The sequence below is a fragment of the Pistacia vera genome, unplaced genomic scaffold (assembly GCF_008641045.1).
Source record: "Pistacia vera cultivar Batoury unplaced genomic scaffold, PisVer_v2 Contig940, whole genome shotgun sequence".
Classification (NCBI taxonomy): Eukaryota; Viridiplantae; Streptophyta; class Magnoliopsida; order Sapindales; family Anacardiaceae; genus Pistacia; species Pistacia vera.
Genome location: NW_022196824.1, coordinates 588,602 through 657,666, shown reverse-complemented (window position 1 = coordinate 657,666; position 69,065 = coordinate 588,602). Strand labels below are relative to the sequence as shown.

The 69,065-nt window shown below is 36.0% G+C and overlaps 11 protein-coding genes and 2 non-coding genes across 15 annotated transcripts; 2 read left to right on the top strand and 11 right to left on the bottom strand.

Annotated features, from left to right (window-relative positions):
• Positions 1-243: 243 nt before the first annotated feature.
• Positions 244-1,057, bottom strand: LOC116120682. The gene has a single exon (XM_031406655.1). The coding sequence runs from the start codon at positions 920-922 to the stop codon at positions 461-463; it is 462 nt and encodes a 153-aa protein (XP_031262515.1). The 5' UTR covers positions 923-1,057; the 3' UTR covers positions 244-460.
• A 21,509-nt stretch (positions 1,058-22,566) lies between these two features.
• On the bottom strand, positions 22,567-24,552 carry LOC116120679 (pentatricopeptide repeat-containing protein At2g22410, mitochondrial-like). Its single transcript, XM_031406652.1, has one exon. It carries the CDS (start codon positions 24,550-24,552, stop codon positions 22,567-22,569), a length of 1,986 nt encoding a protein of 661 aa, XP_031262512.1.
• A 1,469-nt stretch (positions 24,553-26,021) lies between these two features.
• LOC116120664 (CASP-like protein ARALYDRAFT_485429) lies at positions 26,022-27,450 on the bottom strand. The gene is made up of 3 exons (XM_031406638.1): positions 27,129-27,450; positions 26,558-26,690; positions 26,022-26,470 (listed from the first exon to the last, which is right to left on the bottom strand). The coding sequence occupies exons 1-3, from the start codon at positions 27,260-27,262 to the stop codon at positions 26,276-26,278; spliced, it is 462 nt and encodes a 153-aa protein (XP_031262498.1). The 5' UTR covers positions 27,263-27,450; the 3' UTR covers positions 26,022-26,275.
• A 2,165-nt stretch (positions 27,451-29,615) lies between these two features.
• Positions 29,616-31,252, bottom strand: LOC116120685 (oxygen-evolving enhancer protein 1, chloroplastic). Its single transcript, XM_031406657.1, has 2 exons — positions 30,935-31,252; positions 29,616-30,536 (listed from the first exon to the last, which is right to left on the bottom strand). The coding sequence occupies exons 1-2, from the start codon at positions 31,175-31,177 to the stop codon at positions 29,778-29,780; spliced, it is 1,002 nt and encodes a 333-aa protein (XP_031262517.1). The 5' UTR covers positions 31,178-31,252; the 3' UTR covers positions 29,616-29,777.
• Positions 31,253-33,302: 2,050 nt separating this feature from the next.
• On the bottom strand, positions 33,303-33,372 carry LOC116120688. The gene has a single exon (XR_004126589.1). It is a non-coding gene; the product is annotated as a small nucleolar RNA Z105 (small nucleolar RNA).
• A 94-nt stretch (positions 33,373-33,466) lies between these two features.
• LOC116120691 lies at positions 33,467-33,553 on the bottom strand. The gene has a single exon (XR_004126592.1). It is a non-coding gene; the product is annotated as a small nucleolar RNA SNOR75 (small nucleolar RNA).
• Positions 33,554-34,290: 737 nt separating this feature from the next.
• Positions 34,291-37,596, bottom strand: LOC116120644 (cold-regulated 413 plasma membrane protein 2-like). The gene is made up of 4 exons (XM_031406607.1): positions 37,150-37,596; positions 35,594-35,701; positions 35,417-35,487; positions 34,291-34,646 (listed from the first exon to the last, which is right to left on the bottom strand). Exons 1-4 carry the CDS (start codon positions 37,326-37,328, stop codon positions 34,393-34,395), a joined length of 612 nt encoding a protein of 203 aa, XP_031262467.1. The 5' UTR covers positions 37,329-37,596; the 3' UTR covers positions 34,291-34,392.
• A 2,460-nt stretch (positions 37,597-40,056) lies between these two features.
• On the bottom strand, positions 40,057-42,830 carry LOC116120681 (BTB/POZ domain-containing protein At5g66560). The gene is made up of 4 exons (XM_031406654.1): positions 42,475-42,830; positions 42,325-42,394; positions 40,984-42,237; positions 40,057-40,901 (listed from the first exon to the last, which is right to left on the bottom strand). Exons 1-4 carry the CDS (start codon positions 42,558-42,560, stop codon positions 40,344-40,346), a joined length of 1,968 nt encoding a protein of 655 aa, XP_031262514.1. The 5' UTR covers positions 42,561-42,830; the 3' UTR covers positions 40,057-40,343.
• A 6,013-nt stretch (positions 42,831-48,843) lies between these two features.
• On the bottom strand, positions 48,844-53,621 carry LOC116120638 (NASP-related protein sim3). The gene is made up of 6 exons (XM_031406601.1): positions 53,284-53,621; positions 51,537-51,793; positions 50,140-50,340; positions 49,931-50,021; positions 49,496-49,751; positions 48,844-49,410 (listed from the first exon to the last, which is right to left on the bottom strand). Exons 1-6 carry the CDS (start codon positions 53,571-53,573, stop codon positions 49,072-49,074), a joined length of 1,434 nt encoding a protein of 477 aa, XP_031262461.1. The 5' UTR covers positions 53,574-53,621; the 3' UTR covers positions 48,844-49,071.
• Positions 53,622-53,729: 108 nt separating this feature from the next.
• On the top strand, positions 53,730-54,358 carry LOC116120641. Its single transcript, XM_031406604.1, has one exon. The coding sequence runs from the start codon at positions 53,787-53,789 to the stop codon at positions 54,240-54,242; it is 456 nt and encodes a 151-aa protein (XP_031262464.1). The 5' UTR covers positions 53,730-53,786; the 3' UTR covers positions 54,243-54,358.
• A 184-nt stretch (positions 54,359-54,542) lies between these two features.
• On the top strand, positions 54,543-56,821 carry LOC116120640 (thioredoxin-like protein HCF164, chloroplastic). The gene is made up of 5 exons (XM_031406603.1): positions 54,543-54,756; positions 54,838-55,059; positions 55,388-55,491; positions 55,668-56,010; positions 56,592-56,821. The coding sequence occupies exons 1-4, from the start codon at positions 54,583-54,585 to the stop codon at positions 55,948-55,950; spliced, it is 783 nt and encodes a 260-aa protein (XP_031262463.1). The 5' UTR covers positions 54,543-54,582; the 3' UTR covers positions 55,951-56,010; positions 56,592-56,821.
• Positions 56,822-57,953: 1,132 nt separating this feature from the next.
• Positions 57,954-60,938, bottom strand: LOC116120639 (wall-associated receptor kinase-like 14). Its single transcript, XM_031406602.1, has 2 exons — positions 60,407-60,938; positions 57,954-59,609 (listed from the first exon to the last, which is right to left on the bottom strand). The coding sequence occupies exons 1-2, from the start codon at positions 60,486-60,488 to the stop codon at positions 58,327-58,329; spliced, it is 1,365 nt and encodes a 454-aa protein (XP_031262462.1). The 5' UTR covers positions 60,489-60,938; the 3' UTR covers positions 57,954-58,326.
• Positions 60,939-63,410: 2,472 nt separating this feature from the next.
• Positions 63,411-68,779, bottom strand: LOC116120631 (wall-associated receptor kinase-like 14). Of its 3 annotated transcripts, none has more exons than XM_031406592.1 (4): positions 68,620-68,779; positions 67,588-68,327; positions 65,864-65,938; positions 63,411-65,066 (listed from the first exon to the last, which is right to left on the bottom strand). In XM_031406592.1, exons 2-4 carry the CDS (start codon positions 68,321-68,323, stop codon positions 63,784-63,786), a joined length of 2,094 nt encoding a protein of 697 aa, XP_031262452.1. In that variant the 5' UTR covers positions 68,324-68,327; positions 68,620-68,779; the 3' UTR covers positions 63,411-63,783. The 3 variants fall into 3 exon arrangements, with proteins under 3 accessions (XP_031262452.1, XP_031262454.1, XP_031262453.1); XM_031406594.1 differs by having other exon boundaries at positions 65,864-65,935; XM_031406593.1 differs by having other exon boundaries at positions 68,613-68,761.
• Positions 68,780-69,065: the final 286 nt, after the last annotated feature.

Sequence of the window (69,065 nt, the reverse complement as noted above, 5' to 3'; positions counted from 1 at the left end):
GTACAGCTTTTTGTGTTATTTATTCCAGGCATTATGTAAGGCAAAATATTCTTTTGCCTCAGTTTATATTTAAAAAATAATTAGCTAGTAACGTACGCAGCAATTCAAGTTGATAGTAAATACATATATCATGGTCAACTGCTCTCATGGCAACGTGACTGATATGGGTGTCACTGTTTGATTCCAATATTAAAAAAAATCAAATGAAAAGAGAGATTAAAGTATTATTCTAATTAATAATTATTTGTACATGATTCTTCTCATCAACCCATTTAGGGGTAAAATTGTAACACGACCCTCACATGGTTGGCACCCAAATCTAAACTCACCACCTCTTCATCACATCACCAAACAAAACTCCTGCGTAATAACCCCTAGATCATCACATATTTACATTTTTCCCTCAAAATATCCTTTTTTTCAGGCTTTGCTTTACGCACTCGTTTTCTACCATATATCCCTATTCAGGTATTGCACTCAACATTGCCGTAAAGTCTCTCCTTGATCCTCTTTTTAATCTAGCGCCGGCACCGCCGCGACCGGAGGTAACCTTCCGGGGAGAGGTCTCGCCCACCGGACAGACTGATTTTTTGCGACAGCCGTATTTATCACCACTCTTCATTAATGCCGCGCTGGCTTTAACTGCTAATGCAGCCATTTCTTCAGCCTGAAGTGGGTAATGTAATTTACTTAACGGCAACGCAAAGTAGAGCTGACCAAGCTGCAGCTCTTCCTCTTCGCTAATGGCTGAAACGACATCGTCAAAGTCCATTTCATCAGAGTTGCAAATAAATGATGCGGGATACTTTTGCAACACGTAAGAAGCCTTAACTGGGTATGAGAATTCCTGCAATCTTCCATCTTGTAGAATGATCTTTGCGGTGGCGACATGTGTTGAGTCACAAGAACTGCAAATACCCATTGGCTTATAGTGGGCGTGGTCAAATCTTGAAAGCAATGAAATGAAGAGGCGGTGGAGAGATGAAAGGGGCTTTGAGTGTCAAGCTTGAATTTTGAAGAAGAGAGAGGGAATGGGGAGATGTATATATAGAGAAGATAGTAAAGCTCGTTGATTGTAACTTACTGCCATGTCAGATTTGTCGTTTATTCTAGGGTTTGCTTCTATTTAATTAATCCATGAGCAGGGCTTGCCAGGCTGTAAGTTGGTAGTGACAGGTTGTATTTCTTCAACTTTAACCCTCGTTTAAAAATTTTATTACGCTCACAGCCACTTGGCTTTTTCATTTATAATGGGACCTATTTTCACTTGATTCTTTTGACTAATCTTTAAACTATTATTGTCTTTTCTATACGTCATTATCGCATATTATTGTTTATTAACTTATATTAAATAAAAAATATTACTGCTACAATACAATCTTACAATCTTATTGTAATAATAGAATTAATATTATCACATTAATTAACGATTTTAACTAAATATGAATAATTACTCTTTAAAGATAAACGGTCAATTGTTCATTCATAATGAATGATTGTTCTATTCATAAAAAATAATTATTATTTATGAAAGAATGACCATTTATCATTTTATCCTTAAAAAAAAATTGTTTATGTATAATTAAAGTTATTTTGTGTCTTGAATATCATAAAAGCTGATGTAATGGTTACCAACTCAACTATCGCGTTAGAGTTGTAAGAGAAGATTATAAGATTGAGTTATAAACGAATTATTTCTGGTGTTAAATATTTGAATAATAGTTCTTCTCTCAGTTACAAGTTTATATTCTAAACTTCAGAATTTATTTTGGCATTATCACATGATTTGAATGGTTAAATTCAAAATTTAAAAGATAGTTAATAAGTTAAGTGAGATAAATATCTTGTGCGGTGGGAGAGTGATGAGGTTGATGAAAGATGACAAAGGGTTGGGTTTAGGCAGATATTGTGGATTCACGTGAAGCGATGTAGATGTAGGACTATTTAAACAGAGTGACATATGAAATGCTAGCGAATCACCACTTTCTTGGATACTGCAGCTTCCAATTTTAGCAGCAAAGTTTTCAATAGCTTTCATAAAGTGAAAATAATTGTTTACGATATTTAGGAATGCATTATTATCTGATTTTAACTTTTAAGGTTGTTTCGGATTCCAATTCTATTATCTTCCATTCATGTTTTTTTTCTTAATTATCATGAATGTCTAAATCAGTATACACATATTTCAACTAATCTCTTAAACTTTAAAATTATCGATTGAATAAGAACTCTGAGAATTATTCTTATTAGTGTCTGAACGAATTTAAACTTAAAAATTCATAAAATCTTTTTTTACTATTTTAACATCAGACTACCTCATAATAATTAACTCACATTTTAGCTAAACAAAGCAGAACACAACTCACGGTGTTTTTATTATTAAAACATTTGAATTGGGATCCTTTTAGAAGAAAGGAAAGGTTAGTGGTGGGCTAAATATCATATATGAATATGAAGAAGCAGAGAGAAACGTGGCGATGCATGGAAGAGGAAGGACCTGCGTTGCAAAGCAAGATAAAAGACACGTGGAAGAGAAGGTCCTTGGAAAAAGTAAACCCAAACAGTCCGACAAGAGATGGCGTAAGCTGATCTGGGTCTGCTTCGTTGAACCCTATTCTTATTTCTGCACAATCCTTGTATCCCGCCGATGTAATGTACCCCTTCCCCTTCCTTCTTTTTTTATATTCCAAATTCATTTTAAGCTTAACATGTGCATCAGTCACTTGTGAAAAACACTTTAGTAATTAAATTAATTTCAGGTGGTCATCAAAACTCTTATCCGATTGATAATTTCAGGATCTCGAGAGATTAGTTTAAATGCGTATAAATTGATTCGAATATTTTCGATCATATCAAAAAGAAAAAAAAAAAAATTCTTAAGACTTTGACTGTAATTATTTCAGTAATAAAAATGTGTATTGAGTATCATATAAGCAACTTTTAGATAACTATAGTCTTTACTTTTATAAGAAAGATTCCAAACTTGTACTGTAAGGAAATAGTTGAACACAGAGCAAGAAAGGAGATGCATTGTACTATAATGTATATATATTTAGGCAACATTAAAAGTACTGATTCTGTGATAATACTTTAATTATCTATGGTGTGTTTGTGTTTAGGAAGATCTGTTATGGGTTTTTAATATTTATTAGATCTTAGGGGGTTGGCTGGTTGGATTAATAATTGAGCAATAAGGATGTCCCAGTCCCTGTCCCTGTCCCATTCATAACAATTTTCTATGAACCTTCTTCAGCTCTTCCTTCAACACATGCAAAATTTAAGTAGAGACCCAATCATCGTTTCTTTGACAAAAAGACATAGCACGAATGCCTTTTCAATTCTTTTTATTATTAAATTCAGCTGAAAAGTTTTTCTTCATTTTTAAATTAACTTTCTCCCTTTATTTCACTCTCCCCTTCCAGGAAACTGATACCAAGTTGCCATCTTGTCTACACTCTACACTATACAACCCCTTTTTTTTTTTTTTTTTCTTTAATGGCCAAGGATTTGGGTATTTAGATCAATTTATGCGTATTTTAATTCTCAACTAATTCTTTAAAATCTTGAAACTATTAACTAGGTAAAAGTTTTAGTGGTTACTCTTATTAATAATTAAAGAGAAACTCAAATTTAAGATATTTTAAGTAATATATCTCAGAGTCTCTATTGTATCTTTGATCACCCTCGGGTTGGTTACACCACCCATTTTCTTCCGTCTTTTCATTCTTTGGCACTTTCTCACTTTAACTTATGTTAAACAGGAAGATAAAAGAAATCAAACTTTTCCCTTAGTGACTAGCTTTATTATTACTGAGTCAACATTTAACCCAGTGCCAGTGCCAGTACCAATTGTTTATTACGTTGACAGGGTCGGTCACCTTGCCTCGCAATTTCCAAATACAATGACTTTGCTCATGACAATAATTCATAATCTTTGACTATCGAGGAGTTTTGAGCAATTACGTTATTTATTTTGGGCATAATCAATTAGTTTTGTGAAACAAATACAGTTGGCAAAGCCGACTGTAAACCCCAACAACCAACAAAAATAGTCATTAATCTTTACAATTATGTTGTGTTTAAGCTCCATAAACACACACTAATCTAAATTATTTGGACAAGATATCTTGCAGATTTTTATACTGTTTGAAAGCCAGATGTTGCGTGTGATTTTTCCGTCAAGCTTGGGCTAATGCGAAGATATAGCTCGACCCATAATGACGTCGGTGACTATAATTGATCGATCTAGCATAAACTCGTCGAGCCATATCTAGACCCAGCACAAGCTAGTCGTCGACAACCCAAATGATCATTCAATCAATTCCTAGAAAACTTCAGATCCCAGATATTACGGGAACGATCAGATTAACAGCAATCTTTGTGTACTCTTAGCGCCCAATCGCGAGAATATCCGAGTTGCAGTTCCAATCAATTATAATTCCTTTATTTTCACTCTTTCCTTTATGTAAATCTTATATATATACCCCCTAAAACGATGAGGAAGGGGATACGAATTCTAGATTAGAAGTTATATTAGAAGCTCTCACAGCATATAAACAAAACACAGTGGACGTAGACTATTAACTTCGTCGAACTACTTTAAAAGTCCTCCTTGTCATTTATTTTCTAGCATTTTCATTCACTCATCGCTGATTACTCGTAATTACGTACACATCAGTTTCAATCCCGACAAGATCGATCAGATCTCGTTGGTTGGTACAGATTTCTGTATCGACACTAGACAATACTTCCTTTCAGTATCTTTGAATTATAATTTCACAGATTCAATAAAAAGCCGGCCTTTGTCATTGCCATGAAGCTTCCTCCCCTTAATGGGTCCTCTCAACCCAAGGTGACTTTTCAGAACTCAATACTCAAATGATTGCACCACACATTAATGCTTTAGAGCAAATCAATGCCCTCATTATGCAAACCATAAAGGTATTTTGTGTTCATGAATCAGTACATTATATGTCCAACAACTAAATCGGTGCTTTAATTATATCATACTCAAGCAAACATTTTTTGTTTTATGTCATAGATTCATGCTTATTTAGATAATCTCCTTCTCCTCACCAACTGATACATATCCAACGATATCAATGTTTCTAATTATAAAATTCAGCAGAATTAGATGTTNTAATATTTATTAGATCTTACGGGGTTGGCTGGTTGGATTAATAATTGAGCAATTAGGATGTCCCAGTTCCTGTCCCTGTCCTAGTCCCATTCATAACAATTTTCTATGAACCTTCTTCAGCTCTTCCTTTTAACACATGCAAAATTTAAGTAGAGACCCAATCATCGTTTCTTTGACAAAAAGACATAGCACGAATGCCTTTTCAATTCTTTTTATTATTAAATTCAGCTGAAAAGTTTTTCTTCATTTTTAAATTAACTTTCTCCTTTATTTCACTCTCCCCTTCCAGGAAACTGATGCCAAGTTGCCATCTTGTCTGCACTCTACACTATACAACCCTTTTTTTTTTTTTTTTTTTTTAATGGCCAAGGATAAGAGTATTTAGATCAATTTACGGATATTTTAATTCTTAATTAATTTTTTATAATCTTAAAACTAATGTTCAGTTAAAAGTTTTAATGTAATAAAAAAAGAACTTAAATACATAATATTTTAAATAATACATCTAAGAGTCTCTATAGCACCATACCACCCATTTTTTTCTGTCTTTTCATTCTTTGGCACTTTCTCACTGTAACTTATGTTAAACAGGAACATAAAAGAAATCAAACTTTTTCCTAAGTGACTGGCTTTATTATTACTTAGTCAACATTTAACCCAGTGCCAGTGCCAGTACCCATTGTTTATTACGTTGACAGGGTCGGTCACCTTGCCTCGCAATTTCCAAATACAATGACTTTGCTCATGACAATAATTCATAATCTTTGACTATCGAGGAGTTTTGAGCAATTGCATTATTTATTTTGGGCATAATCAATTAGTTTTGTGAAACAAATACAGTTGGCAAAGCCGACTGTAAACCCCAACAACCAACAAAAATACATTCGTTAATCTTTACAATTATGCTGTGTTTAAGCTCCATAAACCCACACTAATCTAAATTATTTGGACTAGATATCTTGCAGATTTTTATACTGTTTGAAAGCCAGATGTTGCGTGTGGTTTTTCCGCCAAGTTCAGGCCGACGTGAGGATATAGCTCGACCAAGAATGATCTCGGTGACTATGATTGATCGACCTAGCATACGCTCATCGAGTCATAGCTCGACCCAGCACAAGCTAGTAGCGGATAACCCGAATGATCATTCAATCAATTCACAGATAACTTTAGATTCCAGATATTACAGGAACGATCAGATTAACAGTAATCTTAGCGCCCAATCGCCAGTATATCGGAGTTGCAGTTCCAATCAATTGTAATTCCTTTATTTTCGCTCTTTCCTTTATGTAAATCTTGTATATATACCCCCTAAAACGATGAAGAAGGGGATACGAATTCTAGATTAGAAGTTATATTGTAAGCTTTCACAGTATATAAACAAAACACAGTGGATGTAGGCTGTTAATTTCCCCAAACTACTTTAAAAGTCCTCCTTGACATTTATTTTCTAGCATTTTCATTCACTCATCGCTGATTACCTGTAATCACGCATACATCAGTTTTGATCCCGACAAGGTCGATCAGATCTCGTTGGTTAGTGCAGATTTTTGTATCTAAAACCAGACAATATTTCCTTTCAGTATCTTTGAATTATAATTTCACATATTCAATTAAAAGCCGGCCTTTGTCATTGCCATGAAGCTTCCTCCCCTTAATGGGTCCTCTCAACCCAAGGTGATTTTTAAGAACTCAATACTCAAATGATTGCACCACACATTTATGCTTTAAAGCAAATCAATGCTCTCATTATGCAAACCATAAAGGTATTTTGTGTTCATGAATCAGTACATTATATGTCCAACAACTAAATCGGTGCTTTAATTATATCATACTCAAGCAAATATTTTTTGTTTTATGTCATAGATTCATGCTTATTTAGATAATCTCCTTCTCCTCACCAACTGATACATATCCAATGACATCAACGTTTCTAATATGAAAATTCAGCAGAATTAGTCCTCTTTCTCTATCCGCCAAAAGATTTGGAATCATAATTAATTCATATTAGGTCAATGGCTTGCACATTCTTCTTTTATTTTAACTAAGATACTCTAATTTTAAATCATAAAAGTTTGGTCTACTTAGCAGAGTTATGTTCATCTGGGCAATTTTCTGTCTTTTCATACAGTTCAGACTCCATGATAAACATGCCTGCAAATATTTGAAATGAAATGAAGTTCTGTAGAAAAAATAACTGAAGAAAAGAGAGAGTAATAATGAAAATTCTATTATCAATTGAAGAAAACTTAGCTGCTTGAAAGAGTTTGCCTATCCCACATTTCACACTTATGCCACTACTTCCATGCCCTGACCTTTATTCAACATTGTTGATCTTGGCAGTTGGCCCTTACAATTACATTGCTTTTACTTTTAAGTGGTAATGAAGATTCGATATTAGATGCATCCAATAACTTATAAACATGACAGCCTCAGAAAATTTGGCTTGTATCTAAGACTCTATTCTCTAGCTATGGCAGAGCGAAAGCCCTGCCCCTCCATGATCTCTGTAATAAGAGATACCCGTACAATAATTCAGTTGGTTGTTTGATTCATTGTAAAATTAATGGATTGGTATAGTACAGACTTGTCAATTGCTCGTACTAAAAGATACATGCTTGGATAAATTAGTTTGATAATATGAAAGGAGTTGATGATTCTAGTACTTCCCTGATTGTATTCTCTTTATAAGCTATACATGTATATGTTTAGCTCAATTTACAGTTGAATGGTTTATGGTCTGCCTGACACTGAATATTTTTGTTTATAGAAGATCTTTCATGCGTCAGGAGCTACTACTGAATGAAAAATGGACTAATTGGCTCTTTACATGGCTTGTTGTCCTTTGTCTATGTGCTTTGTTATGTGAGTCCTTTGTTTTGGGATTGCGTGAATGAGTACAAGTGTACAATAAAATGTTTGGGACTGAGGATAACTTCTTGACTCAAATGTTCAAAAATACACTTTCAATCTTCATATTCTTGGTACTGAATTGTGCTTTTTATTAGTGTTCTTGTTTCGAAAAATGGACTAAGTATGTTTTTATAAGCAACAATCTTAGACATAATCAGTTTGACTTCATCAACTATGTATTTTTTTTCATTCATATAAAGGATTTTCAAATCCAGACTAAGGTTGCAGAGTTTCAAGAAAGTGGCTTTTCTTTTCAGTACAGGTAACACAACAATAACAAACAATATTGCATTAGTCATGAAAATGGTGAATAGGGTTGAAGAAAGGCATTTTGTATAGCGACCTTCAACTTATTGCAGCCAGAAGGCACTGAACTGACTGACTACAGTCATCTGAATTAAAATTTGTGTAGGGTGATCTGGTGCCAGGATGGATGGCACTTAAAACTCACATGCTAAAAACCTAAAACAAAGTGTTAGAAAAAGTGGTTTAGACTAAACCTCCCATTATTACACCCATATTTGAAGATTCTACACTACTTGAAAGGAAGACAGATCCAAAGCAGTGTTTTAAGCTTAATTACAAACTACTAATTATCAAATGCTAATTACTTGAAGGAATCAATTTTCAGTAGAATGTTAATTGTATGATTAATAGAGTTTGTGAGTGTGATAAGAAAAACCAACAGCAATGACAGAAAAACTAGTCCATGGAATTTTGAAATAATCTTGTTTCAAGGTTGCCCTCCACTTGTTTAAGATGAAAGTTATTCTAGCTTAAGACTTAAGAGTTGCATATTTTATTACTAAATTAAAATTTATCATTTAATAATAATGTATGCAGATTCTGCAGAAGAAAAGATTACAAAACCAATTTGAGGTCCGCCGTTTTCGAAAAAAAGGCATTACAAAACACGTTATATATCACAATATATACTTTATTAACTCCCAGATTCAATGAAACCTATAAGTTTGATCTCTGTCCTCTGTTATGCGATCAAGGTACCTCCCTGGGCCCTAAAAATGATTTCGCACATTTATGTTTAAACTTTAAAGCAAAACAATTAAATGGCGCCATGCTAAAGCCAACCAAATAAAGGTGTTTAAGTATTCATGAATCTATGAGTTTAAATGTGGATCAACATAAAGTTGGTGCTTTAATTACACTTCCTACTTATCTTAATCTAATTATGTCTTAATCATTTGATTAAATATACTAATTAATCAAGATTCTAATGCAAAGGTGTTCAAGTATCATGAATCTAAGAGTTTTTTCTTCAGTAACTTCTTTCCTTCTCTTCTTCACTTAAAAAACTACCTGTATTCCAAAGAAAAAAAAATTAGTTAGTTTCTTTGGTCCTTTATTGCATCCCCACAAAAGGGTGATCCCACACACTGCTGCAGAAGTAGGTACTACAATTGTGCCACACATTGACATTTCCATAAAATTCAGCTCGTATCAGAGGCAGTAACCATGGCATCCATGATTTGAAGAAAATGTTGTTATGTTGCTTTTCAATTTCTTGTTATAGAGTTGGCTCTCTATTGATATTTGTACCCTGACTTTCTCAAAACTATGCAGGAATTCCTGTCCTTATAGACCAAGAAGTCCTAGTTACATTAAGTTTTTGCTTATTTCAGACTTTGTCTAACATACCAATACTGTAATATCAAAGGGAAGAGACATCTGATATGAGCAATCTCATGAGAAAAGGTATCTTTGGTTTCCTAATGAAATTCTGAAATATTTCCTTTCTAGGAAAATACCGGACCAGCATACACATATTTTAACCAATCTTTAGGACTCTAAAATACTATTGAGTAAGAACTCTAACAGTCATTCCTATTAGTTCTTAACAAGCTCAAACTCAAACTCAAGAACTCATAAAACTCCTTTTACTATTTTACCAGCAGACTATCCAATAACAAGTAACTACATTTTAGTAAACAAAGCAGAACACAACTCAGGGTGTTTTTATATTAAAACATTTGAATTTGGATCCTTTTAGAGAAAGGAAAGGTTAATGGTGTAAAGGGGATATATCGTATATGAATATGTTGTGAAGTGAATGCTGAAACGGCGTCGTGACTGTGTTAAATGACGCGCGTCGTTTTGAGACAGCCCATGAGTGATCCTGACCGCAATATCAGAAGGGGAGCCAACGGCTGAGATCTTGCCTGAAGTCAACACTATAAAAGGTTTAGGGTTTCATATGTGAACAGTAGATCGAATAACGAGTTTGAGAGAGCAGTCTTCGTTTTTCTGTAAAAATCTAGGGTTCTTTCTTGGGTTGATTCTTCGTGTAATCTGTGGGTTCTTGAGTGATTTGGGGTTAATCAATCAAGGGAAAGAACTGCGTGTTCTGGTATAGGATTTCCAGGTTAGAGGAGTCCTAGGGCAGATTACGGGTTCAGAAAGTGTTATTCGATCTGGGTTTTCTTGGAGTGTTTTTTTCTTGTAATTGAGACTGTAAATCTGGTGTTCTTTAATCATAGTGCAGCGAACTCTCTTTCCAGAGTTCAACGTGGATGTAGCTTGCTCTAATGGCAAGTGAACCACGGTAAAAGTTTCTGTGTTGTTGATTGTGGTTTTCTCTTTGAGTTCTTGTTTGGTTCAGTTTTCTTTATAGGTGATTGCATAACAGTGGTATCAGAGCCATCGTGATAGGGAGAAATCTGTGTTGAAATTGTTCAATTTTGATAGATGAAAATTAGGGTTTGCTCGAAAAATTAGGTTCTCAGATTTTAGGGGTTTCGGATCTAAAGGTTCCTAGAGTCTTAGAACGTTGATTTACTGAGTCTTGGGGTGTTCTTTGTGAGATTAGATCACAAACACTGGTGAAGGAGAGAAATCTAGGTCAGTGACGTGAGTCTGTACTTACACTGTTCTTTTTCGATTGTCTATCCAGTTTAAGGGTATAAAGGCTGGAAACCAGAGACCGCTGAAAAACGCTGGCAGTATTTGGCAACTTCTGGTGTAACAACGCCACTTACTCCTTATACTGTATTACATTTCTTTATAATATCATGAGCACTACACGTATGGAGATCTCCAATACGATGGGAAGATCGATTTCGGGAGTTGGAAGAAGAAATGAAGGCTCTGCTTTCACATAACAAAGTCGCCCTGGCACTGGAGAAGGATCCAAAGAAATGGTCTGAGGAGGAAATTGAAGGAGAAGGAGGAGATTGATGAAGCCTACTAATCTGATCGTGATGAACCTCTCAGACAGCGTACTGAGAAAGGTTGATGGAATCGAAACCCCTCTGGGGTTATGGGGTAAACTCGAACAATTTGTATGCACTTCAATCTGCACCTAACTTAGCTTTTCTCAAGGGTGCGTGTTTTCTTATAAATGGATAGTAGCAAGACAATAGAGGAAAACCTAGATGAATTCCTAAAAATGACCTTAATTTAAAGGACACAGACCAGGAACTAGGAGAGACTAGTCTAGCCATGATTCTGTTAAACTCCATTACTGAGGATTATCTAGTCGTTAAGAATGCAATACAGTACTCGATATGTTCTAGTGTTGACCTGATTGTGGCTGGTCTTAAGGCTAGAGAACTTGAGTTAAAAGTCCAAAACGAGGTGGAAGCAACCTGTTTGTTAGGGGAAAACCAGATACCTTTCAATCTAGTAAAGGCAATCAACCTAGCCAGGGATCCAAAAACAAGAAACGGGGTAAATGGAACAATAAGCATAAGACAAAGTCTAGAAAGTGTTTTTTCTGTAATAAAACTGGTCATCTGAAAAAGAATTGTTTGAATGGCTAAGAAACAAAACAGGGAAACACAGAGAGTAACCTAGCCTCATCCAAACACTTAGCTGAAGAAACAGAGGTCCTTACTGTCTCTGTTACTGACAATACAAGAGAATGGGTGTTAGATTCGGGTGTCTTTTCACATGAGCCCAATAGGGACTGGTTTCATGACTTTGAGGAATATGATAGGGAGACTGTGTTTGTGGGAACAACAATGCCTGTAGAGTCAAAGGTAAAGGCAGTATAACCCTTAGACCTTGTAGTGGGAGACTAATAAAACTCACTCTGTTAGGTATATCCCAGATCTTAAAAGGAACCTTATATCCTTAGGAACCTTAGTGAAGAAGGATGCTGTTACAGAGCGTGAAAACGGGTGGCTGAATGTGTATAGGAACCAAAATCTAATTCTGAAAGGAGAAAGAGGAATGGGTTGTACATCCTATGTGGGGAATATTATTCTGATTGCCTAAGTTCTTCTTCTGTCAGCCCAAATATGCTGTAACACAAAAATGGCACCTTAGAATGGGTCTATGGTCAAAGGGGGTAGATATCCAGTAACCAAGGCATGCTAGAAAAGACACTGCTGCAACCCTAGAATTTTGTGAGAACTGCATTTTAGGTAAACAGCACAGAGTTAGTTTCCCAAAAGGTAAACACCTGCCAAAGGTTGTTTAGAATACATACACTCTGACTTATGGGGTCCTGAGAGAGTGAGGTCTCCATGGGGGCAGTAGCTACTTCATGTCCATTGTAGATGACTTTAGCAGAAAAGTGTGGATTTACACACCTTAGAACTAAGGACAGGCTCTGCATAAATTTCAAGAGTGGAAAGCCCTTGTGGAAAACCAACTGACAGAAAGGTGAAACCCAAGGACTGACAATGGACTAGAGTACTGTAACAATGAGTTTGATCAGTTCTGTAGTGAGCAAGGAATCCTAAGACATAGGACAGTGAGAAGAACCCCTAGCCGAATGGGGTAGCTGAGAGGATGAACAGGACACTCCTGGAAAAAGTCAGATGCTGTTGTTCACTTGGGTTACCAAGTACTTCTGGGGAGAGGCTTTGTCCACTGCAGCCTATCTGATAAATAGGAGCCCCTCAACTGCCATAAATTTCAAATGTCCTGGAAGAAGTGTGGTCAGGAAGAAAGCCTGGGTTAAGCCATTTGAGAATCTTGGGTGTACTGCCTATGCCCATACAGTGGGAGGAAAGCTAGAGCCTAGATCCACTAAGGTGTGTTCTTAGGATATCAAGAGGGTACCAAAGGGTACAGACTCTGGGACAAAAGTCACCAGGGGTAAAATCATCATCTCCAGGGATGTAGTCTAATGAAGGAGAGTTCCCTTGTAAAACCAATGACAGAACATGATACAACCACCCCAACTCAACCCACCAAAGATACAACTGAGAGTACAAACCATGAGGTGGAGCCTATGGGTCAGCAGGCTGAAACACCACAACCTAATGAGGAACATGCACCTGAAAACCAACCAGGATCAGAGGATCCTGGATCTGATAGTGAAGAAAATGATGCAGTGCCTCAGAGCCCCAACATGCACACTTAGAACACTATCAACTTGCCAGAGACAGAATAAGAAGGGAGGTAAGACCCCCTGCCAGGTTTTCTTATGCTGAACTAATATACACTGCTTTGCTTGCAGGAACAGGGATCCAAAGAACAGAACCAGACTCATATGAAGAAGCTATGAACTCTAAGGAAAGGGAAAAATGGAGGCAAGCAATGGAAGAGGAAATGAGGTCACTTGAGGTAAACAGAACCTGGTCCTGGTCCCAAACCCAGGATCAAAAGCTAATCAAATGCAGATGGCTGTACAAGATTAAAGAGGGAGTTTCAATTACTGACCCCTCAGGTACAAGGCAGGTTAGTAGCTAAGGGTACACCCAACGTGAAGGAATAGACTTCAATGAAGTCTTTTCCCCTGTAGTCAAGTATAAAACCATTAGGTTGATGCTCTCATGTTGCCCATTATAACTAGAGTTAGAACAGATGGATGTTACCACTGCTCCTGCATGGGTAACTTAGAAGAGGAGATTACATGAGCCAACCCCAAGGTTTTATAGATCCCAAGAAACCTAACCATGTGTGCATCCTGCACAAATCACTGTATGACTGAAACAGTCCCGAGACAGTGGTATAAAAGGTTTGACAATTTCATTGTAAGTATAGGATACACTAGGAGTAGATATGATCATGCTTTTTATTTTAATTAAATCATAATCTGCCTGTGTCATTTTACTGTATGTGGATGATAGTTGCTTGTGAGTAAGTCAAGTCTAAAATTCATGAGTTAAAGTGGCAACTGAGGTCAGAATTTGACATGAAAGACCTTGGAAATGCCAAAAGAATCCTAGGGAGGACATTCTCAGGAACAGGGACAAACATGAATTAATCATTAGACATAATCATACCTAGAAAAACTAGTGACTAAGTTTGGTATGGCTGACTCAAAACCAGTGTCTATGCCTCTTGCAAACCATGTTGTGTTAAATAAAAGTCAATGCCCCCAACTGAGTCTGAAATAATCAAAATGGAATTTGTTCCCTATGCTAATGTTGTTGGATCTGTGATGTATGGAATGATAAGCACCAGACCAGACCTGTCTATTCTATTTCCTTACTAAGTAGATTCATGGCAAATCCAGGCAGTGAGCACTGGATTGCCTTAAAGGGTGCATTAAGGTACATTATGGTACCCTGAATGTTGGTCTAAACTTCTGTAAAAGACATAATACACTTGACTTGGTGGGTTTTGTAGACTCTGATTTGCAGGTGACAAAGACACAAGGAAATCCATACTCTTTATTACTTTACCCTTGGAGGGAATTGCATAGCTGGAAGTCACAACTTCAGCCCATTGTTGCCCTCTCAACTACTGAAGCAGAATATATTGCTATTGCTGATGTGTTTAAAGAAGCTGTGTGGCTTCAAGGATTGTTAGCCGAAGTAAAACTAACTGATGACAGGCTACTGTATTCTCAGATATCAGAGTGCAATCCACCTTGTAAGAATCCTGTTTATCATGAGCGGACCAAGCATGTGGATGTCCGCTTTCACTTTGTCAGAGATTTAGTAACACAAGGGGTAATCGATCTTGTAAAGTTCCCACTGAAGACAATCCTGCCGATATGGGAACCAAGGTTGTTTCACTTGCAAAGTTCAAACACTGTTTGAACCGCTGCATGTAGGATAACCTTTGAAGATCAGAACAATGATGGAAATGTTTGGGTTTGCTGCACTATGAAGGTTTAGCATTCAAGGTGGAGATTGTTGTGAAGTGAATGCTGAAATGGCGTCGTCGTTGTGTTAAATGGAACGGCGTGTTTTGAGACAGCCCATGAGTGATCTGACCGCAAATTCAGAAGGGGAGCCCACGGCTGAGATCTTGCCTGAAGTCAACACTATAAAAGGTTTAGGGTTTCATATTGTAACAGTAGATCGAATAACGAGTTTGAGAGAGCAGTCTTCGTTTTTCTGTAAAAACCTAGGGTTCTTTCTTTGGGTCTGATTCTTCTGGTAATCTGTGGGTTCTTGAGTGATTTGGGGTTATCAATCAAGGGAAAGAACTGCTTGTTCTTGGTATAGGATTTCCAGGTTAGAGGAGTCCTAGGGCAGATTACGGGTTCAGAAGTGTTATTCGGATCTGGGTTTTCTTGGAGTGTTTTTTCTGTAATTGAGACTGTAAATCTGGTGTTCTTTAATCATAGTGCAGCGAACTTCTTTCCAGAGTTCACGTGATGTAGCTTGCTCTAACGGGCCAGTGAACCACGGTAAAAGTTTCTGTGTTGTTGATGTGGTTTTCTCTTTGAGTTCTTGTTTGGTTAGTTTTTTATAGGTTGATTGCATAACAAATATGAAGAAGCAGTGAGAAACGTGGCGATGCATGAAGAGGAAGGAGCTGCGTTGCAAAGCAAGATAAAAGACACGTGGAAGAGAAGGTCCTTGGAAAAAGTAAACCCAAACAGTCCGACAAGAGATGGCGTAAGCTGATCTGGGTCTGCTTCGTTGAACCCTATTCTTATTTTGCACAATCCTTGTATCCCGCCGATGTAATGTACCCCTTCCCCTTCCTTCTGTTTTCTATATTCCAAATTCATTTAAACTTAACATGTGCATCAGTCACCGGTGAAAAACACTTTTGTAATTAAATTGATTTCAAAGGTGGTTACCAAAAAGATGGCTTCGTTTGGTTCACAATGGGTGTTTTTAGGAAAAGTTTTCTGAAAAAAGTTAAAAAAAAGTATTGGGCGGGTATTACGATGTAGGATTTATAAATTAATAAAATACCCCCTATATTTATTTATTTACAAAACACCCCCTATAATAAAATCTTAAAAGTTAACAAAAACACCCCCAACCCAATGTCAAATACGGACAGCCGGCCACCACCGCCGGAGGGTGGCCGGGTTCACCGTATTGGCGCATGACCGGCTGGATCTTGCCGCGGTGCACCGATATGGCCTTTGCCGGCCAGATCACGGTGGATCTGGCTGACAAAGGCCAGATCTGGCGTATTTTCTCGTCAACAACGACCAACAAACGGTCGTCGTTGATGGTCAACGACGACTGTTTGTTGGCCGTCGTTATAAACCGTTATGGCCAAAGATCTGGCCGTCAACGGCCAGATCTTTGGCCTTAGATCTGGTTTCCAGCCAGATCCACCGTGGATCTGACCGGAAAAGGCTAGATCGGCGCACTATCGGCTAGATTCAGCCGGTAGTGCGCCCTCCTAACAGATTCCGGCCATTTTCCGGCAGTGGTGGCCGGAATCTGGTAAATATGAATACTGGGGTGTTTTTGTAATTTTTAAAAAAATATTTAGGGGTATTTAATTAAATTATCAAAATTAAGGGGTTTAAAAATAGTTGAATATATTGGAGTAGTATTCCCAAAAATCAAGGCACCGTTTGGTTCACAATTTTGTGTTTTGGGAAATTTTTTTAAAAAAAGTTAAAAAAAAGTTGAATTGAGCGGGTATTACGATGTATGGATTTACAAATTATAAAATACCCCTATTGTTGTTTTTTTACAAAACACCCTTATAATAAAAAATTAAAAGTTAACAAACACCCCTAATCCACCCTCAAATCGGACAGCGGCCACCACCGCAGGAGGGTGGCCGGAGTCACCGTAACAAAAACATTAAAATATTTAGGGTATTAATTGAATTAACAAATTTAGGGGGTTTAAAAAATGTTGAAAAGTTGAATAATTGTGAGTTTTTGGGTATTTTACTGTTTAACTTTTTTGGGAATACTAAAAGTAGTATTCCCAAAATCCAACCAAACGAAACCCAAAGTTTTTGGGTATTTTACTGTTTAACTTTTTTGAGAATAATAAAATAGATTCTAATTGGCAACTAAACGGAGCCGATAATTTCAAAAACTTGAAAGGTTAGTTTAAATATATATAAATTAATCTGGATATTTTCTATCGTATAAATAATAATAAAAAATCTTTTGACGATGACAAAATTAAGACTTTGACTGTAATTATTTCAGTTATAAAAATGTGTATTGAGTATCATATAAGCAACTTTGAGATAACTTTAGTCTTTACTTTTATAAGACAGATTCCAAACTTGTACTGTTAGGAAATAGTTGAACACAGAGAAAGAAAGGGACGCATTGTACTATAATAGTATATATATTAGGCAACAAATAAGAGCACTGATTCTGTGATAATACATTAATTATCTATGGTGTGTTTGTGTTAGGAGAAGATCTGTTATGGGTTTTTAATATTTATTAGATCTTAGGGGGGTGGCTGTTGGATTAATAATTGAGCAATAAGGATGTTCTATGAACCTTCTTCAGCTCTTCCTTTTAACACATGCAAAATTAAGTAGAGACCCAATCATCGTTTCTTTGACAAAAAGACATAGCACGAATGCCTTTTCAATTTTTTATTATTAAATTCAGCTGAAAAGTTTTTCTTCATCTTTAAATTAACTTTCTCCCTTTATTTCACTCTCCCCTTCCAGGAAACTGATACAAGTTGCAATCTTGTCTACACTATACAAACTTTTTTTTTTTTTTTTTTGGTTTAATGGCCAAGGACCAGAATATTTGGATTAGTTTACGCGTATTTCAATTCTCAAAATTCTTTAGAATCTTGAAACTATCAGTCAGATAAGAACTTTATGATTATCTTTATTAGCAATCAAAGAGTGACTTAAATTCAAGTCTTCTTGAATAATATATCCAAAAGTTCTTACCGCAACTTTTGATCGAGGTTGGTTAGACCACCCATTTTCTTCTGTCTTTTCATTCTTTGGCACTTTCTCACTGTAACTTTCTTACCCAATATTACCAATTGTTTATTACGTTGACAGGGTCGGTCACCTTGCCTCGCAATTTCCAAATACAATGACTTTGCTCAGGACAATAATTCATAATCTTTGACTATCGAGGAGTTTTGAGCAATTACATTATTTATTTTGGGCATAATGAATTAGTTTAAACAAATACAGTTGGCAAAGCCGACTGTAAACCCCCAACAACCAACAAAAATACAGTCATTAATCTTTACAATTATGTTGTGTTTAAGCTCCATAAACACACTAATCTAAATTATTTGGACTAGATATCTTGCAGATTTTTATACTGTTTGAACGTCAGATGTTGCATGTGGTTTTTCCGTCAAACTCGGGCTAATGCGAGGATATAGCTCAACCTAGAATGATGTCGGTGACTATGATTGATCGACCTAGCATAAGCTCGTCGAGCCATAGCTCGACCCAACACAAGCTAGTCGTGGACAACCCGAATGATCATTCAATTAATTCCCAGAAAACTTCAGATCCTATATATTATGGGAATAATCAGATTGACATCAATCTTTGCGTACTCTTAGCGCCCAATCGCGAGAATATCGGAGTTGCAGTTCCAATCAATTATAATTCCTTTATTTTTCACTCTTTCCTTTATGTAAATCTTTTATATATACCCCCTAAAACGATGAGGAAGGATATACGAATTCTAGATTAAAAGTTATATTGTAAGCTCTCACAGCATATAAACAAAACACAGTGGACGTAGACTGTTAACTTCGTCGAACTACTTTAAAAGTCCTCCTTGTCATTTATTTTCTAGCATTTTCATTCACTCAGCGCAGATTACTCGTAATCACGTACACATCAGTTTCGATCCTGACAAAGTCGATCAGATCTTGTTGGTTGGTGCAGATTTCTGTATCAACACTAGACAATATTTCCTTTCAGTATCTTTGAATTATAATTTCACAGATTCAATAAAGAGCCGGCCTTTGTCATTGCCATGAAGCTTCCTCCCCTTAATGGGTCGTCTCAACCTAAGGTGATTTTTCAGAACTCAATACTCAAATGATTGCACCACACATTTATGCTTTAAAGCAAATCATTGCTCTCATTATGCAAACCATAAAGGTATTTTGTGTTCATGAATCAGTACATTATATGTCCAACAACTAAATCGGTGCTTTAATTATATCATACTCAAGCAAACATTTTTTGTTTTATGTCATAGATTCATGCTTATTTAGATAATCTCCTTCTCCTCACCAACTGATACATATCCAACGATATAAATATTTCTAATTATAAAATTCAGCAGAATTAGATCTTCTTAGTTTCTTCTTATTCGCAAAAAGATTTTGGAATCATTAATTAATTCAATATTAGTTCAATGGCTTGCACATTCTTCTTTTATTTTTTAACTAAGATACTCTAATTTTAAATCATAAAAGTTTCTGGTCTACTTAGCAGAGTTATGTTCATCTGGCCAATTTTCTGTCTTTTCATACAGTTCAGACTCCATGATAAACATGCCTGCAAATATATATGAAATGAAATGAAGTTCAGTAGGAAAAAAATAACTGAAGAAAAGAGAGAGTAATAATGAAAATTCTATTATTCAATTGAAGAAAACTTCGCTGGCTTGAAAAGAGTTTGCCTATCCACAAGTTTCACACTTATTGCCACTACTTCCATGACCTGACCTTTATTCAACATTGTTTGATCTTGGCCAGTTGGCGCCTTACAATTTACATTGTCTTTTACTTATAAGTGGTAATGAAGAATTCGATATTAGATGCATCCAATAACTTATATAAACATTGACAGGCCTCAGAAAATTTGGCTTTTACCTAAGACTCTATTCTCTAGCTATGGCAGAGAAAAGCCCTGTCCCTCCATGATTCTCTGTAATAAGAGATACCCGTACAATAATTCTGTTGGTTGTTTGCATTCATTGTAAAATTAATGGATTGGTATAGTACAGACTTGTCAATTGCTCGTACTAAAAGATATATGCTTGGATAAATTAGTTTGACAATATGAAAGGAGTTGATGATTCTAGAACTTCCCTGATTGTATTCTCTTTATAAGCTATACATGTATATGTTTAGCTCAATTTACAGTTGAATGAGGTTTATGGTCTGCCTGACACTGAATATTTTTGTTTATAGAAGATCTATTCCATGCGTCAGGAGCTACTACTGAATGAAAAATGGACTTAATTGGCACTTAACATGGCTTGTTGTCCTTTGTCTATGTGCTTTGTTATGTGCAAGTCCTTTTGTTTTGGGATTGCTGGAATGAGTACAAGTGTACAATAAAATGTTTGGGACTGAGGATAACTTCTTGACTCAAATGTTCAAAAAATACACTTTCAATCTTCATATTCTTAGTACTGAATTGTGCTTTTTATGAGTCTTCTTGTTTCGAAAAATTAAGCAACAATCTTGAAGACATAATCAGTTTGACTTCATCAACTATGTATTTTTTTTTCATTCATATAAAGGATTTTCAAATCCAGACTAAGGTTGCAGAGTTTCAAGAAAGTGGCTTTTCTTTTCAGTACAGGTAACACAACAATTAACAAACAATATTGCATTAATGTCATGAAAATGGTTGAATAGGGTTGAAGAAAGTGCATTTTTAGTATAGCGACCTTCAACTTATTGCAGCCAGAAGGCACTGAACTGACTGACTAACAGTCATCCTGAATTAAATTTGTGTAGGGTGATCTGGTGCCAGGATGGATGGCACTTAAAACTCACATGCTAAAAGCCTAAAACAAAGTGTTAGAAATAAGTGGTTTAGACTAAACCTCCCATTACTACACCCATATTTGAAGATTCTACACTACCTGAAAGGAAGACAGATCCAAAGCAGTGTTTTAAGCTTAATTACAAACTACCAATTATCAAATGCTAATTACTTGAAGGAATCAATTTTCAGTAGAATGTTAATTGTATGATTAAAAAGAGTTTGTGAGTGTGATAAGAAAAACCAACAGCAATGACAGAAACACTAGTCCATGGAATTTTGAAATAATCTTGTTTCAAGGTTGCCTTCCACTTGTTTAAGATGAAAGCTTATTCTAGCTTAAGACTTAAGAGTTGCATATTTTTATTACTAAAACTAATAAAATTTATCATTTAATAATAATGTATGCAGATTCTGCAGAAGAAAAGATTACAAAACCAATTTGAGGTCCACCGTTTTCTGAAAAAAAGAGCATTACAAAACACGTTATATATCACAATATATACTTTATTAAATCCCAGATTCAATGAAACCTATCAAGTTTGATCTCTGTCCTCTGTTATTGCGATCAAGGTACCTCCCTGGGCCCTCAAAAATGATTTCGCCACATTTATGTTTAAACTTTAAAGCAAAACAATTAAATGGCGCCATTGCTAAAGCCAACCAAATACAAAGGTGTTAAAGTATTCATGAATCTATGAGTTTTAAATGTGGATCAACATAAAGTTGGTGCTTTAATTACACTTTCCTACTTTAGTCTTTAATCTAATTATGCTTTAATCATTTGATTAAAAATACTAATTAATCAAGATTCTAATGCAAAGGTGTTCAAGTATTCATGAATCTAAGAGTTTTCTTCTTCAGTAACTTCTTTCCTTTTCTTCTCTTCTTCACTCAAAGAAACTACCTGTATTCCAAAGAAAAAAAAAATTAGTTGGTTTCTTTGGTCCCTTTATTGCATTCCCCACAAAAGGGTGATCCCACACACTGGCTGCAGAAGTAGGTACTACAATTGTCTCGACCACATTGACATTCCCCATAAAATTCAGCTCGTATAAAAGGCAGTAACCATGGCGCATCCATGATTTGAAGAAAATGTCGTTTTATGTTACCTCTCTAATTCAATTTCTTGTTAAAGAGTTGGCTTCCTATGGCTCTGTATTTATATTTATTACCCTGACGTTTCTCAAAACTATGACCGGGAATTCCTATCATTAATCAAAATAATAACCCTAAGGGGTTGGTCTGAAGGTCAAAAAGATTTGCTCACTTCTTTGAATTCCTAGGTTCAAACCTTGAGACCATCTACCACAATAACATTGTGGCTTACATGGTTCTTTAAGCTTATAAGATGTTCAATAGACCCCGAAGATTAATTGAAGTGCGAGCAAACAAGCTTAGACACCCCGATTACTAGAAAAAAGTAATTAGTTGAGGTGTGCGCATGCTGGCTCGGAAAACCCAGTTACCAGGTGAACGTACAAGCTGGCTCGAACACTCTAGTTATCAAAAAAAAAAAAAAAAAAAAAAAAAAGAATATGAATGAGCAATCCATGGTAAATCAATATACCGTTCTCATGAGAAAAGGTATTTTTGGTTTCCTAATGAAATTCTGAAATATTTCCTTTCTAGAAACAAAAAATTAGTATAACAAAGGGTGAAGATAATACTTAAAGCATACAAAATAATCTACATTTGACCTGGGTCTATATTTCCACTGCATCCAAAGATGCAGCAAAATAGTTGCATGAATAGCCAATAGACTTCAAATGATCCATCAATTGATCAAGCATGGAATATATACTACTAGACTTTTCATGTCTCTTGTCATCAACCATAAACTCATAAACACATCCCTTAATTTCAATGAAACTAATTGCTTTACACTTCATGATCCCACAGTCATTCATTAGTTTCCTAATATTCTTCACATCTTCCCATCTTTGTGATTCACAGAATAAGTTTGCTATAAGTACATAAAGTCCTGAACTATTTGGTTCTAATTCCAGAAGCTGCTTTAGAACTAGCTTCCCAATCTCTATATTGCCATGGGTCCTACAAGCACCAAGCAAAGCACCCCAAACGACAACATCAGGCTTTACAGGCATTCGTCCTATTAGCCTAACTGCTTCTTCTAAGAGACCACCTCGCCCTAGTAGATCAACCATACAAGCGTAATGCTCAATTTCAGGTGACACGCCATAAACAGATTTCATTCTGTCAAAGTAATATTTGCCAATGTCTACAAGCCCACTGTGACTACAAGCAGAAAGTAATCCCATGAAGGTGATCTCATCAGGTCGCCAGATCCTACCACCTAGCATCTCTTCAAAGAGATTAACCCCTTTTAATCCATAACCATGCAATGCTAGAGCTCCAATAATTACATTCCAAGAAACTATATTCTTTTCAGGCATCTCATTAAAGATGTCAAAAGCTCTTCCTACAAAACCACATTTTGCATACATGTCAATAAGGGCATTACATAGAGTAACACTAGGTCTCATATCATTGTTGCAAATGTAATTGTGAACTTTCTTTCCCATGACCAAATCACCAATCTGACTACAGGCTGAAAGAACACAAACTAGGGTAGTTTCATCAGGCACTACTCCCAAATCGGACATCTCATGGAAGAGATTAAGAGCATCCTTGCAATGACCTTCTCGAACATAACATGAAATCATTGAATTCCACGAAACCACATTCTTCTCAGGCATCCGGTCAAAAATTTCCCTGGCAGAGTCAACGAGCTGATGTTTAGCGTATGCAGAAACCATGGAAGTCCAAGAAACCACATTTTTATAGGACATCCGCTCAAAAACTGTTTGAGCTGAATGCAAATCCCCACACTTAGCATACATATCTAAAAGCGCATTTCTTACAATTATATCAATCTCAACCTCAGTAACCACCATATAAAGATGTACATACCTCCCCAAATCTAGATCACAACTTTGTGAGCAAATAGAAAGCAAACTAACTAAGGTAATCTCATCAAGTTCCAAACCCAAATCTCTCATCTCCTTGAACAACAAAAAGCCTTCTCTGCAGCAACCCATTTTAGAATATCCACCAATCATCGAATTCCACGAGACCAAAGTCCTCTCGGAAATTTCATCAAACACTTTCCTGGCGCATAAAATTAATCCACAAACAACATAAACATTAATAAGTGCATTTTGCACATAAACTTGAGATCCAATTCCTAGTTTAACACCATGACCGTGAACAACCGCAGCAACACAATACGCTGATTCACTAGCACACGCTTTTAGAACAAATGGAAGAGTAAACTCATTGGGAGAAAGACACCTATTTATCATTTCACGGTACAATAAAATGGCTTTTATTGGGTTGTCACTAATTGAGTAGCCCCTTATCAAGCTATTGTACATAAATTTATTGGGTTCAGTTATTTGGTCGAATACGAGCTGGGCGTATTCAAGATTTCCGTTGTTGCTTATAGCACAAAAGGAGATTAGCTTCCCAAGTGTGAGGTTTTCATTGGTGAGGCCTTGAATGATGATTTGGGCATGAATTTGTTTGATTTGGTTCATTGATGTACATTTCTCCAAGTGAAAATGAAGGGTTTCGTGAGTTGGAGATTTGAATTTGTGTAGATAATGAAAACAGCAGAGGACGTGTTTAAAGCGGGAACCAACAGTCAAACTTCTGAGAGGTAAAACCATGGAACCGAATTTTGAATCTTAAGCTACGCTGGCCAGCCCTTTTATGCCTCGGATCAAATGTGGGCACGCTGTAGAATGAACTGCACCGAAAGGTTTTGATGCTCTCGCACTGTCATTATATACTAATATAGGTTCGGTTCGGATATTATATATAGAATAATACTACACATACGATTATTTCCATACAACATTTCTCATACAATATTATATGGTAATACACATACGATCATTTTCATACAACATTTCTTATACAATATTATATGATAAGATATGATTGGGTAAAAGTTTAATTTTAACTTTAAATTAGCTAATCATATCTTGCCACATAATGTTGTATAGAAAATATTGTATGAAAATAATGTATGTGTAGTATTACTCTTATATATAACTAGAGCAAAAGATTTTTTTTCACCAGTTCGATAATACTTTTTCATCTCTAGATTTTTAAAATACAACTTTCCCATCCAAAAAAATACATTTAAAGATACTTTCCCACCAACCCCTCCAATTGTCGGTCGATTCCAACATCGTTGAGACTTCATACTACTACCATTCTCTTTCTCGATCATCACTTATCAAAAACCTCTTAAACCTTACTTCCACCGATCCTGTCAATCATCGACAATTAAGTGATTAGGGTTTTCGCAGCCACCATTCTTAAGTCAAATTTGACCAATCACGACCATCAAAATCTAATCTTTCACCACTAAAAGACTCACCGGCCTCCCCTCTTCAAAAGCCTCAAAAAAAATAGACCAAGTTTGCTCTCCGTTCATTGTTGAATCAAAAAGTGATTTTTTTTAAATGGAAAAGTGATATTTTAAAAATCTATGAGTGAGAAAGTGTCATTAAGTCATTATACGGGTAGGAAAAAACCATAACTCATAACTATTGTTAAACTTAGAGGTGGGAAAGGCCTAGGCCAAGTCGTTCTTGGGCCTGGGCCCATGAGATTTCTCAGGGCCCGAACTGGTCTTGGGACTGATCCTTGGGCCTGGACAATTTTTTATAAATTTTTTTTTAATCCCTACATTTATTGTTACTTCCCTATTAAATGGGGGGTTTTGGATATTTTATAGGGGTTAAAAGAAATTGGGGAAAGAGTTTGGGCCCGGGCCTAGAGGAGGGACCGGCCCTGGGCTCAGGCCTTGGAGGAGGGACCAACCCTGGGCCCGAGCCCTCCTCCCTTGGGCCTAATCTAGTCCTAGGATCAGTCCTTATAGGATCAGTTTTGGGCTGGGCTTTTTGGGTTCGGGCCTATTTCCCACCTCTAGTTAAACTACGATTAAAATCTACATATTTTTGTGTTTAAACGAGCATAGGCAAACCCAAAATTAGTTGAATTCATTACTTATTTAACCTTTTATCATCCAGCAACCCATTCGGGTTATCTAGGTTGCCGACACATTCCTTGGACCTCAATTTGTGTCCACAATCTACACCCACATATAAAAAAATGCACTATTTCGAATATTCCCTTCTTTTTGTATTGTTGTATGACAATTGCTGTTTGGTGGTAAACGCTAGTGCGGTGTGGGTCAATACTCACCAATTTTTCTTCTTCTTTCCTATTTCCATTCTTGAGAAAAACAGACAACGATCATAACAAGTTTTTACATTCAAGATTAGTTGTAGATATACATTTCCAATGTTTTGTTTTTCCCTGCAACCAATGACTTGGGTCAAGAGTTGCCTCTGTCAATTCTATATAGTGTGGTAACTGCTACAAAGAAGGGAGGAGCCAGAGATTGAAGAGACTAGAACCAAATGATAGAAACCAAGAGAAGAAAGCGGTGGCCGCAGACAGTTGATATCTTCTGCACAAATTAAGGGGCCAATACTGCTCACCAGCTTCAACCAAGAGATTTGTGACACTGGCTGTTGAACACGCTGCTGCTAACGATAGAAATGACAAAACCTGTAATTGAATGGAACGCATTTCTTTTATCAAGTAATGGAAAAGAACATCAAGAAAATATGAAACAAAACACGAAAACTAACATACCCAATCCCCTATGATGATTATCAACATAATTCTTTGTCGACGAGGTAAAGATTTTAGGAAGATAGAATAGGCATCTACTAGTGCCAGTGCCATACTCCATGGAATCACTAAACCCATGATTGTGACCAAGAAACTGCAAAATTTCATAATCAATAACACAAAATTACAATTGAAAAAATTAAAACTTCAGGAGGGGGTATTTCAATTCCAAATAAAACATCAAAAGAAGCTTTCTGGGCAATTATGTTTATCGCTGAATTATCACATGCTGCTCCGTACTCAATTCTGTAATGGAAAACTGGTTACAGTGTCCGATACAGCGGACGAAAACCCCCGCAAGAATAGCTGAAACTCATGTGCATAACATCCTAGAATTCCGAATACTTTGGACTTGATTCTTTTCTAGTTTCTCTTTTTCTATTTTCCCAGAAATGGAGCAGTTGACCTCAGATTTCATTCATGATTAGTTAATTGTGTAAATAATTGACTTATTTTAATTCATAACGATGATGAAGAGTTAATCATGAATCTGAAATGAAGTAATAAAGAAATAGAATGGGAAGAAAATTACCAGTAAGAAGTGAAGCTGTAGAACTCAACACGAAAACTCATAAAAAGAAGCGATGCAGAGGAGAAAATGATCTGACCCAATCGCAAAGCCAGACTGGCGCTGGTGCCCATTGCTCCTGGCACTTCTTCCTCCATGGTAAGCCCGTGTCAGATGTTCATATCAAAACTTAAATTGAGGTAACCACCATCAGCCTAAAATTTAAGTTGGTTAGAGCAACGTGGAGCAAGACCAAGAAGGATTATACAAACAAGTACTTTTTATGATTGATAAGAGGTTAAAGAAAGAAGGGAAAAAAAAGAAAAGAAAATGTATATAGACAGTAGACGTGTTGATCAATGGTGACAGTTTCTCAATTTTTTTTGGACTTTGTCTTGGCCGCCACCTCATTATTAATTTCTTACCCAGTTCTCACGAGACATCCTATACAACTGTTTTAATTACAAATTTCAAAACAAAATACATTTGAATAATGTCTTTCTTGATTTACAACTAATACATTTGACTTCATAAGAGTGTAAAACAAGAAATAAAGACTTGCTTAAATAAAAGGTTTTTTTTTTTTTTCTTTTAAATTTTTTATGTGACCAAAATTTGATATCTTTCACTAGTAAATTATATTAATTTAACTATCTTTAGATGATTGAGTGATTTGATAAAGACTTTTGAGTATATTACTCAAGAGGTCTTGAATTTGAATCCCCCTTCAGTTGCTAGTAAAGGTAATCATTGGAACTCTTATCTGGCTGATAATTCCAAGGTTCTGGAATTTGTGTATTTAATTTGGTTTATTGACATCATAACTTTCAAAGTCTAATACCTCAATAATGAAGGATACACTCAATTTTGATTAACATGTATCTGCCATTTGGAGTGAAAATAGGCCAAATTTGAGCCACATAAAATAGACAAATACATGAATCCGGAGGTGTCTCTTTTGGTGGAGAGATAAATACAACTGAAAACAGATCTTTCTAAAATTTTAATAAAATAAAATTTAAGGTAATGAGGTATGTTATATTAAAGTTGTAATCACTTCCAATGGTGTACATTAATTAATGGAACAACGACCACTAAAGAATTGGAATTAATAGTTGAAATCATCATTTCAATTTTCAGGAGCTTATCTTTAAATATTAACAACTTGGAATTAATTAAGAAGCTCTGGACCAATAATGAGCTATAAAATATATTGGTTTGTATGAATCGAAACATTCGCGTTTAGACGTGTGTATGTTTGTGCTAGAGAATGGGAATGGCATCCCTGTTCCGAAAACACACTTGGGCATTACCTAAATAAATAAACAGTGATGCTAGGCTTACCGACTCAGCCACAGATTTTACATACCGACTTGAGTTAAATTTTCAGATTTGGGTTATTGGGTAGTGAGTCGGTATATAAAAATCAGTATTTGAGTCGGTAAATATAGTATTATTCATAAATAAACGAGTCAAGACTGGCCAATTTGGGTACCAGAATCCACTAATAGATGTCTTTTACAAATGACTGTTTACAACAAAATTCAAGATATGATCAGGAACAACTTGCCAATGATTAGGCCTTTTCATTTCATGACATCCAGAGCTAAATCTATTTTTTTGCAACGATTTTTCTATAACACAATTGCAAACATTTGTATGTTCAATACACCAGGGTATGAGTGAAGCCAGAGATAGGAACTAAGAACAATTGTCGAAGATGATTCTGCATTGTTTTAAAACTCGACCCACCTCGGCCTTGCTGGTTCAATCGGGACTCGGGCCTTCACTGGGTCAAGTTAGCAATTTTCCTACTCATCGAAAATCTTAAAAATTGGGACAGTGATAGACGAACAATTGAAGGTTGGAATGTTGGGCCTTTTGAAGAGGAAGAGTCGATGAGTGCAACGGTGGCAACAGAGGTGATTTTCGGTGAGTGAACTAACCGAAAATCGCAAAACAAAATTGGCAACAATAGCCCACTATTGTTGCCGATTGGCGAGGCAATAGGAGGAGGGGTGATATGGGCTTTGATAAGGAGGTTGAGGAGAGTGTTTTTATTGTCATAAACAAGCTCTATTTGTCTTGGTCTGTCGACGCCGACAATGATGTTTGAGGTGTTTTCGCAAGATTTTAAAGATATAAAAACTTATAATAATTTTTAAGAGTATTTTTATTATATTTCAAACGTTTAGACACCAGTTTGACCATCGATCAACCCAAGACCTGGCCACTTTGCTAGGTTTCACACTGTTATTAAAACACTGTAATTGTGACGCTTTATGGGATGAATAGGGGCTTAATCAATGAGTGGACATTAACTTTAAGAAAAGTTAGAATCTTTCTGTGGTGAGGAAGCCGTGATATACCAACACTGGTTTCCTGGTTCACGCCCGCAAATAATATATTGACTAATTTTGATAGGTTATAGAAATCAGGAAATTTAAACTTGTGTTGGGTTCAGGGCTCAGATCAGAACACCCAGATCCACTATTATCTAAGAATGAAAGCTTGAGCTGAAATTTTACAACATTATTATAAAAAAGTCATGATAATATACAAACAAGATGATATTCGCAGTGCTTCTCGATTGGGTCACAGAAAAGTTTAGCAACAACTTCAACATATTTCAAAATCTGAACAAGGAAAGGGTACATTCATACAAGAAAAGCTCTATGACTCAAGCTGAGCATACCAGATTCCTTGGATCTTCACATCCTTTGGAACCTTTGCCCCCAAATCAGTATCAGATGGCTGAATGCTCTCAAAAACTCCAATAACCTCTCCAGTCTCAGGCTTGCTGTTGGTTACACTTAGGGTGATTTTCCCGCTTGAAGATGCAGTGTTCTTGATGTTCTCCTTCTGGAGCTCTTCCTCATCTCCTCTGCCTCCAGCAGGCAATGCAATAGCATTGTCATAACCGGTTGAACCACCCCTGCCCTTAGGGTCCAAGAAAGATGATCCACGGTAGGATGGCACAAGAAATTCTCCTCCAAACTTTTCAGGTTTGCCTGATGCCACCAGCTGTTTGATGGTGAAAAGAAAGGGTACACGCTCGCCACCAGGTAGCTGAACTGTCACGGCAGCATAGTCAATACCATCCTTCTCGACAAATTTAACTGTGCCATCAGGAGATACTTCAAAAGGTCCTTCGATCTCGTCAAGAGTGTAGGTAAGACGGGTCATGAGCTTGGTGTTTTGGAATTCTGGTGGGGAATTCTTGTTCACACCTTCAGCCTTAACAGTGAATGAAGTGGGCTCAAAACAGAACTTCTTGGCTTGGTATTTGCCTGGCTTGAAGGCAAATGAGTCGACACCACCTTCAATTGTTGGGCATTGGTTAGCAGTTCCTGTTCCCTTTACTTCCATGTATGTTTTGCTCTGGATTTCATCAAAGGTCAGCCTCTTTGGAACACCTTCCGCACTTGCTCCCTGAGGAAATAAGTAAATATTGTTCCAAAAGGTCTGATGTTAATCACCATACAGCAATCACTGGACAGTGTATTAAAACCTATCTCAATCTGCATGGTTTACCAAAATGATTTCCATTAAAACAAATTAACATTATAATGTGTTCTGTTGCAGGCTAAAGTCCATGAAACAACGTTTATTGGCTCTCAGCAGTACTACCTTTGTCACTAAATTTACAGGAAACAATGACGGGGTGCATTGCAGCATCGACACCTTTGGATTTAGATTATTGAATGTTTTGGTAACAGTATGTAAAGTAAACTAATCCTCTGTCCTAAACAAACATATATAGCAAAAAAGGAGAAATAATTCAGTTGAAAAAAGCAAAAGGATAAGTGAGTAAGAGGTAGCAAACAGACCGAAACGACAAGAGCAGAAGTGGCGAGGGCAAAGCCAGCGATCTTGGTAGCATCAAGACATTTCTGTGCTAAGTCCTTTAAGTCAGTTTGCAACGAGCAAGTGAGCCTAGCACCAGCTGCGTCCACACCAAAAGCCTTTGAAACGCTCTGAGAAGACCTCAACTGGACACTGCTGCGAGCAGGAGCCACACCCACCTTGGTGGGTTGCATGAGTGTAGCCGCGGCTTGTAATGAGGCTGCCATCTTTCTCTCTATCACTTCTTTCTATCCAAAGAAACAAAGTAAGTTTTAGAAAGAGGGGTCGTTTTGTATGTGGAGGGAGTGACTGCTTTTGGTGGCTTTGGTGTAACTAAGATAAGAGATAGGATAAGGCTTCTTCCTATTGGATGATTGAAGCTAATATTCTGCTTTCATGGTCTGCCACGTGGAAAATTGACATTTGGGATAAAGATACTCTCTTAATCTATAGATGATGTGGTGAGAAGAAAGAAACTAGCTGGTTCAGGTCCTGTATTGGAATTCTTTCCTCCATAAATCAGTGTCACCCATATCAATTTTAATATGTGGTTCACATGCTTTTCTACTAAATTATTGTCTTCTCTTTTTTCTTTTTCTTTTTTTATCACGGCCAGTTTCTTTGGAACGGTTAGTTAAATAAGAGTCTCGATAGTCATCTCTATTAGTGTTTAGAAAGATTCAAACTTAAAAATTCATAGAATCTCATTTTGCTCTTTTACAATTAAGTTCGGTAGTGGTTCATGTTCCATTTTCCACTCAACATATCCATTGGTAAACCTATCTTAAATTTTGAGATTTTATAGAAATCTATTATCTGTGTTGTAAAAGAATTTTCAAACAAAAAAAAAAGGAAAAATTGTTCAAGAGAGTTATTAAAATCTTTTATATATATACATATAAATGGCTCAGGTCTGGAACCTGCGACCTTGGCGTTATAACACCACGCTGTAACCCACTGAGCTACTAGACCACTTTTGATATTCAATTTTTTTCTGAATTAATGATTTACTTTTCACACTGATCCTGTATAAAAAGATACTATCATATACCATCCTTCAAGTTTGCATTTTTATCAGGTGAAGAATAACTTTGCCAATTTTTATCAAGAATACTCTTTACATTTTTAAAAGCATAATACTAACACCTTTGTCCTTAATCCATCAAATTGACATTATAATTAAATGGGTAAAGTATTATATTACTTTTTAATATGTTATTCCACAAGTGTCAAATTGAATAAATTTTTTAAATTTACAAAAGAGAATTAAAAATTAAAATAAAAGATAAAAAAATAGAGTTAGGACAAAAGGATATCAACGATATGGTTTTAAAATTGTGAACGGTATGTACGATAAAACTTGACAAAGTTACAGGTAAGTACGATAGAATGTTACAAAATTACCACGAGATTGATATGCTTTCAAAACTATAAAGGATATCTTTGATTAAAACGTGAACTTTAAGGATAGTTTTATGATAATATCTTATTTTCAAAAGGTACTAAAAACACTTAAAATCTTATATCTACAAAAGCAGCATTGCAAACTTTTATTATCATCTAGCCTTTACAACCAAAAGGAATTTCCCTTTTTTTCCCCTTGTTTTTGATTGATGATTTGATGAGTTATTTGAGTGCATATTTGATTAGATATTCTAAATGGACATATAATTATAAACTTGCCATTTTGTAGGAATTATTTCATCTTTTACTAATCGAATGGATTGAAGGGGGTTTCTAATACTTTTCAAACTTGTGGGTGACTTATTGATGAATGAGAACAACCCTTTTCTTTATTCCATCTCCTTTAACTAGACTTTTATTCAAGCTTTCGTGGGATCTAAAAAACCAATCCAAATCCCAGAACCACACAGAAAGGGCAGCTCAAAAGTGCTTGAAATACAATCACCGAAGTTTGGAAACTCCTCTATACATTACTGAGAAAAAAAAATTTCTCATCATCGCTGCACCCTTCTTCTCTTTTGTGATGGCTCAACTTCTTGTTCGTCATTTTAAAAGAAACCCAAAATAAGAGTTCCAAAGTATAATTTTCATTCTTACTGGCTGCTCCTGCTCCTATGGTAAATGAAGATGCAGATTTGCTTATTATTTCACTATCTCTCAAAATTAATTTTCTTTCAATACAAGTTCTATGTCCAATCACAATTTAGTTTATTTAATGTAACCTTCGGAATGATACTGTTTTAATAGCTAATCAAAACTGATCAAAGTAATGGCTGGACCAAACTCAAGACACCCTTCACTCTCAACCAGTACAATACTTCACAAGGCTAGAATTTAGATTAAGCAAAAATAATTTTTTTGGCTAAAAGATAACAATTTAGCAGGCATTCAGAATGAGTAGGAGGTAATTGATTCAGCATATAAAAATCAGACGCTAAACAAATCATCATCATGCCCACATAAATCATGAACCACCCAAATTAACAGATTTATTTATGTTTCGTAAAAAAAATAAAACTTTTAAGAGGAAAAATAATGATGAGGGCATGAAGTTCTCTCAGACAAATGCCTCGATTTGTCGTCACGATTTAGAGAATGGAAAAAATCGGACTCGTCATCATTTTTGCTCATCACCGAGAAACTTTTCTCCTTCATCATTATATCATTATGTTCTCATCATCATTGATGAACGAAACTAAAAATTGAAAAAAAAGATTAAGGAAAACAAAAATTAAGACTCTGCGAAACAAAGCCCCATTAGATACCTGAAAAGTGAAAAGTATATGTAGGTGAGAGCCGAACCAGTGCCGCTACTGATGAAGTTATTGGCTTTTATAGGCCAAAAGGCCGTTGAGTTGAGTTTTAGGTTTAGGGTTTTTGATCTGTATATTACCCACACTATGTCTTTAATTTACGACTATACCATCTAATATTCCCAAGTTTGAGTGGGCCTAGGCCTTTCTTTAATTGCTTTTTAATTTTTTTGGATTCCCAAGTTTGAGTGGGCCTAGGCCTTTCTTTAATTTCTTTTTAATTTTTTTAGTTTGATGACAGAAGATATCCGATCCAATTTATACTTACCTCAACTAATCTCTAAGATCTTGAAGTTAACAATCGGATAAATCTCTTTAATAACCTTTCTTTAATTTTTTTTTCTCTTTTATTAGGTTACAAAATGGTTTTTGAAAAAAGAAAATATTAATAAAAAATTTATAATTGAAAAAATTATGTAGAAGATGGATGAATATGAGTAGTGATTAAATTAACAATTATAAAGTAACAGGAGCTCCATCCTTGTGAAAAACATTACCAAGACTTCATATCAATATTTTCTAATTTGATAAATACTCTTTTTTCAGAAATAATTATTAAAAAAAAAAAAGAAAAAAACATTTCAACACTCTTATGTAAATAATATGTTTTGTTCAAGTTGTGGAGCAAAGACATTTCAACACTCTATATAGACTGTTAAGAGAACCTAAATAAAGTGGACTACCAGTGCCCACACAGGGTACACCAACAGAAGGATAATGCCAACAGTGTTTGATATTCCGTTGGTTTGAGTGAAGGAATTTCTGAATCCGCCGGATGCTCGAATGTGCTCTTGCAATAGGTAACAGCCAATAATAAGACATATTACAACACCAACCCAGCTGTCCTTCAACGTTTCTGCAAAGAAACTCGGTGCCACAACCAGAAGAAGAATCAATGATCCAGGCATCTCCAGCCAATCTGTAGAGTAACAATCACCAATCGATAAGATCACTAGATTAACCAATGCATAATCACACTGTAATCAGAGGCACACACCCCTGCAAGTATTTAGGATTATTGGTTGCTTATGCATTCAGGATTCTTGCAACAGTCTTTCGAACGTCATAGATTTGAAAGTAGTGTGTAAATAATGAAACTAGCATTGTTTATCGAAGATGGCTAGATGGGAAAACAAGATGTTATCATTGATGAGACAACCAAACATGAACGTCATAGATTTGAAAGTAGTGTGTAAATAACGAAACTAGCATTGTTTATCGAAGATGGCTAGATGGGAAAACAAGATGTTATCATTGATGAGACAACCAAACATACGTTCCATCTGGAATATATCACTTAAATAAGTATCAATAAATTTATTTCAAATAGCACAGTTGACAGTATAGGGAATCATAACAATGGTTATAAAAATTAAGTGATATGGAAAACTCAGGCTATGCAAGAAATTCTTTTTGCAATAGTGATTGCAAATTACCAAGAATAAAAGACCAAGCTTCAAATGTACAAATTGAGTAAAAAAAAAATCAGCCTTGAGATAGGGAATCACAACAGTGATTATGAAAATTAAGTGATATGGAAAACTCAGGCTATGCAAGAAAGTTAACATGCTATAACTTTGAAGATTAGATAGGCGAGAATAAGTAATGGAAGAAAGCTAACAGAGATAAAATTGCTGCAAAAAGAAAAGAAGAAAAATAAGGGCAGAAAGTGCAGTGAGTTGAGCAAACCTGGGAAATGCCTCGGGAAGAAAAGTCTTAGTACAACTGCAATGAAAGCAATCCATCTTCCAACCTCTCCTCTAAGAGATCGATTAAAAATAAAAAAAGTTATGTTCTGAAGAAGATAATGACAAATTAAGATATGAATTTGATAAACAAAACTGCAGTGAGACCAGAGACTATCACCTAAAAAAGTTGAACAGTACTGATGGAAGACTAAAGAATATATATGGTATCAATAGTGCAGTCAGCATGTTTGTTCTCCAGTTTGTTCGATCCAATATCAACAAATAACTGCAGTAACATTTAAGAGAGAGAGTTATTAATTATAAAATATGCCAATCAGTTAAACAGAACATTATATTTTATGAAAAATACAGAGCTCAAATACATCAACAACATGGAATAGCAACCAAAGGAATTCTAAATGAAATGGTGTTAGACCCAGATTTTTGGATCAAAGAATAAGTATAATCAAGGAAAATCACAAACTAAGAAGAAATGTTAGCATAGTCTTAATAAAATTCAACAAAAGTACACTTCATAAAGGCCAGTGAAAACTCATTCTGTTTGTCTTTCCTTCTTATTCCATCTTGGGATTGCAGATAGAGGAAGAAAATAAGAAGATCAAAGAAAGATTTTTCCTTTCCATGGCTGAACATGGGATGACTATATCAAGTTACATTTTAACAAAAACATTATCCAACAAGCATGAAATGAAATATTTTCCTCTACAAGAAGCAAAAATTTTGACAGGATGAATCAAATCCTTTCTAATCAATGGAGAAATTCTAGATGAAGTGTCATGGCAACAAGTTTTACAATGTACATGACCTCAGTATCCCAGATTGATTCACCAGTATGTGTGGGGTACTAGACTTAAAGAGTCCAACCTGAAGAATATATGTAATATAAGCGTTTATAGTTAGAAATTAGTTTAACTACAATGAAAAATTCAATTGTGATCATTTTACAAAGATATAATCATGATTTGAGGTCTCAAAGTTTTACAAAGATTTCACCCCAAAACTGTTCATATGCTAGAAGACCACCCACAGACATATTCAACACTGTTAGCTTGGATCCTAAACATTGTTGCAATTTCTGTCATGTGATCGATCATAACACTGACAAAATATCTCTTTCCCCAGCCGTTATTTTTGTCAGGATTGGTAGAATTTACTTCAATTTTCATTCATATCTATGCTGTAGAAAATTTTCATGAAAAAACATGGCTATAGAGACATAAATATAATATTAGATTTTAACACCAAAGAAACCAATTGAAAGTGAAAAATGAACCAATTGAAAGTGAAAAATGAAAATGAATAAAATATTAACCAATAAATTAATAGTTTTTTATCGGGGCCAGCCTTAAATAAAATGATCCAATAATCTCTAATCAAACTTCTGATGATTGAATTAATAAACATAAAAAAAAAGGTAAAGTTACGAGATGTAGAGCCAGACAAACAGAGAGGAGAGCAAAATTTAAAAAGATTTGACTTACCAAGGACCGTAGGAAAGGTAGATAAACAAATGGCATTTATTTACTTCTTTAAATTTTGACTTTGACAGGAAGATGAGGGATCTAAAGAAAGCTAAACATCATATGCTAATCCTTCAAAACAACCAGTTACGATAAGGATAGCTCTAATCATAAGCGGACCTCCCACAATGTATCAAACATTTCAGTCACAAAACAACAACAACCACTGTTGACACAAGCAAAGAATACTCACATAGCGGCAAAGGAGGCAACCCATTTGAGAAAAGAGGTTCCAAAGCCAAGACCACCGAGTTTAGTTGCGTGGTTAATAAGCTTCTTTGCAGCAAGCTTAAGCTCATTGATATCAGAGTTAATCACCTCAGCAGTAACCTGATTGTCAGTTTTCATTCCCAGATAATCCATCCTCCCCATTTTTTTCTCTCAGATCTGAAATATAATCCAACCCAGAAAAAAGCAGTGTATATCTATAAGGAAATAATTGAGAATTGAGAGGTGAAGACACAAAAACCGACAGACGAGTGACACCAAAGGCAAAAGGGTTATCAGTAATAACTAGATAAATCTACTAGATAAATCTTTTAGCTGCACTTTATTGGATCTATATCCGATACCAGCCAACGGGATGATGTGAAATTATTATTTTTATGAATGAGTTACTGTGAGGAGCCCCGTGGTTTGAGATCGTTTCACTTGAGTGAATGTTAAAGATTGGAGCGAAGTTTCGGATCCCAACTGTTTCTTCTTAAGGCAGTCGTTGCACGTGGATTGATCTTGACGTCCGTGATGGACACGTGGAGAATGAATGAAGTTAACTGGCTAAACTTAAGCTTTAATACTCCGTCTCAGACGCTGCGTTTGCCTTGGTTGGCGTTGTGTGTCACGGTGTCAGTGTGGTTGAACTGTTGAAGTTTAGGCCCAAACGATCAATCATTGAGGCCCAGTTCCCATACCAAAACAGAAATCACGGCTCCCACTTCATTATACGCGGACAAACCTATCAATATCAACTAATTAACCACTGAGCCATGACGTTAAAGACAAAATAACAAGCAAATGCTGACAATCAATATTCTACTCTTTAGTTTAAATTTAAGTTGGTTTAAATATTTTATTCGTATTTTAAATTAAAATATATACTTATTTTTTTATTATCAAAATATTATTTTAAATTTTTAAATTCTACCTCGTAATAACCATCCAACTACCTCATAATAACCATTAAACTCTATCTAACAATAATATTCCAAAAATATTACTCTGAATAGCTAAGGCTCCGCTTGGTTGGTTTTTGAGAATACTATTATTAGTATTCCCAAAAAAGTTAAACAGTAAAATGCCCAAAAACTCACAATATTATCTAATATTATTCAATTTTTTTATTAATTTAATTAAATACCCCTAAATATTTTTTTTTGAAATTGTAAAAACACTCCTAAACCCACATTATACCAGATTCCGACCACCACTGTCGAAAGTTGGCCGGAATCTGGTAGGATGGCACACTACTGGCTGGATCTTGCCTGTAGTGCGCCGATCTAGCCTTTTCTGACCAGATCCACGATGGATCTGGCTGAAAAATGCCAAATCTAAGGCCAAAGATCTAGCCATTGACGGCCAGATCTTTGGCCATAACCAGACGTCAACGACGGCTAACATATGGTCATTGTTGACCATCAACAACGGCTGTATCTTTGGCCATCATTGATGAGCAAATGCGATCAGATTTGACCGTCAATGGCTAGATCCATCGTGGATCTGGCCGGAAAAGGCCATATCGACGTACGTTCGACAAGATCCAACCGGTCATGCGCCAATATGGCAACTCCGGCCACCCTCCGGCTGTGGTGGCTAGCTGTCCATATTTGATGGGTGGATTGGAGATGTTTTTGTTAACTTTTAATGTTTTATTATAGCGGTGTTTTGTTAAAAAAAAAACATAGGGGGTGTTTTATAATTTGTAAATCCTACATCGTAATACCCGTCCAATTCTTTTTTTTTTTTCAAAAAACTTTTTCCAAAAACGTAAAAATGTGAACCAAACGGAGCCTAAATAAACAGCATCCTAAATTTTGATTCTTAACAATAATATTAAAATTTTACATACAAATAGATAATCATATGGTTCATAATACATAAAATTTCTCTTTTCAATAACCAAGCTCAACCTCAATTCTCCATCGCGAACCCATAAATTTCTTCATCTATTATAATCAAGATCATACTTTTGACAGTCACCAAAAGTTGAGTATAACTAAAGCTAGAGAACTTTATAAGCATAACGAATTGATCATCACAAAGCCAGATAAATTTTAGCTTTAAAAGTGTCGGTCGTTAACTTGAATCTGATTTGACAATCTCTAAGCGTTTGATTGATTATTCTCATACTAATTAACATGAAAGAATAATGCTACTTATATCAATTAAATATTAAATTTCATCATGTTGAGAATGAGTTATTCTATAATAATTTTATTGATATAATAATAGATATGATAATTTCGAATTAGATGACACGTCACTAATTTTTTTTAAAATATTCTATGCGTGTAAAAGAAATGTGGGACAGTTTACAATAGTATCCAAAATTCATATAGAGAAATTACGTTTTTAAAAAATAAAAAAATTTAGGTTAATGGATATGGATTTGTGAGGATATAAGATAAAACAGAAGATAGGATAAATAATGTATTATATTGATTCGAGTTACTAAAATTGACAGTCTTGATTTTGATATGATGCTAGACAAATATAATTCAAAATCATATATTATTTAAGGTAACGAAATTAACTCCATTTCACTGTAAATGGTATGTCAAGAATGAAAGTAAGAAAGATTCTAGAAATTCGGGGGTTATGTTGAAAGGATTCCTGGATTTTCATCACTTGGACAGTTGGACTAAAGCATATTCAGTGTAATAATCCTGTCCTGTCTTGTTTTATTGTTTCATTCCATGATTCTTATTTGCTATATAAGTGGACTTTTATGTTTATGGAGTGACCTAGTTTCTGTGTTATGTAAACTGCATGTCTAAATATGAAAATTCACTTGATTTGTTTTGTGAATAAAAACACAAAGGGATATTTCTTGTCATTTTCATCACAAGAAATAATCCTGAAAACCACAATGGCAGCAATAATCATGTGATGCTTCTAATTTGTTCTTAAGTCTACAGTATTAAAAAGTCCCGCCACCACTGCTGTCTGTTCCTCCCTGTCTGCCACAACATTTGGCAGTGGGCTCAAACTTTAGAGAAAGACTCTATAAATTATTGGTGGGAAGATTTCCACTTTCTGACTAACATCCAATTTTATTTCGTGTAAAATACAACTTTAGTTGGCAATTAAAGTTGTAGGGATTACACACCACCAGCCCAAATAACCAAGATATAAAATTGCAATTACATGTTAAATGAAGGTCTACTGCTGTCAATGGTGTTGCCGTCCCCTTCTGTTGTCCACCACCGTTTGTTCGTGCGAATCACATACCTGCGTCTTGAACTTACACCCAAACTTTTTACTCACTGACTCTCTCCAACCCCCAACCGGCCCTTTCTTGTCAATCTTGTCAATCACCTTCTTCATCGTCGAACACTCCCTCTCTAGCTGATGCACCCGCGTCCTCATGCTATCCATATCCAACCGTAACACTTGATTCTCCCTTACTGCTGCCCTCCACGTGCCACTTCCACTCACCTCTCCACCAACAACTTCCTCTGCTTCTCCCTCTCCCTCTCCCTCTCCCTCTCCCTCTTGCCTTATTCCCGACGCTCTCCCCAATTCCTGCGGCACCGTCTCTGCCGCCAATAGAGTGCCCGCAATGGCGTGGCGTAACTGTAACTGCTCAAAAAACAATACCTGAACCACCGCCCGTAGAGGTAAACGCTCATTTTGTGCCGCGTGTGTGCACGCTTCCAGCGTGAGCTTTTGGCAGTCCATTATTCCGCAAATCTTTTCACGCTCCGCCTCCGGTAACCACGGATGCGCCTACAAAATAAAAAGCAGAGCTTCAGATACATAATTAATTTATAAAAATAAAAAAAATTGACGATCCTATTGCAACTTTTACCTTAAGATAAACATCTACAGCTCTATAAAGACCATCGTCGAATAGTCTAGCTTGATCGGGAAGAGAGATTGCTAGATTGTAGAATTTGTCCGGTTTAAGATTAGTATCAGATGCGATCTCCGAGAGATAACCGTCAATCAATTTGCCGACGAGCATTAACGGCGGAGATCTTGCTGTATCGTCCTGATGTTGTTGAATTTGCAATCCTTCCAAGTAGTAACCCAAAATTCTTTCAACACAATTAACGTCATACAAAGTTTCATTTAGATAGGAATAGCTAGGGATTAGCAGATCATCAAGTGTAGCTTGATCGAGTTGAGATCCGATTTTTTTCTCTAAAGCAGAACGACATGATTCTGATGCGTTTAGTATATTAGCAGCCCTAAGTAAACCGAATAAAAACCTCGTTGCGGTTGTTGACGTTGCGGAGGCGCTCTTCTCTAAAGGAAGATTAGCAATTACAGTCTCTAATAGCTCTCTCTGTTCGTTCTCTGAAGGTATTGTTGACGATGAGCTTGGTTTTCTGCTTGCCCTTGATAAGCCTGGAATGTACTTTTTAGCGTAATGCATCAAGCAGCTTTCAATAATTTCCTGACTCAGATCTCCCTCTTTCATTGCATAGATTAAGCGCTTAAACAAAGACAAGCTCAAGAGCGAGAGATCTTCGAACCAGGAGTGAAATTCTGAGTTTTTAGCGCCTTTTCTACGTAGACCGGTTTCGATTCCGTTCCATAAACCTTGATTTGAAGTTCCTCCGTCTTCAGTAACCGGCCAGCCAAACAGAGCAGGATCTGCAGATGAAGCTCTTGAAACTATTGAGTCTATACACCTCTGGATAATGTTTAAACTCTCGGCTAATGAGATGACCTTTTCGCAGGATTTCAAGGCCTTAATTGACTCCTTTAAGCTCTTGAAAACGGCTTGAGAGAAATACCTCTCTGTCTTAGATATGAGGTTATCTTCCGCGTATTCGTCAGTCATTTCGAGATACTCTCCAGCGCATCGGAGAGGCGCTACAGTAGAAGAGGAGAGCTCCATTTTAACGCCATAACAGAACTTGGCCACCATCTCGAAGGTTTCTGATCCTCCCGGGAAGTCAGGTAAACTGATGTTGCAAGTAATTTCTTCTGCTTCTTCTTCTTCTTCTTCGATTTCAGTTTGGGTTTCCTCTTCTCGTACTATATTGGTTGTAAGATTTGTTTCTTGTTCGGTTATCATTTGGTGAAGCTTTCGACTCTTGGACATTAGAGGAAACTAAACACATCAAAGAAAAGACGGTTGTTAGTAGAGAGAAATTAAAGGGTAAAAAACAGTAAAGCGCGAGAAAGGGAGAGAACTGACTTTGTGAAGATGAAAAGTCATATCGGCGACTTCGATCACAATGTCGCTTGGCAAACCAATAGTACAAAACCTTAAAGAAAATCGTCAATGAAGTTAGTTCAGAATAAAAGTAGATGAAAAGAGAGAAGAGAAACTGGGTAGTAGTTTTACCATGCTTGGCCTTTAGAATTAGGGACCGAGGCAGAGGCAGATGCAGAGCTAGTGCTAGGCTTCTCGGCTGCCATTTTCTCAGACATTCTTGTTATCTCTTAACAAACCCAGTCAGAAACTAGTTCAGAACAGATCCATAAAAACCCTAAAGAAACTAGACAATTGTTTTAATGGGTAAAGTAAGTGGTCTGGGTTTTGTGTGTATTTAATATAAAAAAGAAGAGAGAAAATGGTTTTGGAATCAGAAAACTACTGGGAAGGTGACAAATGAAAGCCTGAAAATTTTCAAAAAAGGGATCATATGATTATTGCTTTACAAAAAATTTCTTTTTATCCTTGTTTGAATCAGACGAGAATCTCAACCACTCTCTCTAACAGACGTCAAGAAGATGGGAAAAAAAAAAAAAAAAAGATTAAAAGAAACAGCATGATATTTTATTTTTAGCTTAACTTATATAGAAAAATAAAATAGACACATCATCATCCATGACCAATAAACACATTGCTTGCCAACTGGTGTTTGGCTTTCGCGTAAATCATGCCAAATTTTTTAATTATATTTTGCCTTCCTGACATGCCCTGAATTGTCTCCTTCCTTGATATATCTTACACTACCAGTACCCGCTACATTTGGTAATAAAAAACGTCAACAGTGAGATTATAGATTATAATTTACCTATTATATTTAATTTTTAAGGATTATATATTTACCAAACATAGGTTATCAAAGATTCCTCACTCTTTTATAAAATAAAACAAGGAATTGTCTAAGGGCTAAGTAAAACATATTTAAGAATCCAATGTAACAGGTCCAAAAATCAAGTGGTCCAAAAATATGTTGATCAAAGACGTCAACTGGGCACGAGAAGGAAAGGGTCTATCCGTTGGTCCAGATTAGGTTGGTGAAGTTCCAGAAAATGTTGCTGAATCAAATAATTAAGGGCTTAACCTAAGAGTTAAATAGATTTCTTCCCGCTCAAATAATGGTTTAATGACATTTTTTTATTTGTAAATTTTTAAAATATTATTTTACTACTTAAATTTATATTCTGACGGCGAATAAAGAACATACTTTGTTCCAACTATTGAGGTTTTTAAAGAGGAGGGCCGATGAGTTTTTTTTGTGGTGGAATGTTGGTTTTTCGTTTTTTGTGATTAAGATTAATCAAAATTTAATTGTCAACAATTGGAAGGGTCGATAGGAGTATGATTTAAGAGGTTTTAGTGAGTGATGATCGAGAAAGAGAACGGTGATAACGCAGGGTTACAACAATGCAGCAATTCGATACTGAATATAAAATTTAAGTATTAAAACGATATTTTAAAAGTATGTGGATGGAAAAATGTAAAATCAAATAGTGGGAAAAAGTGGTTTACTCCTTAATCTAACCAGAAAAGGATGCAATTTTCCGCCGCGCCGTCCAGGATTGGAGTGTTGGGTTCATAAATCTAACTTACTAAGATTTGTGCGGGAATAAATGTTCACATGATCCACATGAAGTAATAAATCTCTTGGTACAAAATTCAACGGCTGAAATTTTTGAACCATTTAATTTTGATATCTTGATCTGGACTTGCTTGTTTGAATTTTAGGTCTGAACATTACAATAAATATCAATATGGTATTCGCTCATCATTTATAGCAACATAGCTACTCTTTTGTTGTCTCCCATCCTCGTATTAATGGCCACATTAATGACAATCACTGTGGGGGCAAATATCGTCATATCATATATTCCTAAAAAAAAAAAAACAAAAATGACAGGCTTTTGAATATAAAATAAATGGAGTGGTTTGAGTGTTTGTTGGATGAGGGAGATGAGAAGAAAGAGAAAAGGGTTTGGTTGTGAAAATAACATGTCTTAATAATGGGGAAGAAGAAGAAGATAATCAAATTATTGTAATAAGATTAAGATTGGGGATAATTATGAAATTATTGAAGTAAACATTATGATTAAGAAGGGTGGAGGTTATGATTATGATGATGTCAAAAACAGTGGGTGAGTGTGGAAAAAAGAATAAACTGAATCTTCTACTGGTTTGAAGTAAATGTAAAGATAAAAAATAATCATTCAAGAAGACGACTTTAGGATTACAGAAGAAACCCTTTTATTTCCTCTATCACGTGGTTTGGTGACTAATGATTAGAGAAAAAAAAGGGTCATTGGGTTGGTTACTTCATTTCTTCACACCTGTTAATTGTGTATGGTGAAGAAGGGTCCTATTAATCAAACAAAGACAACAAAAAGCCAAGTAATAAGACCCAAATTTTCTCAATATCAGTACTTGCTTTTTGATTTTGTTAATATGGGTCACATTTGTTTACTATAGATCTAGATATTAGGTAAAAAAATGGGAGGGCCCTTGATCATTTCTTGCAACTTTTCAATCTCTAAATTTCAAACCTCCCTCCCTCTTAAGTATATTACAAAGAACAAAGGAAGCACAAGAAACCATGACAAAATCAACACCAAATCCTATGGCATTTTGGGCACCCTGCACAAGATAAACATAAACATAAAACATGAGTCTGAGCCTGAATTATTTATTAATTATTCCGTAATCTCACATAAACAGGTTGGTCAATAAATTATTGACCAGACCATAATTGCCCACATTACATTATTGTTAACAGTAGTATCAACATGTTGACCAGGCTTAAACAAACCCCATTTGCTTTCTAGAAATTAGAAAACATGTCATGGAATCCAACTAAAACCATCTCTCCCCCTTTATTATTTATTTATAAAAGCCCCACCATGAGCACCTACTGTCACGGCATCCAAAGCATTCAAGATTTTGCTTCGCCTGCAAAAGAGAATCGAAATCAAACATATAAACACCAATCACTTTATTAACAGCTGATTCATGTCAAACCAAAGCAGTTTTATTATTGACACTTTACATAATTCAAATCGCCAATTTTAGGATAATTTACTAACGTTTTTAATAAATTTATTGAAAAAAAATCTTCTATTAAGCCAAATTCGATATATTGTCCATTGTTACGTACATCGGCAGTAAAAGGAAAAAGGAAAAACTAAGTGCACAAACTGTTAACTGTTTTATTTTCATATCCTTTTCTTTTTCCTTTGTTTTATGCCATTTCTTGTAAAAAGAAATCGGCAGCTTTAGGTGTATGAATGAGGGCACTCACCTTTTACCATCTACTTCTACATAACACATTTACAAGTCTTACTTTGTCAAGAGTAGGGTTGTGATTCCAATCGAGCTGCTCGTGAATAGCTTGGGCTCTGCTTGAGCTCGAGCGACTCGAGTGTCGAGTCGAGTTGAGTCGAGCTCAAGCTACTCAATTTTCGGCTCGAGCTGCTTGCAAGCTTAGCCAAACTCAACATGGGATATATGCAAGTTTTGCAACTCCTAAGGATATATGTAATTTATCATTTATCATTTTGCATATAGAATATTTCAATTCCAAAAACTCTAACTTCTTCTTCTTCATCCACCGACTCACTTCTCCTTCTTTTTTTTTTCTCCCCCTTCGAGCCGACTTATATACTCTCTCTTTTCTTCTTTTTTTCTTCTCCTTCTCTTTCTCTCCCCCTTCGAGTCGACTTATTCATTTCTTCTTTTTTTTGATCTATTTTATTCGAGCTTGAACCCAAAATTCTTATATTGAGCTCGAGCTCTTTTTGTTCATGCCGAGCCAAGCTCGAACTCCCCAAAGCTCAACTCGGCTTGATACACCCCAGTCAAGAGTTTGTTTTATGAACTCGTGTACCAAATTTAAGCATTAAAAAGTGGAATCAACATAGTTCAGACGCCAAATTAATTACAATAACTTATAATTATATATTACATTTAAAATCATACATTAATCATGGCAAATATTAATAATGTTATGACTTATGAATGCCTACAGAATCAATTCTTGCATTATATATTTATATATCTCACCCAGAGCTAATAATTTATACAAAGTAGGTTATATAAAAATACCGGTGGTGACGGTAGGGGTGGTGGTAGTGGTTGGAGGAGAAGGGCAAGATGGTTGGTGCGGACGTGGGATAACAACGCCAGGCCAGGAGCGGCAAATGCAATGCTTTCCCTTATCTATGCTAGCATAGAGGGTGTCAAGATGCTTACCACAGCCACCCCAACCATATTTTCCACATTGCTTGCAATCTACCCTAAAACACATGATTTCCTTTCTTCTATTTTTATTTTAATTCATTTCTCTCTTGTTTATCCAATATATAAAGACCTACCACTTTGATTTCATCTATCTTTCTCACTATGTGCAGTTAACTTTGTCTTGAATTCATCGATGGGGAAGATACGCTTTGGCCTCTTCTATTTGTTTGTTCATTCATTCACTCTCTTCTTGCTCTTGCCCAAAATTTCATGTTGCTTGCTAAAATAGCAACCTGTTGCCTCAAAATTCTCCACACAATTTCGTGTGACCATAGATTGTTTGTTTCAGGGGCAGATGCTACTCAAAGGTTTTAAAAGATATTAATATGTATAATTTCTGGATTTTGATCTATCATAACAGAAATATTAATGGACAAAAATATTGGGTGCGTTTGTTTTATTATTCCCTATCCTATTCCCAAAATAAATGTTTGTTTAATTATTTAGAAAATACTATTATATTTTTTTAATTACTTTTAGACACCTTAAGTTTATTAATTTAACTAAACACCCCTAGAAAAAAAGTTTAAAAATTAACAAAAATACCCCCACCCACCCATAGTTGCCAGATTCTAGCAACCACTGTCGGCGATTGCAGGAATTTGTCACAACGGCGTTGAAACAATCGAAATTGGCCTATAATTCGTTGCTGACGGCCAAATATGACCTTTTGCGGCAGTCAACAACCAGATCCATGGTGGATCTGGCGAAAAGGCCATATTGACGCACGACTGGCCAGATCTGGCTGGTCTGCGTCATAACACCATTTTTCGATAGTGGTGGTCGGAATCTGGCACTGTAGGTGGATGGGGGTATTTTTGTCATTTTACAACATTTTTATATATGGGGGTGTTTAGTTAAATTAGTAAACCTAAGGGTTTTTTTGTTAATTTTTAAATTTTACCTCGTAATACTCATTCTATTTAACTACCCAATATTATTCCTAAAATCATATTCAAAATAATAAAACAAATACACCCGTTAATGTGAAATTAGTTTTTATTTTGATATACTCTAATAGAAATTTTTGGGTTCACCCTGGTTAGTTTTATTTATTTGCACCAACAGCCTGTCGGCATTTAAATAATTCCAAATGCATAGTACATTCAGTCCCATGAAATAAAAGGAACTGGACGTTTAAGCCCAAAGAAATTGAGAGCTGTCGTTGGATAATTATAAGGAACTGTTTTTAGTTCCCATCCCTCACTTTTAAATATATTTTTTTTGTTTTGACATTTCTAACCTTAATGAAAATTATTAAAAATGACATAGTAATTTCCAAATACACTCATACTTTATTTTAATTCTTAGTCATAAACCCTAACTCTAAATCTTATAAACATTGAAACATTTTTTTTTTATTTCAAATATTTCTTTGTTTAATAAAAATATATTACTAAAGTTATGGAAAAAATAATCACAAAATGGGATGAATCTAATATGAAAATAAACTGGCTTTGAATTTGAAACTGGGAAAAAATAGTCTAAACAAAAAACCAAATTAAATTTGAAATTAAGAAAAAGTGGTGTAAACAAAAACCTTAATTAAGTTGATACTGGGAAAAAAAGGTGCAAACAAAAACCTAATTAAATATGATTCAATATTAAATGGGTTCTTAAGATAATTAAAAAAAAAAAAAAAAAGAAGGCGGCAGTGCAGCCGTGCAGGTTATTGATCAATTCGATGGGGCTCCAAAATCACCTTCTAATTATATAAGCCAACCTTTTCTCCAAGTAAATTTCATTCTTTTTTTTTTTTGGCTTAACAATTTTCCTATTAATTCATGGAAGTAAATATCACTCTAATTGTTGCTCAAAATTATTTGCTTCAGAGAAACAGAATTGCATCGACGATTATATAATGAAAAGAACCATCTTGTTTTCAATAAAATCAAATAAATATAATTTTATCGTTTCTATTCACATAACATCTACATCACATGTGAATGCAATAATAATAATAATAATAATATATATTCACATAATAAAGTAGAATAATGACATTGAAGGACAGAAAAGTTCTTTTGTCCTGTAAAAGGGTCAAACCAGGATTTCAAACTTAAGAGGATCCAATCCCATGTAAGGTTGGAATAAATGTAACATTTATATGGTGGAACCTATGAAGCCTAATATCCTAAATATAATCTCTCTTTCCTGGGGGTTTCACTAAGCTAAAGGGAGACCACAAATATAAATAAATCTGCATCAGCAACATAAAGTTATCAGTGATAATTTAACACAGAATATTAGCACAATATCATCATCCTCTTCAACTCACCGTTTCCATACTTCTATACTACTACTACTACAGAAACATGATAGCATACTTGTGTTTCTAGACTACCAAGGATCCATCACATCAATAATTAGCTTCAAATGACCCACCAAAAGTTACTTGTTTCAATTCAGTACTTCCGTGGACCAATTAACTATATAATACCATCAATTGTTATCACCCTCATCTCTGTCAGATGAACGATCAAATGTCGCTTTCTTTGTGGCACTTGATTCTCCCGACCCACTGCTCATTGATACTCGCTTCACTCCTCTTCCTACAATCCCAAGATGCGTCACACCAGAACCGGCAGCCCCATTTGTGTGAGCAGTGGAAGCAGTTGGAGAATCAAATTCACCGCTGCTGTTAGCAGTACCCATCTGCGAAGAGCTCATAACAGATGCAGATGCACCCTTCTCATTGCCTTTTCCCTTGGCAGACGCCATTGCCAGCAATTCTGCGAGAAGTGACTTTGGGTTCGTGACCAGCAGTTGCAAATCTTCACGCTGCAAATTCAAGAATGCACTATTAACTCAGGAAGGTCAACATAAAAACGATTGTTATTTCTAACAGAAATTCTTTTGTACTTGCCTTCTTTTCTAGGTCTCCTAAGAGTCCCAAAAGTGTCTCAATCTCTGCTTTCATATCTACCAGCATTTTATCATTTTGGGGCTCATTGGAGGACTGCTCAGAAGAAGCCGCCGAAGAGGCTGCCTGTGAGAGACTCCTATATTCATTCATAAGCCGCTGTACTCTTGACTTGCAAACTGATATAGCTTCCTCGCAATATGGAACTGCTTCCTGAGGCTTGGAGCCAATCTCCAAACATAAGCATATGCGGAAATTTCTTAAGTACAGAGTTAAGGTTGTCATTGAGTGAAAATGCTTAAAAGAAATAGAAGTTAAGAGCTCTAGAACCAGTCTATGTCCCAGAGACCATACATCTGAAAAAAAATCTGACAACCAAATAAACAGATCACTGGACAGTTATCATCTATACCCACATTCCAACATTGAAAAGGATACAGTTCAGCAATGTGTCGACTGTCAGGCTCAACCAGCTTAACTAAAACGGATAATGCATTGTGATAGTCACTAAGCGAGGTTTCAAAGTCCTCTGATGATGTACAAGAAAAAGGCATCACGATTACTAAGTCCAAAAAAAAAACTTCCAGATAACAATTGCCCACAATTGACCAAGATAAAAGAAACATTTACATAAAACACTAACAAACCTCTTTCCAATGACACTTCAGCCAGTGTTGATAATATGTCGACTTTCTCCAAAGTGTCACCAAGGTGTTTTTCAGCAATTGCCCTTGCAACATCTAGCGTTTTCCATGCCAAATCCAGGTCAGATTCATCTTCATCTGCTTCAGCCATGTCCTCTTGATCACTACCCTCTTCATCATCTTCCTTGCCTTTCCCACCAGAAACTGTAACTGAAAAAAGTCAGCAATCATATAGAACAGATAATATCTCCAAAAATGATAATGATGATGACAAATTTCAAGGGATCTACTAAAAAAAAAAAACAAAATCTTTATAAAAAATTATGGGGCAGCAACTGAAGTCATTTTCCGCCATCTCAGTTCAACTAAATTCAAAAGCAATGCTCCCTCAATAACCTTTCATATACAACTAAGTCATTCATAGCTCACCCAAGATTTCTCAGGAACTGCATGATACTACACACATGCACATTGGAAAATTAAATCAAATATAGCTAGAAGAGCAATCAGCACGACTTGGAATTTCAGGGACCTCAGACCCATGCTCGAGTATGAAGAATTCAATTCAAAATCTAAGGGTAATCAGCACCATTGATGACAGTAATATTTACTACTGAAATTAGATTTCAATATGATTAATGTGATGCCTATGAAACTTAATGAATACAGCATAACATAAGGATAAAACTTCCACTTTTTGGAACTATAGAATCAGGATAACTAATTATAAGACCACATCTCTAACATCGCAAAAAATAAGGAAACATATATTCTGTTTTCTGATGTATAATTTTTAAATTATCATTTTCCAAACAAGTAACATTTAGGGGAACCGAAAATAAATTCAATGCTTCAAGCACATTATTGCAGAAAAGAATCAAATGAAAACATTAATAATCCACATGCCAAAAACTATTAAAAAAAATTTATGTTGCCATTTCTCAAGCAAAGTGAAATTCTTTGACGCCTGAAGCATTTCCCAACATAACAGGGATTTTACTATCACTGTCCACCAGGATTGAGGCAAGTTAAGATTAAAGTTGTTCACAAGCTAGATATACCAACATATGTTGAATTAATAAAACCAAATATTTTAACATATATTTATTTCAGTATCCCAAATTTACCAGAGTTCTGATAAACCAAAGTTAGATATTAACATGATAATTTGAAGCATTTCAAGTATACAAAAGACAGAAGAATTAGGTTCAACCATTAAAGTAAATACCTCACAATTTCATAATAATAAATCAGACATTATTTTATAAATGATAAAGCAACCAATAAATTTCCATGAATGTGCACCATGCATGCACTGAAGCATCTGTCTAGGACATTATCATAGATTAGATTATGAAACACCATTTTAATTAGTTAAACACTAAGAGCAAAGTACAAACCGTCATTTTCTGTTACATCCAGTTTGTTTGAACTCCCATCCAGCTGAGTAATAGTTGAAGCAGAAGCTGTGGAAGATTCTCCATTCACAACATTCTTAACAGATCCCTCTTTATCAGAACCTTGTTCATATTCATCCTCCTTTCTAGGCACTGAAACCAATGGATCTGCCTCCTCTTGGGCTCTGTACAGCAATGCACGTCCATATTGATAGTAAGCATTCAGACACTCTGGTGCAAGTTCACCATACAGTGCAACCCTAATGACATAGAACTTCAAGGATTAGAAAATTACTTTCAAAAGTAGAACTTGGTGTTGAAATATAAAATAAGAAATAGAATTATTCTCATTGTAATATAGGAAATAGAATTATAATAGGAATAGGAAATAGAATTATAATAGGAATGTAACAATTTACTTCCTAGATTACTTCCTAGATTAGTTTTTTGTTTTTGCTATAAATTCATTGTACATCTCATTATGAAATAGAAGAAAATATTTCTCCACATGTTATCAGAGCCAAGTGTCTGAAATTTCAAATTTTTTTTCTTCTCTCTTTCTCGGAATTTTTTTTTCGGCGACTGTTCTCCGGCAACGATCAGAATCTGGTCTAATCACACCAGACTGATCGTCTTCCGATCGTCGTCATAACCCGAGTGATTTCGTCGCCGGCCGCCGCTGCACGCGCCCTCACGCGCCGCTTGTTTTTCCGGCGAGTATTCTGTTTTTCCGGTGCACGTAAGTTTTTGCTTTTCTGTCAACTTCAAGACACTCTGACCTTCTCATGGATTCCTCAAAATCAGCCTCTCAGTCACATACGAGTGGTTTTTCTTTGTTCGAGAGAAAGTTCTATCAGGGTGTATTGCAATTAGTTATGTCAATTCCAACGACCAGTTAGCAGACATCCTCACTAAGTCTCTCAAAGGCTCTCATGTTGACTTTATTTGTAACAAGCTTGGTGCATATGACTTATATGCTCCAGCTTGAGGGGGAGTGTTGAAATATAAAATAAGAAATAGAATTATTCTCATTGTAATATAGGAAATAGAATTATAATAGGAATAGGAAATAGAATTATAATAGGAATGTAACAATTTACTTCCTAGATTACTTCCTAGATTAGTTTTTTGTTTTTGCTATAAATTCATTGTACATCTCATTATGAAATAGAAGAAAATATTTCTCCACACTTGGTAACATAGAGGTAAGGAGCTCAACCTAAAACAGATACATTCAATTGAGAGAAGAACACTTACTAGATATTGAAATGATTCCTTTCTCATAAAAATATACATATTACCTCATATCTATATTCTAACAAAACACCAAAGCCAAAACGGCTCACAACATGCTGCTAGCCATGGCTAGTCAAGGTCCAAGACCTTGGAAGGTGTTATATATGAAAGCAAGATACACATTGCTTAAATAGTAATAACAAGCTTCAACATTAAAAGTTTAGCACATGCCACAGGTAGTGTCTTCAACAAGTCAAGCATGATTTTATTGAACATCAACCTACAGTTAAAATCCCCTTGAAAGCTTACCCAGCAAAAACCCTAACCCTCCTAAACAAAAACGCACAAATTAATCCACTGAACTAGGATAGGGTTTACCACTACAATAACAAACACTTACTAAACTGCAATTCACAGACTTTGAAAAATAAATAAATAAAAGAAACCAAATGCGGAAACATCATGAAATAATTTCCATTTCCCAACCTCATTGAGTTGAAACAAAAACCCTAACCTGATTTCTAAAGCACGGCTAAAACACTCAGCAGCTTCGCAGAAGTCTTTTGCTTCCAAAGCTTTGGTTCCTCTCACTATTAAGTCGTTGGAGAACTTCAGCTTCTCTTCTTGATCTCCATCATCAGGCACACCAGAAGTTTCACCGTCCTCCTCGTTGCCAATTGAGTCTATACCTCCCTCGAACAAAGATTGTATGGTAGCTTCAACTGAGGCTCGAGTTGCTCCTTGGGTTTCGGTAGATGGCGGAACTTCTTCTGTCATTGTCACCGAATCTTCTTCTTCCGCCATTGCTTCCGCTTCGCTTTAATTTTCTTTTGAAATGAAAATGAACAAAATATAAAACGCGAAAATAGCGCTTTTAACTTGATCGAACCTATGAAAAACGATGTCGTTATTAATGTTTGACCGTATGACTATATTACCCCTCTAAGATGACTTTTTTGTCCACACACCACAGAATTCATAAACCACTCGCCTTGGCTTCACGGATCAGACAGAGTGATGGCTTCCACAATCTCTTCGTCTTTAGTTTTATCGCTCCCTCGTGTGCGAATTGCGCACCCTGTCTCTTGCAAGGCGCAGACTCCTAAACCAGCGCCAGTACTTCATACCAACCGGAGGAACTTATTACTTTTCTCGTTGACGGCAATGCCGGTTTTAACAGCGAGAGAATCTGCGGGTTTGGCGCAGGACATTCCGCTGTTCGGTTTGAGGAAGAATCTGAAGAAGGCAGAGGAGGAAGCGGTGGAAATTGTGAAGGAAGCAGAGAAAAAGATAGAAACGGCAGAGAAGGAGATTGTGAAAGAAGCAAAAAAGGCGGAGAACGAAATCGAAACGACAGTGAATTTTGGAGCGTTGGCACAGGCGGGAGCTGTAGCTGGAGCAGAGGTTATCGGAGTGGTGGTTGCTAGTGCTGTCGTTAATGGAATTTTGGGACCTGAACCACGAAAGTCTTGAGGATTTTCATAATTATCAATCTTTTTTTAATGTTTTTGCTGTATTGTTTTATTAAGTTATTGTAATTATGGAAATTTAATGAATAATAATTATTTTCTCCATTGAAAATTTAGTTATGTGCATGAGATGTAAACCCTATACATTTTCTGCAAGGAAAATTTATGGAAATATTTTACAAGGCTTATAGGATAATCTTTTATTTGGAAGGAAGATATTTAGTGAAGATGTGGCCGTGGAGAAAACAAGGTTAAAACTGACTAAGAAAAGTTCAAACGTTAAAACAGTTTTTTAACTATGAAATAAAATTTTGTTCAGTATCTCTCTCTCTCTGACTCTATCCATGGCTCGAGTTTGTTCGAATCCAGTTGGTCTTCAAAGATTCCCGCCATCTTTTCATCCTATACATCAATCTCCCCAACAAATTAAAACTTGTCTCAACTCTCAACACAAGAGTCGCAGATTTCCCACTCTTGTAGCTTGCCAAACAACTCCTAATCCTCCTGAAACTAAACCGGTGTGTCTTTTTCGCTTGTTTTCGTTGTTTGCAACTGAATAGTTGTTGAGTGAATCATTAATTAGTATTTTCTGGCTGCAGGAAGAAGTAGTTGTGGAGACTGATTCAGCGACTGATAGCACCAGTACTCAGGCTACAAGCTCGTCCACGGATTCTGGTTTTACTCAATTCCCAAACAAAGAAATCAATAAGCGTGTAGCAATTGCTTCTACTCTTGGTGCACTAGGATTTTTCTTGTTTACACGACTAGATTTTGGTGTTTCTTTGAAGGACTTAACAGCCATTGCGTTACCTTATGAAGAGGTTTTATTATTATTATTATCTTAATTTTTTTTAGCTTAGCATTTTATTTGTTCTGACCGTGGGTTGATTTACTTTCTAGTCTGTTTTAAGTATAAGTTGCTATTACATATAATTCCAGAGCTAGAATTCTATCTAATTTTTGTATTGCTCTATGCTTTTATTAGTTTCATGTCTTTTCATAATCTTTTCAAGTGCTTTCCTAGCAGCTAGGACCAATGAATCTCTGCAGTTATGTTCAGTTTTATATCTACATATGTTATTCTATGCTTATAGAGTTATGTAGTTTGATTTTTATTATTCCTGGTTATACATTTTTGTGGTTTTCTAGGCCCTCTCAAACGGGAAGCCCACTGTTCTGGAGTTCTACGCAGATTGGTGCGAAGTATGTCGGGAATTAGCTCCTGAAGTATACAAAGTTGAACAACAATACAAGTAATAATCATCGAAATTTGACTTGTTTTACTGTATTCATGCATTTCTATGACTATCTAGTGACTACGAAGGTTCTTTGAAAGATATTATCACCAAATTTTATAGGCCCTGCAGATGCTTTTTTCTTAGTTTATAAATAAATCAACTTAGGTGATAACAGAAATCTTTTGATGAAGGGACCAAGTGAATTTTGTTATGCTGAATGTCGATAATACGAAATGGGAACAAGAGCTTGATGAGTTTGGTGTTGAGGGTATACCGCATTTTGCATTCCTAGATAGAGATGGGAACGAGGAGGGTAATGTTGTAGGCAGACTTCCAAGGCAGTACCTGCTTGAGAATGTGGATGCTCTCGCCCGTGGAGAAATCTCAATTCCTCATGCACGTGTTGTGGGGCAATTTTCAAGTGCTGAGAACAGGAAGGTCCATCAAGTTGTTGCTCCCAGAAGCCATGGATAGCTTCTACCTTCCCCTGGAAAATTGACAGATCAACTTTGTGACTGGAAATATACATGCAAGGTAATTTATTTTGAATTGATTGTTATTATCATCATCTCACTAGTTTCAAGCATGATTCCATGGTAATGAATGATAGCATCTTGCACTCTCTGCAATGGTTATTCAGAAGATAATCTGAAAAGTAATTTCATCCCACTAGACTCGAGGAAGGGATTTTCTCCTTTCTTTTCTTTGTCTGGGAGTCTTTCTTCCATTCAGAAAATTATCTGTAAACTGGCATGATATGCAATTCATAACATGCAAATGTTTGCCGAATTTCATGCTACTTAATTTGTAGCCTGTTTTCTGATGAAATTGTTTGTTTCACATTTTGTATCGAGTATTATGCAATTCTCTTAATATGGCCCCAAGGAAAAGAGGGTGAGATGTCAAACTGCTAAGCTCATTGTGAACTTTGTTAAAAAAAAAAAAAAAGAGAGAGAGAGAGAGAGAGAGAGAGAGAACATCTATTTTGTCCTTGATCTGCTTCGAAGAGGTTATAATCTAAGCTTACATATTGATTTTCTACCGTCTAATGAAATTTGAGGTTAATGAATACTTCACTGTGATTAGTATTAATCTGGATTATCCTTTACCTGCAGGCTGAAAGTTATATGGAAACCTTGGTTACCTGTAAAGTTAATTCTTTTTTGGAAAGCCAATGACAACCTCTCATATGGGGCTCGTAGTTGGGTCTATGGGTCAGATTTTTTTCGTCAATTGTAAAAACTTGTCTGGGAAGAATCCATTGTAGTACAACCAACAGATGTTTGGTTGTGATATTTTTAAACTATGCATCTCCTTGATCTCAAGTGTTTGGAACTTCAGCTCTTATTTTTCTTCTCGCATGGAATAGAATGCTTGTGGAGTCCTTGGATGTGGCAGGTTCTTCACAAGGTTAATAGAGTAAGATTATATTTTTCATCTGGATTAAAAAGCACTTGAATATGGTACCACAGGGATAAAAGGAAGAGGCAATTGGGAAACATGGAGGCGAAATATAAGAGATCAAACCTGGACTGTGTTTGTCATTTGTGATTGGTAAGGGAGAGTTCTACACTTCTACTTGCTCAATCACCGTACACATTCCTCTTTCCATTCCATTTGTGGACGCCCTTATAAATTTTATTTGAATACTCTATTTTCATGCAAGATTGGATTCTTGAGGTTCGAACACATTCGGCCAGAAATGATGGGATTAGGAATAATGAAGAAAACCTCATGCCTCGCATAGATTGTGTGCTTGAAATTGTAATTCTGATAATTGAATTATCCTGCCAAGTTAGTTTTCGTAAAAATTGCCACACCATCTGCCAGACAAGTTCATACTCTTTCATTAGATCTGTTGAACCGAAATTTGCAACATGCTGCAGATATCATTCTTCCTTTTGAATCTAAAGCAAAAATCTTGTTCAAACCTTATAAATTTTAATTGAATTCTTCTGTCCAATCTACTACTTGATATTTTTTTAATTGAATAACTATTCCCATCCACCAAACTCAAAACGCCATGAAAGTTTAGTTTACTATTGTCCTCTTCTGTTTCTCATATCTGTATAGAAGAGAGTATTGACATTTCTATTATCATGGATTGACCGAGTGGTAAAAGCTTAGGGATAAGAGGTTTGTTCTCCTTATGATCTCAAGTTCGAATGACAAGAATGATTGCTAATATTATTGTCTGTACCAATATCGTTAGCCATGGACCGCAATGCTTGCCCTGTTCGGTAATTATACATTTATTAACCATTCCATTTGTACCCCATCCCATAAATCACCAAATAATGAAAAATGAAAACTTTTAAGTTTGCAATTGTAATAGTAATTTCATAGGATTCACAAATGAGCAAAATTTTTTTGAATGCATGATTATGAAGCACTTTTCACATTGAAGGCTGATTGAGATCACAAATCTGCTCAGGTCAAGAATTCTACTGTCATCACCTTCCTCGTGACTTTGCCAGTATACAATATGAACTATGTTCATTCACTATTATAAATTAATCGCCAACAAACTTTACTAATGAATTAAAAACTAAAAACCGTAAGAGAAACGGGATACAGCTTTGAGATTGGTTCTATCCTTACACTTTCACACAAACATACAAACACCAGACCATTTTAGAATCTGGCTTTAGATATATCTATAAATATATACTTATAATCAGTGTAGTGATGGCTCCTACATTCTTCCACTTCCGATAATCTGACTATTCTCTTAGAGGAACTGCAAACAGAGAATAGATCAAGCATCCAAGAGATAGAGAATAGCCATAACTACAAGATATGTAGTAAACTCCAATAGTATTCACAAAAGTTTAAGAAATAACTTTCATGTCACTGAACTACATTACCCAGCAAGCTGTTTGTTGAAGGTGAACTCTGTTCGCTTAACCAAGGATCCTGCACAGATACAGGGGAGCTATCCTTTACCTCATCCAATGTAGCCAGACAATCAACAGCCTTAGCAGGAACAATTAATCTCTGACTCCTCGCTGCTGCCTTCTTAATCATCATACTACTACCTAGTGATCTCTCGCTACCAAAGTCTGATGATGAACAACATGAAGCTTGTGGAGATGCCATAAAAATATTTGAAGCCCATGAACTGACCCTGATGTGTTCTAGCTCTTCTGCCACTTCCGTCATAGTGGGCCTCATGTCTCTATGAAAAGCAAGGCATCTAAATGCTAGCTCTGCCACATTGTGAATGGATGAGAGTGTCCAAGCATCCCTATTTGGTTCAAGGTATGGATCTATTATCTCATCCACACAACCTCTCCCAATCCTGTCAATAGCTAGTGCAGCCAAATTCACTTCACTATGAGGGCGAGAAAAGTCAACCACCTTCAATGCAGTTATAATCTCTACTAGAACTACCCCGAAACTGTAAACATCACTTTTATCAGAAAGATGGAAATATTGATGGTATTGAGGATCAAGATAGCCTGGAGTCCCTTGTGGGGCAGTTGAAATGTGGGATGACTCAGTCATGCCAAGTCTAGAAAGACCGAAATCCGCTACCTTAGACTTAAAGTTGAAATCCAAGAGTATATTGCTGGATTTGATGTCTCGGTGATATATTGGTGGATTCATGACAGAGTGGAGATAGGCAATAGCCCGAGCAGTCTCAGTGGCAATAGTAAGCCGTATTGTCCATGGAAGTCCACTGCCTCTCTCTCTTTGCAGATGCTGACTTAGAGTTCCGTTGGGCATAAATTCATAAACAAGGATCGGTTCACCTTCCTGTATGCAGCAACCTAACAGGCGAACTAGATTTGGGTGGCTCACAGAGGATAGAAGCTTAATCTCATTCATGACTTGGTCAATGCTGTCAGTGTCTCTATATCTAAACCTTTTTATAGCAACCCATTCATCATTGTGGAGTTTTCCTGCATAAACTGTACCATAGGCACCAGTTCCCAGTCTTTGTTTCTCAGAGAAATAACAGGTGGCTCTTTCTATTTCTTTGTATGGGTAAAACGGTACACTAGAGTTGCCAGCAGCTTGAAACAGAAGGCGCTTAGCATTGAGCTGGTTTCTAAAAGAAGGAGATCGCCTTCGGATGCAGTAACATATAAGAGCCAGAACAGTCACAATGGAAGCTCCAGCAATAAGTCCTAGAGGCAAAAGCAGTGTGAGTCATGTTCTACTTTCCTTGTTTTCAAAACAAAAGAAAATATTAAATGCATAAATACTATTTATTTTTCAGTAAAGAAAACCTTGTCATAGACACATCAAGTAACAGAAAATTTAAATGATATTTTCTTAGTTAAGGGCTGACTGAACCACACCAAAACCATCTAATTGATTTGAGCCAAAATCACATGGTATTGTCATGCTGAGTTTCAAATCAGGATATCTCAAATCACAAGCATCCAAAGGAATTGTTTGGCCAAATTGTCTAGCTAAAAGTTAATTTAGTTATCATTGGGTGAGACAAAAACCTGAATTACTCCATGGTGACCAGTAAAACAATTAATTCTCCAAATATATCAAAGTATTTATAACAAACAACAAAACAAAATAACTGCTCAACAAAACTGCAGTGCGAACCTATGAAACGGGGTTACCATCTAGAATTCATTTACTTTCAAGAACCTTGGCAATTAAAATGAAAAGGAAACCCACTTTAAATACTTTGAAATTCTTTGGCAAGCAAGAAACACTGGAAGCACAGGTGTTCACACGAGTATTAAGATACTAAATCACTGCTTAGGTACGTAAAGAACAGCTAAAAGTGGTAATGCTGACAAGAAAGAAACTTTCAGCACTTTAGACACTCCAGTAGTTTCTAAATACCATTTTTAATGCAGTTAAGTTAACTACAGGAATGGGTCAAAAGTTAAAACAATAGTTCCTGAAGACATACAAACCACTAAACTGTATTTGTTGACATTGAAACATAAAATTTTACCTCCAACGAGAGCACCAACTTTGGTTCCTCCACAGCGGCCAGATAAGTAATTTTTAGAATTGCAGTCAGAAGCTGCTAACATGAAAATGAGGAAAAAAAGAGATAAGTAAAGACACACCAGCACAATACAACAAAACCATAAAGTTTCAATCTTGTTAGTTTTTCATCAGTAGTGAATAAATGGTATCTCACTTAATAAATAATTGTCTCTTGTATCTACGCGTTGACACCACTTCCTTTACAATCATGTAACCAGTAACAGATTTAATTGTCAAAATGATGACTAGCCTCATCAGATAGTGAAGTAAACTACAGTTGGTTTGTGAAGCAACATTCATACAATTTATTAATTTCAATGAAGTTCAGAAAAATTTTTTATATCTATTTCATGTTAGCATCATCCAAAATTAAGCCTTCATTTTTGTAAAGCTTCTACTCAACATTTGATCTAGCATTCAGCATCTTTACAGAAGAGAAGCTGAGAGACAAACATCGGTTATCAGCAATACATATATCCCTAGCCAAAATAGTCCAGCCAAAATCAGCTACAACTCTTTGTCAATGGCTTAAAAATTCCGCTAGTGGGCTCACAGCATTACAACTATTACATTTCCTTCAGGCTAAAGGCACGTGACTGACACATGCAGAAGTAAGAAGTTAGAAGCCCTCGCAGAGAAATGAGTTCTTTGGCAGCAGGTTAGCCACCCAAGTACGAGAAATTTTCAGCTCAGTCAGAAAATATTACCATCGACTTTTTAGAAATCATTGGACTTCATGAAAAAAACAGTGTTTTAATACTTATCTAACACAAGAAGTTAAAAGAATCTTTCAACTGCTGATTGGAATGGTCTTAATAATCAAGCAATCTTCCCTTTGACTTTTTGTAGCATAGCAGTTTCAACTTCAGAAATATCAGCCTGTCTTGTTTACACATGCGCTTATAAAAAAAGGAACTCTAGTAGGGTGGACTTCTAACTTGTTCGCAAGCACATCTATTTTACCATTCATAACATATGCTACAGCCTACAGCTGATGAGAGTGTCCAAGCATCCCTATTTGGTTCAAGTATGGATCATTATCTCATCCACACAACCTCTCCCATCCTGTCAATAGCTAGTGCAGCCAAATTCACTTCACTATGAGGGCGAGAAAAGTCAACCACCTTCAATGCAGTTAATCTCTACTAGAACTACCCCGAAACTGTAAACATCACTTTTATCAGAAAGATGGAAATATTGATGGTATTGAGGATCAGATAGTATCTGTAAACTGGCATGATATGCAATTCATAACATGCAAATGTTTGCCGAATTTCATGCTACTTAATTTGTAGCCTGTTTTCTGATGAAATTGTTTGTTTCACATTTTGTATCGAGTATTATGCAATTCTCTTAATATGGCCCCAAGGAAAAGAGGGTGAGATGTCAAACTGCTAAGCTCATTGTGAACTTTGTTAAAAAAAAAAAAAAAGAGAGAGAGAGAGAGAGAGAGAGAGAGAGAACATCTATTTTGTCCTTGATCTGCTTCGAAGAGGTTATAATCTAAGCTTACATATTGATTTTCTACCGTCTAATGAAATTTGAGGTTAATGAATACTTCACTGTGATTAGTATTAATCTGGATTATCCTTTACCTGCAGGCTGAAAGTTATATGGAAACCTTGGTTACCTGTAAAGTTAATTCTTTTTTGGAAAGCCAATGACAACCTCTCATCTGGGGCTCGTAGTTGGGTCTATGGGTCAGATTTTTTTCGTCAATTGTAAAAACTTGTCTGGGAAGAATCCATTGTAGTACAACCAACAGATGTTTGGTTGTGATATTTTTAAACTATGCATCTCCTTGATCTCAAGTGTTTGGAACTTCAGCTCTTATTTTTCTTCTCGCATGGAATAGAATGCTTGTGGAGTCCTTGGATGTGGCAGGTTCTTCACAAGGTTAATAGAGTAAGATTATATTTTTCATCTGGATTAAAAAGCACTTGAATATGGTACCACAGGGATAAAAGGAAGAGGCAATTGGGAAACATGGAGGCGAAATATAAGAGATCAAACCTGGACTGTGTTTGTCAATTGTGATTGGTAAGGGAGAGTTCTACACTTCTACTTGCTCAACCACCGTACACATTCCTCTTTCCATTCCATTTGTGGACGCCCTTATAAATTTTATTTGAATACTCTATTTTCATGTCAGATTGGATTCTTGAGTTTCGAACACATTTGGCCAGAAATGATGGGATTAGGAATAATGAAGAAAACCTCATGTCTCGCATAGATTGTGTGCTTGAAATTGTGATTCTGATAATTGAATTATCCTGCCAAGTTAGTTTTCGTAAAAATTGCCACACCATCTGCCAGACAAGTTCACATACTCTTTCATTAGATCTGTTGAACCGAAATTTGCAACATGCTGCAGATATCATTCTTCCTCTTGAATCTAAAGCAAAAATCCTGTTCAAACCTTATAAATTTTAATTGAATTCTTCTGTCCAATCTACTACTTGATATTTTTTTTAATTGAATAACTATTCCCATCCACCAAACTCAAAACGCCATGAAAGTTTAGTTTACTATTGTCCTCTTCTGTTTCTCATATCTGTATAGAAGAGAGTATTGACATTTCTATTATCATGGATTGACCGAGTGGTAAAAGCTTAGGGATAAGAGGTTTGTTCTCCTTATGATCTCAAGTTCGAATGACAAGAATGATTGCTAATATTATTGTCTGTTCCAATATCGTTAGCCATGGACCGTAATGCTTGCCCTGTTCGATAATTATACATTTATTAACCATTCCATTTGTACCCCATCCCATAAATCACCAAATAATGAAAAATGAAAACTTTGAAGTATGCAATTGTAATAGTAATTTCATAGGATTCACAAATGAGCAAAATTTTTTTGAATGCATGATTATGAAGCACTTTTCACATTGAAGGCTGATTGAGATCACAAATCTGCTCAGGTCAAGAATTCTACTGTCATCACCTTCCTCGTGACTTTGCCAGTATACAATATGAACTATGTTCATTCACTATTATAAATTAATCGCCAACAAACTTTACTAATGAATTAAAAACTAAAAACCGTAAGAGAAACGGGATACAGCTTTGAGATTGGTTCTATCCTTACACTTTCACACAAACATACAAACACCACATCATTTTAGAATCTGGCTTTAGATATATCTATAAATATATACTTATAATCAGTGTAGTGATGGCTCCTACATTCTTCCACTTCCGATAATCTGACTATTCTCTTAGAGGAACTGAAAACAGAGAATAGATCAAGCATCCAAGAGATAGAGAATAGCCATAACTACAAGATATGTAGTAAACTCCAATAGTATTCACAAAAGTTTAAGAAATAACTTTCATGTCACTGAACTACATTACCCAGCAAGCTGTTTGTTGAAGGTGAACTCTGTTCGCTTAACCAAGGATCCTGCACAGATACAGGGGAGCTATCCTTTACCTCATCCAATGTAGCCAGACAATCAACAGCCTTAGCAGGAACAATTAATCTCTGACTCCTCGCCCCTGCCTTCTTAATCATCATACTACTACCTAGTGATCTCTCGCTACCAAAGTCTGATGATGAACAACATGAAGCTTGTGGAGATGCCATAAAAATATTTGAAGCCCATGAACTGACCCTGATGTGTTCTAGCTCTTCTGCCACTTCCGTCATAGTGGGCCTCATGTCTCTATGAAAAGCAAGGCATCTAAATGCTAGCTCTGCCACATTGTGAATGGATGAGAGTGTCCAAGCATCCCTATTTGGTTCAAGGTATGGATCTATTATCTCATCCACACAACCTCTCCCAATCCTGTCAATAGCTAGTGCAGCCAAATTCACTTCACTATGAGGGCGAGAAAAGTCAACCACCTTCAATGCAGTTATAATCTCTACTAGAACTACCCCGAAACTGTAAACATCACTTTTATCAGAAAGATGGAAATATTGATGGTATTGAGGATCAAGATAGCCTGGAGTCCCTTGTGGGGCAGTTGAAATGTGGGATGACTCAGTCATGCCAAGTCTAGAAAGACCGAAATCCGCTACCTTGGACTTAAAGTTGAAATCCAAGAGTATATTGCTGGATTTGATGTCTCGGTGATATATTGGTGGATTCATGACAGAGTGGAGATAGGCAATAGCCCGAGCAGTCTCAGTGGCAATAGTAAGCCGTATTGTCCATGGAAGTCCACTGCCTCTCTCTCTTTGCAGATGCTGACTTAGAGTTCCGTTGGGCATAAATTCATAAACAAGGATCGGTTCACCTTCCTGTATGCAGCAACCTAACAGGCGAACTAGATTTGGGTGGCTCACAGAGGATAGAAGCTTAATCTCATTCATGACTTGGTCAATGCTGTCAGTGTCTCTATATCTAAACCTTTTTATAGCAACCCATTCATCATTGTGGAGTTTTCCTGCATAAACTGTACCATAGGCACCAGTTCCCAGTCTTTGTTTCTCAGAGAAATAACAGGTGGCTCTTTCTATTTCTTTGTATGGGTAAAACGGTACACTAGAGTTGCCAGCAGCTTGAAACAGAAGGCGCTTAGCATTGAGCTGGTTTCTAAAAGAAGGAGATCGCCTTCGGATGCAGTAACATATAAGAGCCAGAACAGTCACAATGGAAGCTCCAGCAATAAGTCCTAGAGGCAAAAGCAGTGTGAGTCATGTTCTACTTTCCTTGTTTTCAAAACAAAAGAAAATATTAAATGCATAAATACTATTTATTTTTCAGTAAAGAAAACCTTGTCATAGACACATCAAGTAACAGAAAATTTAAATGATATTTTCTTAGTTAAGGGCTGACTGAACCACACCAAAACCATCTAATTGATTTGAGCCAAAATCACATGGTATTGTCATGCTGAGTTTCAAATCAGGATATCTCAAATCACAAGCATCCAAAGGAATTGTTTGGCCAAATTGTCTAGCTAAAAGTTAATTTAGTTATCATTGGGTGAGACAAAAACCTGAATTACTCCATGGTGACCAGTAAAACAATTAATTCTCCAAATATATCAAAGTATTTATAACAAACAACAAAACAAAATAACTGCTCAACAAAACTGCAGTGCGAACCTATGAAACGGGGTTACCATCTAGAATTCATTTACTTTCAAGAACCTTGGCAATTAAAATGAAAAGGAAACCCACTTTAAATACTTTGAAATTCTTTGGCAAGCAAGAAACACTGGAAGCACAGGTGTTCACACGAGTATTAAGATACTAAATCACTGCTTAGGTACGTAAAGAACAGCTAAAAGTGGTAATGCTGACAAGAAAGAAACTTTCAGCACTTTAGACACTCCAGTAGTTTCTAAATACCATTTTTAATGCAGTTAAGTTAACTACAGGAATGGGTCAAAAGTTAAAACAATAGTTCCTGAAGACATACAAACCACTAAACTGTATTTGTTGACATTGAAACATAAAATTTTACCTCCAACGAGAGCACCAACTTTGGTTCCTCCACAGCGGCCAGATAAGTAATTTTTAGAATTGCAGTCAGAAGCTGCTAACATGAAAATGAGGAAAAAAAGAGATAAGTAAAGACACACCAGCACAATACAACAAAACCATAAAGTTTCAATCTTGTTAGTTTTTCATCAGTAGTGAATAAATGGTATCTCACTTAATAAATAATTGTCTCTTGTATCTACGCGTTGACACCACTTCCTTTACAATCATGTAACCAGTAACAGATTTAATTGTCAAAATGATGACTAGCCTCATCAGATAGTGAAGTAAACTACAGTTGGTTTGTGAAGCAACATTCATACAATTTATTAATTTCAATGAAGTTCAGAAAAATTTTTTATATCTATTTCATGTTAGCATCATCCAAAATTAAGCCTTCATTTTTGTAAAGCTTCTACTCAACATTTGATCTAGCATTCAGCATCTTTACAGAAGAGAAGCTGAGAGACAAACATCGGTTATCAGCAATACATATATCCCTAGCCAAAATAGTCCAGTTAAAATCAGCTACAACTCTTTGTCAATGGCTTAAAAATTCCGCTAGCGGGCTCACAGCATTACAACTATTACATTTCATTCAGGCTAAAGGCACGTGACTGACACATGCAGAAGTAAGAAGTTAGAAGCCCTCGCAGAGAAATGAGTTCTTTGGCAGCAGGTTAGCCACCCAAGTACGAGAAATTTTCAGCTCAGTCAGAAAATATTACCATCGACTTTTTAGAAATCATTGGACTTCATGAAAAAAACAGTGTTTTAATACTTATCTAACACAAGAAGTTAAAAGAATCTTTCAACTGCTGATTGGAATGGTCTTAATAATCAAGCAATCTTCCCTTTGACTTTTTGTAGCATAGCAGTTTCAACTTCAGAAATATCAGCCTGTCTTGTTTACACATGCGCTTATAAAAAAAGGAACTCTAGTAGGGTGGACTTCTAACTTGTTCGCAAGCACATCTATTTTACCATTCATAACATATGCTACAGCCTACAGCTCCTGAGTTCTCGGCATAAATAACTGATTGATTGTCAGAAATCATGATGCCATTTACTTTATCAATCAAATTCCCATAAAAGATCTAACCCGGGTCCAACTTTAAGAAATTGCAGCCTTTATTAGCACATCCTATAATCCAGAAAATTTCATAATTACCCCATTTGTGAGTTGTGTAACGTCATTCTGTCAATTCTAGACAGGTGGGACCTGTTTATAATGCTTTCAAAAACCTAAACTTATCAATATATAACCAGATATTAACGATAACCCAACCACAACCACTTAATCATATATATACTCTATAAAACTGTAGATTTCGTAGCAATATCAAATGACTCAAATCGTGCCTCATTTTGTGCCTATCTAACTGAAAGGACAAAAAAGTCAAATAATAAAAACAAAGCACCCACTTCATTAGGAAGGATTGCCAAGAATTCCACAATTTTCACAAAAAAATAATTCCCAGTCAAACTCAAAACGTCATGTCTAAGGAGAGGGCATTTTCGTCAGAATAAGATATCATTTTCTAATTGGACAGCGCATGACACTGCAACTCAACTGACCCCGTATACTTTCCGGGTTGCCTCGTCAAACCAATTTCACCGTCCACCAGAACAGAACATGAAACATAAAAAATGAAAATCAAATAAACAAATAAAGTATAAAGTATAATAGGCAACGAGTCGACTCACTTTTCAGGCACCCAGTCCCGGCAGCGAACCCGTCACCTTGAAAACCCTCTTTACATATGCAACGGAACCCATGCCCTCCGGTAGGAAGGGAAACGTTCTTAATGACGGCATTTTTAGAGCAATTTTTATCATCGCGAGGAAGCCACCAAGCCAACTCAACTCGCCGAAACTCGAGCGAAACGCCCGAGTCTCCGACCGAGTTAAGAGCAAAAGAAGACAATAGAGATGTGCACCCAGTCTGATACAAGTCTTTGAAGTTCAACACAATTGTTTCACTCGTATTTGTAAAAGAGTAGCAGGTTATATGATTACTTTTATTATCACATGACCTCGAATTAAACTGTTGCTGAACCAAACTCGTTGATACAACGCAGTTGTTTGGACTACCTCTACCAGTACAATTGTGAAAAAGCAAACTGTTCTGTGACGTCATCCCGTAACTGTGGTTGAAGAGCGGAAGGAGTGAGTTCATCTGGCGGTTACATTTCTCCGGCAGGTTAACGAAGATACTGTCAGCCGTCACATTTTGCACGTCAAACTCTCCAATTCTCACGGACTCAGTTGTGTGGTCACAGTGCAGTTGGATCGGGCAACCCTTGGAGAACCCGAACGGGTACGGTACAGATTTAAGTAACTTGCTTGTTTTACATGTTTGCTCACAGTTTTCTGCGGCTTCCATAACGGAGATAGCGAAAATCAAGATAAGTGAAACAAAATTTACTCGTTGAAGAATCATCAGTCTGTAAAAGCAAAAGAGAGAAAATATTGATTAAACAAATCAAAAGATGGAAAATCAACCGCTGATCAGAAGAACACAAACAAGTTTGCTCCTATATTTGTATTTTTGACTTGGAAAGAGCAATTAATGGAGGAAATAAAGGAGAGTTGGGGAAGGCGTTGGGAAGCCATCTATATCAATAAATGCAACAGACAGAGGTCCATTAATGGTTAATAAATAATTTATTTGTTGGTTTTGCAAAAAAATGAAAAAAAGAAATAAACAATTCAGGTGGTTATGAGCTTACTGCTTACCTCTAAGCTTTGTAATTGCTCTGCAATTTCCAATTCATGAAGAAAGAAAAATGGAGTTGTAGCCAAAATGAAAAGTTAGAAAAACAGGCCGTGCGATTTCTGAGAAAGCTCCCTCTTTTTCACGTCTGTAAACGTGTCAACAGCAACATTGTGAAATGACAAAAACACCCTCTTTATGAACACCTTTGTAAAACTAGAGTGAAAATTACATATCTGTCTTCATAATTGGGTCACACATATCTCATGTTCGTAAACCTCCCTGTTGGTGTGAGTGAATTTTCCTTCTTTTATAGAGTGACAGGTGTCCTTTTGTTAAATTTTTTAACAATAATCAACAGATTAAAAATGAAATAAATGAAAAATACAGGGACAAACAAGGTGTGAAAAGTGTGCATAACTATAACCATCCGCAAAAAGGTTTGAGTAAAAACTGAGACCTAGTACGG

Bases quoted from the DNA above. Each gene is read 5' to 3' on its own strand.
- LOC116120641 (XM_031406604.1), top strand. From the start codon at position 53,787: ATGGCTTCCACAATCTCTTCGTCTTTAGTTTTATCGCTCCCTCGTGTG.
- LOC116120638 (XM_031406601.1), bottom strand. From the start codon at position 53,573: ATGGCGGAAGAAGAAGATTCGGTGACAATGACAGAAGAAGTTCCGCCA. The intron at 50,341-51,536 runs GTTTGTACTTTG...TTTCAGTTACAG, and splicing joins GGATGTAACAGAAAATGACG to TTTCTGGTGGGAAAGGCAAG. The intron at 49,411-49,495 runs GCAAGTACAAAA...TTGAATTTGCAG, and splicing joins TAGGAGACCTAGAAAAGAAG to CGTGAAGATTTGCAACTGCT.
- LOC116120639 (XM_031406602.1), bottom strand. From the start codon at position 60,488: ATGTTAGCAGCTTCTGACTGCAATTCTAAAAATTACTTATCTGGCCGC. The intron at 59,610-60,406 runs GTAAAATTTTAT...TTTTGCCTCTAG, and splicing joins AGTTGGTGCTCTCGTTGGAG to GACTTATTGCTGGAGCTTCC.
- LOC116120685 (XM_031406657.1), bottom strand. From the start codon at position 31,177: ATGGCAGCCTCATTACAAGCCGCGGCTACACTCATGCAACCCACCAAG. The intron at 30,537-30,934 runs GTCTGTTTGCTA...TTATTTCCTCAG, and splicing joins CTTCTGCTCTTGTCGTTTCG to GGAGCAAGTGCGGAAGGTGT.
- LOC116120664 (XM_031406638.1), bottom strand. From the start codon at position 27,262: ATGGAGGAAGAAGTGCCAGGAGCAATGGGCACCAGCGCCAGTCTGGCT. The intron at 26,691-27,128 runs GTAATTTTCTTC...GAAATTTTGCAG, and splicing joins TACAGCTTCACTTCTTACTG to TTTCTTGGTCACAATCATGG. The intron at 26,471-26,557 runs GTATGTTAGTTT...ATTCAATTACAG, and splicing joins TAATCATCATAGGGGATTGG to GTTTTGTCATTTCTATCGTT.
- LOC116120644 (XM_031406607.1), bottom strand. From the start codon at position 37,328: ATGGGGAGGATGGATTATCTGGGAATGAAAACTGACAATCAGGTTACT. The intron at 35,702-37,149 runs GTGAGTATTCTT...ATGTTACTGCAG, and splicing joins GTTGCCTCCTTTGCCGCTAT to TTATTTGTTGATATTGGATC. The intron at 35,488-35,593 runs GTGATAGTCTCT...TCGATCTCTTAG, and splicing joins GTACTGTTCAACTTTTTTAG to AGGAGAGGTTGGAAGATGGA.
- LOC116120640 (XM_031406603.1), top strand. From the start codon at position 54,583: ATGGCTCGAGTTTGTTCGAATCCAGTTGGTCTTCAAAGATTCCCGCCA. The intron at 55,060-55,387 runs GTTTTATTATTA...GTGGTTTTCTAG, and splicing joins TTGCGTTACCTTATGAAGAG to GCCCTCTCAAACGGGAAGCC. The intron at 55,492-55,667 runs GTAATAATCATC...CTTTTGATGAAG, and splicing joins AAAGTTGAACAACAATACAA to GGACCAAGTGAATTTTGTTA.
- LOC116120681 (XM_031406654.1), bottom strand. From the start codon at position 42,560: ATGTCTGAGAAAATGGCAGCCGAGAAGCCTAGCACTAGCTCTGCATCT. The intron at 42,395-42,474 runs GTAAAACTACTA...ATTTTCTTTAAG, and splicing joins AATTCTAAAGGCCAAGCATG to GTTTTGTACTATTGGTTTGC. The intron at 42,238-42,324 runs GTCAGTTCTCTC...TGATGTGTTTAG, and splicing joins TGACTTTTCATCTTCACAAA to TTTCCTCTAATGTCCAAGAG.
- LOC116120682 (XM_031406655.1), bottom strand. From the start codon at position 922: ATGGGTATTTGCAGTTCTTGTGACTCAACACATGTCGCCACCGCAAAG.
- LOC116120679 (XM_031406652.1), bottom strand. From the start codon at position 24,552: ATGGTTTTACCTCTCAGAAGTTTGACTGTTGGTTCCCGCTTTAAACAC.
- LOC116120631 (XM_031406592.1), bottom strand. From the start codon at position 68,323: ATGATTCTTCAACGAGTAAATTTTGTTTCACTTATCTTGATTTTCGCT. The intron at 65,939-67,587 runs GTGAGTCGACTC...TTTTCATGTTAG, and splicing joins CGGGACTGGGTGCCTGAAAA to CAGCTTCTGACTGCAATTCT. The intron at 65,067-65,863 runs GTAAAATTTTAT...TTTTGCCTCTAG, and splicing joins AGTTGGTGCTCTCGTTGGAG to GACTTATTGCTGGAGCTTCC.